The sequence below is a fragment of the Xyrauchen texanus genome, chromosome 29 (assembly GCF_025860055.1).
Source record: "Xyrauchen texanus isolate HMW12.3.18 chromosome 29, RBS_HiC_50CHRs, whole genome shotgun sequence".
Taxonomy (NCBI): Eukaryota; Metazoa; Chordata; class Actinopteri; order Cypriniformes; family Catostomidae; genus Xyrauchen; species Xyrauchen texanus.
The window spans coordinates 14,375,209-14,447,297 of NC_068304.1; the positions used below are offsets into that span (position 1 = coordinate 14,375,209).

Below are 72,089 nucleotides of genomic sequence, written 5' to 3' on the forward strand. Positions count from 1 at the left end.
TTGCTGTATGGTTGGTTAGTCTCCACCACAGGTTCGTAGCATATGGATGAGGAGGGCTGGGATGGTCCATCCAGGACTCAGATAAGCTTGCTAAAAAATCATCTGCTGTTTCTCGTACTCGTCTCGGTCGCAATGTATGGTTAACTGAAGCAGTACCATTCATCATCATCCTCACAGGCTCAAGATCAATGCATTTTTTTGGATTGAGCAGTAAAACAATCAATAATGACAGAACAACCAGTACGCATGTCGTAGCTCTCAGACCGCAGTGTCCAGGAAGTCTCATAGGATGCCATGGTCGTCGGTGTAGCTCCATATTGCTCCCAGTGGCCTTAATTGATCTGGGTCATTCAAGTCCAGCCCGTGTCACTGCGTGTTCAGCTCACAATACACTGGCTGTGTGTGCCTGTCTTTCCCAGAAATAACGACTTTAATCCCCCCCCAAAGAAAGTATGAATAACAATGGAAAGTTACCACAGGCCTCGATGTGAACTTTGTTTTATCTTATCACAAGTAGCGATAGGGTAAAAATGTTGTCCATCTCCAAACTTTCCCATAAGAAAGTTTGTAATCATCTGCTGGTCAGATGAAGTCAGAAACAATGAGTCTGTGAGACAGAGAGAAGGACAGAGGTTTAGTGAGACAGTATTGAATCTCTCACACTGTAGAATGGGGAGGCATAAAAAAGGCACCAAACCTGTAAGATCAGATCTATGGTCACAGGCTGGAGGGATTGATTCTATGATAAAGACGCTGCAGAAAGCTGATATTTTGAATAGAAACACAGAATATTCCTCAGAGATGTGGTCCCAACTTGCCATAGATTTACTTAATGAAGACACACAGAAAAATCGCCATTGGTTATGGGTCGTCTGGAATCATAACCGCAGAGGCCTGAGAGAACAAGAACATCTGGCTGCAGAAGCACCTTTGGAATCCCCACATCATACCAATGGGACTGAAGAAATCCAACCCGCAGATCAAGGTAAAATAATTAAATCACAATACTAAAATAAATAAGAAGCTTTTACAGTGTGCTTATTTATTTCAATATTTTATATTATTTGTTTAAGATAACAAAAGTATTAAAAGTTTTTATTCGCTTTGGTACTATTTTCTCAAGATGTACATTTTCCAAACTCTTAGTGCTAATATCACAACAGATCATCAAAAGTGCATTTTTTTCAAACATTTCATCATGTTTTCAATTGTGTAAGTACAATTCACAAAATCACAAAGTATCCTTTTCACAACACTAAATAAGTGTTTCATCTACATAAATGTTTGATTCACAGTCACTGTCTCTTACTATCAAACTTTTGATTTGCATCTCTTTTTGTTTAGTTTACTACATTTGTCTATTATTTAATCCAAATGATCTTAATGGTTAATCAATGCATCATTTGGTACACCTATGCATTTCTATAGATATTGATTCAATACACAGTTTCTATAGAACTTGTTTGCAATTTTTCGATATGGATAACCAAATGAATTATTTTTACATAAGTGATTTATAGATATTAACCACCACAATGTTGAAAGTGTGTGCACAAGCATGTGTGTGTGTGTGTGTGTGTGTGTGTGTGTGTGTGTGTGTGTGTGTGATGTGAGAGAGAGAGAGAGAGAGAGAGATACAGATAAATTTGTCATTTGTGCAAACACTGTAAAGCAGAATAGAGTGTAAGGGAGAGGAAACACTCAATGAAAACATCAGATTGATCAGAGATGCATCAGTGGAAGGAAGACAGATGGAATAAAATGCATTTTACATTACAGTATGTATGCCATGTGATACTGTAAAAATGGTAGTTACATTATTGTAACTCAACCTTCATCTGTAAAGGTCCACTACTGTATAGATTTGGTCAAAGATTGAAATCATTCACTGTATTACCAGCAAACTCTGTTAGCACAGAACCTCATAGCTGTACTTCATCACACCTTTTGATAACACACTGGATAATATTACAAACATTATGGATTCAATTACTTCTAATGTGGCAACTGTAGCCTGTATTACTGTATTGTAATTAATTCAGCAACAATGGTGATTTGAAACATGTATCTTGCATTGTTTGCTGTTGAATGAAGTGATTGTTAAAAGTACTAAATTGAAAGAAGATCATACTGTTTCGGGGATTAAACCAAACGTCCTCATGACATATTACAATAATCTTGTGTTTGAAACAATGATTATGTGGACTGAAAAGTGTATAACTGTAATGAAAGCATAAGATCAGGTTTTGAAAGAATGACTAGCTGTGTTACAAGCAGGGTTCGAATTATGATTTCATCTTTGTGGGGGTCTCTTAAAAAAAAAAAAAGTAGCCTATAAGCAGGCGTTGTGTATGTGATAAATAATTGCTTAACACTGCACTTGATTCTTTTGATTTCAATGTTTATTAATACAGGAGTAGAGAAACGAGTAGACTGTCCTCTGATTATGTTTTTTGTTTTTTTGAAATAAACACGAATTTTGCCAAAGTTGTACCTGATGTTGGTAGCAGTCTTTTTATTTTTGGTGGCATGGTTGCTGGTTCTGAAATTTACACTATTTCTAAAATATTCTAACTGATCCCCCAGCGTGAGTTATTCTAGGTGACCGTTATTTAGTACCTGTCTCTTTAATGTTTCCATGGTGACGCATCATTGCTTGTCACGTTACACAGTGCAACCACAACACAGCGCTGAATGAATGATGATCTGCTTTTATGTCATTTTTCCTTTTTTATACAAAATATTCACAAATGTATTAGCTATAACATGAAACACTGATATTCCGATTGTCAAATATGTGCAAGTGGATGTGTTTTTTTGTTTAAACGCCTTTATAACGATCGCGTTAAGTTAGTTGAGCTGTATGTTCGATGGGCGGCATGGGATCAATTCCATGCCACATATATTTGCAAAAATATAAAGTATTGCAAAATAAAATAAAGTTTTGCAAAACAAAAAAAGTATTGAGCAAAAAAAAAAAAATTTTTTTTAAAACAAAAATGAAGTATCACAAACGTAAAATAAAATATCGAGAGAAAAAAATTAAGTTTTGCAAACAAAAATAAAGAATTGCAAAATATAAATAAAATATAGCAAAAACCAATATATAATTAATTGCAAAAATCAATGACTGCTGTAAAAGAAACTAAAGAACTTTGATCCTTTTTATCTCTGCAACAGATTTTTAGGCAGCAATGATTTTGCCACACATCATTTTCTTTGCAATGCCTACTAATTATTTTGCAATGCTCCTTTTAATCTGCATTTCCATCACGTGTGAGCTCGTGATGCCGTTTTGCCTTTGCGCTTCACTTTTCTCTGCGTTTCACTTTATGGCACTGTTTTGACGTGGGGGTGGAGTCAGGGGATTGGGGCGTGTACAACGGGCTCGGTGATGCCTCCCTGGAAGTTACATCATTAGCTTGAGACACGGATCAAACATCATGGCTGAGCACAGGCATGCAGGTGGATCTCAGGTATGTAAAGTTGATTGTTTCCTTTTATTTAATTAGCATTAAATGTGCTTTAACAGCGTTTGCTTCAGATAAAGAAGTTAGAGATCAGTTAAAGCGGTGGATTTATTAGCCATACTCGCTAACATAGCCAGCATCTGCAATTTTTTCTCTCTCAATTGACTGGACTATTGATTGATTCTTATGTTTACTTTATAGATTATAATTGTCTATACCATAGTATGTTGTCTTCTAAAAAAAAATGTAAACTCCATGTTTGTTGGCGTTTAGACTTTCGAAAACATTTTCACTGTGGTGGAAAAAACTTGCTGTACACAAAGCGAGGCACGCACCTTCCGGGGCAGTCTAGCAGCTAATATATAATATATATAGGCCTATGTATTTATATAGTCTAGCACTATTATATATTACAAAAAAAGATCGTATAATGTAGGACTATCTGCGTTCGCTTGGCGCTCCATTTGATCCATATTATTCTATTTTATTCAATACATTTTTAGGGTGATGACGATATAAAATATGACGACAGACATTAGAAGCTTCATTCTAAAACCTCAATAGAAGTGTCGAATGTAAATATGACATGACATTTGGTACAGTCTAGTATGAACGGTCAGAATGACCACTATGGCCATTCTAGTAGTTATAGACTTCCGGTAGTTCTCGTGTAATTAGTGTCCTTTGGAAGATCAAAGCGTGTCTCAGCCATGACAGTATTACAAATGTCATAGACAGTAATGTCTTTGTATTGAAGGCCAAGTTTAAAATATATCTCTATAAATTCATACGCATCCAGCTAAAATAGAGCTCCTGGCAGGATTTTGAGGGATCTCATTAATTCAGAAAAACAGAGCAAAAACTTTTTTTTCCATGAAAAATTATCTCGTAATTCTGAGATAATTAAGTAGTTAATTCAGAAAAACAGAGTACATTTTTTTTTTCTCAAGTGAATGCAATACGCTTCCGTAGATAATAGCAGGGTTACATCAAAGGCATAGAAAACCATAACATCATAAAACTAGAAATTACTAACTCACCTGACGTTGTGGCATATTGTTGCAGTTTTCACCATTTGACTCTGTCATGTTTGATGATGGCTAGAGAAGACATCTATCCATAAAATAAATTTTTCGTCATCTTTGTGCTGCGTGGTGATTGGAGACCAACAGCCAATCACAATTGACCTTTACTTTTCCGATTGGTTGATTTTGTGGCACACTTGTAATGCTGTTGCAAGTTGAGCGAGCGTGTGTGTCAAGAGTTGAGCGAGCGTGTGTGTCAAGAGTTGAGCGAGCGTGTGTGTCAAGAGTTGAGCGAGCGTGTGTCAAGAGTTGAGCGTGTGTCAAGTTGGCGCGTGTGTCAAGAGTTGAGCCGCGTGTGTCAAGAGTTGAGCTGCGTGTGTCAAGAGTTGAGCCGCGTGTGTCAAGAGTTGAGCGCGCGTGTGTCAAGAGTTGAGCGCGCGTGTGTCAAGAGTTGAGCGCGCGTGTGTCAAGAGTTGAGCGCGCGTGTGTCAAGAGTTGAGCGCGCGTGTGTCAAGAGTTGAGCGCGTGTGTCAAGAGTTGAGCCGCGCGTGTGTCAAGAGTTGAGCCGCGTGTGTGTCAAGAGTTGAGCCGCGTGTTTGAAGAGTTGAGCGCGCGTGTGTCAAGAGTTGAGCGCGCGTGTGTGTCAAGAGTTGAGCGCGTGTGTGTGTCAAGAGTTGAGCGCGCGTGTTTGAAGAGTTGAGCGCGCGTGTGTGTCAAGAGTTGAGCGCGCGTGTTTGAAGAGTTGAGCGGGTGTGTCAAGAGTTGAGCGCGCGTGTGTGTCAAGAGTTGAGCGCGCGTGTGTGTCAAGAGTTGAGCGCGTGTGTTTGAAGAGTTGAGCGGGCGTGTCAAGAGTTGAGCGCGCGTGTCTGTGTCAAGAGTTGAGCGCGCGTGTGTGTCAAGAGTTGAGCGCGCGTGTGTGTCAAGAGTTGAGCGCGCACAGAATTAAGAGGTTGAGCGAGAGAGAGAGAGAGAGAGGGACTTGACAGAGCGCAGAGAATAAATTTGTGAGAGCACCTGAGTAAACTGCGTGAGAGGGTTATTATTGCACGTTAATATGGATAATAGCAAATACATTTATTGAGCACGGAATCGTTTTTTCTTTGCTCAAATGATTTTTTATTTGCGATTGTTAATTTCTGTTCAAAATATAATGCAATGTGCTTGCAAAATATAGTTCTCTGTGCTCAAAACTTACAATTACTCGCTCAGGAATGAGGCACATATATAACGCCATACTGCACAAGCTAATCATCTTGGAATAAGTATGTAGGTGGGTCTCTTATACAAGCATTAAAATGTATCGCTTTTAGTTTGTATGCGTTAGATTAAAAGTGTGTCGATATTATAAAATAGCAGTGACTGAGTTACAGAGAGAAAAATAAGTATTTATAAAGTTATAATCAGCCATTAAAGTCATATAAGTGAAAGTGAATACAACACAGTTGTTGTAGAGCCTCTCGAGTTCATTTCACCTGGAAACTGCAGGGAATTGTACCTGGAGACACTTATAACAAGTAAAAAAGAAGAAGAAGAAAAAAGTACAGTATGAGCATAGGTCGGCAACATGCGGCTCTAGAGCCACATGCGGCTCTTAAGCGCCGCCCTAGTGGCTCCCTGGAGCTTTATCAAAAATATGAAAATGGAAAAAAAGAATGTTTTAATAGAATTTCTGCAGGAGGAAAAACATGACAAACATTCTTAAAGTTTTTCAACGTTGTAAAAATGTGTGTAATAAATATTTAATTTCAACATTTCTGTCAACGAAGAATTTACGTCATAGACTGCGACACACGTTTCTGTCAGATCGGCGTGACAAACAAACAAACAAACAAACAAACCGGCGGGTGTGTCATGGGCCATGGATCCCAAGGGAAAAAAAAGAGAAAGATAGCTGAGGAGAACAGAGGATTCAACAGTTCTTGGACCGAATCATTTGCTTTCATTGCCAATGCGGAGGGATTGCCTGCATGTTTGCTTTGTAATGAGAAGTTGTCAAATAACAAAAAGAGTAATGTGGAAAGAATGCTACATTTGCAGTCAAGTACCCAGTTGGGAGTGAGAGAAAAAGTGCGATTGCATTACTTCTGGAGAAATTAGAGGAGCGCAAAGATAAATTTAAGAAGTGGATTGCATCGCCAAACTCCACTACTGCTGCTAGTTTTGTTGCAACCCGGGAGATAATAAAGCGTGGGAAACCGTTCACAGATGGTGACTACATGAAGGATTCATTCATTAAAATATCAGAGCACCTATTTTCAGACTTCAAAAACAAAACCGAGATAATACAGAAAATTAAAGACATGCCTCTCTCCGCAAAGACAGTGAAGGAAAGGGCCATTAAAATGGCAGGCAACATCACCAATCAGCAAATCCTGCGTGAAGATTAAAGTTTCTTACATGCCCGATGTTGAGAACGTATCGGTTACCTAACGTAACCTCGGTTCTCTCTAGATGAGGGAACGAGTATTGCGTAAGCTAGCTTACGCTACGGGAAAGATTCATCTTTTCTGAGATATTGAAGCCAAAAAATTATCCTTAATTTTTGTATCCATTGTCAACGCAGTCGCGGCAGCTGCAGACCTTGGCGGGCTAGCTAGCGAGCTCATAGGTTGCTCTGCGGCAACTGCTGCAGCCTATAGACGAGCTTGGGCGAACTCGCATCCAATGAGGAAGCGTCCAGCGCTCACTGCATCAAAGCCCGCCAAAAGGGCGTGACTAGAGTGCATATAAGCGTGGTTACGTAGGCTGGAACCCTGGTTTTCATTGACTGAAGCGAAAAGTACGCTGCGTGGCGCGAGCACGGCCGGCTACGCAATACTCGTTCCCTCATCTAGAGAGAACCGAGGTTACGTTAGGTAACCGATACGTTCTCTTACGAGAGGTTCTCTCGTATTGCGTAAGCTAGCTTACGCTCACGGGAACCCATTGTCAGCGCCGTCGTGCTCAAGCATCCACTGTATAAGCCCCAGGGAATTAAGGGGGACCGGGGAGCCCTTATGAGTGGGGAAATAATATTTGGCCGGCAAGAATCGCGGGTCATTGATTGTGTAATACATAAGCACATAGTAGGGCCGGGAGCGACAGAGCGGCGGTGCGGTCTGTGTGGAATGTGTCCCATCAGTGCAGCTCACCAGGGGAGCTGTAGCGTGATAAACCGCTAGTAGTTTTGCCTGCAGAGCGGGCACTTCCATATTGTAAAATCTGACAAAGGTGGAGGGAAGTCCATCCCGCTGCCACACATATGTCGTGAATGGAAATTCAGCTGGACCATGCCCACGAGGATGCCATGCCTCTAGTGGAGTGAGCCCTAATGCCCAGCGGGCATGGCAGGTCTTTGTGGCGTATGCAGCAGCAATAGCGTCCACTATCCATCTAGATAGTGTCTGTTTCGAGCGCGAGACCTTTGGTGCGCCCTCCGAGCGAAGCGAAAGCTGCTCGGGCGTCTGAAAGCAGCGGGCGTGCAGTATACAATCTCAGTGCTCTGACCGGGCAAAGGAGATTGGCGTCGCGTTCAGCTATCCGGTGCTGGCAGCGCCGATAGGAAATGACCTGTGCTCTGAAAGGAGTACCGATCACCTTGGGAACATAGCCGTGTCTAGGCTTTAAAATGACCTTGGAGTCACTTGGTCCAAACTCAAGACACGCTGGCGCTGACAGACAGCGTGAAGGTCTCCACACGTTTGACTGATGACAGGGCAGTCAGAAAAGCGGTTTTGAGTGAAAGGTATTTCAAATCCACGGATTGAAGTGGTTCGAAAGGGGGCTTTCATAGTTTCGAGAACTATAGAAAGATCCCAGATAGGAACCGATGGAAGCGCGGGGGTTCATCCTTCTAGCTCCCCTGAGGAAGCGGATGACCAGCTCGTTTTTACCCCATGACTGGCCGTGCAGGGGTTCAGCGACGCAGCGCCGCCAGCGGCCGCCACATACACTTTGGCGTGGATGGGGATCTGCCCTCATCCAGCAGCTCTTGTAGAAATACTGAGCAGCGGCGACACCCCACATGTCCGTGGGTCCAGGTCTCTGTCGGTGCACCATTTTGAGAACACAGACCATTTTGGCGCATAGAGTCTTCTCGTGGAAGGGGCTCTAGCGTGTATGATGGTGTTTATTACTCCTTCTGGCAGAGCGGCGGGTGGTCGTTGATCACCACGCATGCAGCCCAGCGCTCTGGGTGGGGATGCCAGATTGTGCCGCTGAGCTTGAGAGGAGATCTGCTCTCACTGGGATGGGCCCGCGGCTGTCAGTGACAGCTGCGTAAGCTCCGGGAACCATGTCTGATTCTCCCAACGCGGGGCTATGAGGAGCACCGAGTGGCCGTTTCCCTGATCCTCTGCATTACCTGTGGCAATAGCGAGGCGGGAGGGAAGGCGTAAAGCGGGCGTCTGGGCCAGTCCTGGGCCAGCGCGTCCTCGCTTCGAGAAAAATACTGGGCAGTGAGAGTTCTCTTTGGGCGCTAAAGAGGTCTATCTCTGCTCTGCCGAATAGGTGCCATAGCGTCTGGACTGTTTGGCGTGCAGGGACCATTCCCTGGGGAATATTGTCTCTGGACAGTCTGTCGGGCCGTCGTTCAGGTGGCCTGGCACGTCGCGTCGCCCTCAGCGGCGCAGGTGGCACTGGGACCAACTCAGTATGCGTTTTGTCAGATGGAAGAGGTTCCTGGATCTGACACCGCCCTGGCGGTTTAGGTAGGATACCACAGATCTGTTGTCGAGCGGACCAGGGCGTGGTGACCCTGAATGACGGGAGAAAGCGCCGCGGCGTGCTCGACCGCTATCATTTCCAGACAATTTATGTGAAGGAGCTTTTCCTGAACTGACCATAGGCGAAAACCGGAGAGCCCTCGCGGACCGCGCCCCAACCCGTGTTGGGCGGCGTCTGTCGAGATGACTTTCGGCGAGATACAGCTCCCATTGTCACTCCCGCTGATACCATTCGGCCACTGTCCAGGGCTGCAGAGCTGATATGCAGGTCTGAGTCACCTTGATGGGCTGGCGGCCTGTGGCCCAAGCCCGGCGAGGCGCGGTGTTTAGCCAATGCTGAAGCGAGCATGTGCAGTAAACCCAGCTGAAGTACTGCTGCGGCTGAGGCCATGTAACCTAGCACTCTCTGGAATTTCTTCAGAAGCGTGAGGCTGTTCATCTGAAAAGATCGCGGCTAGTCAAGCTGAACACGGCGTCTTGCGCTGTGTAGATAAGCGAGCCGTCATTGCCACGGAGTCTAGTTCTATTCCCAGGAAGGAAATGGTCTGACTGGGCTGTAGTGAGCTCTTGGTCCAATTGACTGCAAGACCCAAACTGTTCAGATGGCTGAGGAGAACTGCTCTGTGAGACAGAAGCTCCATATGTGACTGAGCCATAATCAGCCAGTCGTCCAAATAGTTCAGAATTCGCAAACCCTGACTCCGCGGGAGTGCGGCGCCGCATCCATGCGCTTCGTGAAAGTACGAGGTGCTAAGGACAGGCCGAGCGGAAGGACGGTGTATTGATAAACCTGGCCGTCGAGGCGAATCTCAAGAATGGCCTGTGACGGGATTTATCTGAATCTGAAAGTATGCATCTTTCAGATCGAGAGAAATAAACCAGTCCCCTAGGCACATCTTGCGAGGAGTTTCCTGATTGTAAGCATTTTGAGCGGTCTTTTGCAAGCACCTTGTTCAAAACCCTGAGATCTAATATGGGTCTGAGGCGCCGTCTTTCTTGGGAACAAGAAAATAACGGCTGTAAAGCCCGACTTCGCTCAGAGAGGGTGGCACTTTTCTATGGCCCTTTTGCACAGAAGGCTTGCTATTTCTGAGCGAAGCATGCACGCTGCTTCCGTGTTCACAGTGGTTTCGAGCGGCTCTGAAGCGAGGGCGGCGATCGAACTGTAGCAAATAGCCCTGTTGTATTGTGCTTAACACCCACTTGGATATCCCTGGAATAGCTTCCCACGCTTTGAAGCGTAGCGCTAGAGGGTGAATGGCCAATTCAGCTCTGATTGCCGCACACAGAGCTGAACAAAATGTGTGGCGGCGTTTAGTGTGTTCATGCATGATTGCTCGCAGACAGCATGAACAGGCTGTTTTGTGAGTGACTTCCGATTGGAATGAATGGGGAAAGAGTCACATCTGTTACGTGATCGCGTAAGCATAGTCATGAGCACGGGACTTACACACAGAGGAATGGTTGCTGGCCGTGTAACAGAGCGGGCAGAGAATGGGCAGCGCTGCGCATTTGCGAGCGCATTTATTGACTCTAAGCGCTCGGCGGTTCAGTAACCGCTTTATGTGGCGTGCTCTGGTGGGGACCACGAGACATGCAGTGCTTGTGTGCAGAAGTGAACACTGGATTGTGGGCACATTTTCTACACATAGGGCTGGTCGTGTGACAGAGCGGGCAGAGAATGGTAGCGCCTGCGCATTTGTGAGCGCCTTCATTGACTCTGGCGCTTCGGCGGTTCAGTAACCGCTTTATGAGGCGTGCTCTGATAGGGAGCGCGGGATGTGTTATGCTTGTGTGTAGGGCGAACACTGGGTTGTGGGCACTTTTTCTACACATAAGACATGTTTGCTCTTTACAAGATTTATTTGGGTCGCCGTGAAAGCGGCGTTTGAGTCTGAGCAAGCGGGCAGTGTCACCGGCTTGTTGGCTGCTAAATTCACCACTGTAGTAGCCTGAGAGAAGGGGACTGACAGGGGTAAAGCTTTGACAGTGGTCCGGCGCGGCGGGACTGAGCCGTCGTTGTTCAACACAGTTAGGAAGACTCGGCTGCTTTCGGGTTTCAGCGTTACCTTAGATCGAGGCCAGCGGGAGGCGGTCTGCGGCGGCTGTCTGAGCCTGATCGAGGCGGCAGCCCTGTCGGCGCTGAGAAGTCTGAGATTGTTGAACTGAGGCTGTGAAGAGGCTCGTGCAGGAGGCTGATCACGTGGCGGCCTGCAGAGGAGCTAAGCGGCGCGGCAGGAAGAAGGTTCATGGCTTGGGTGGCTTTCTGGACTTCTGAGAGCGGTCAACAATGCCACTCACCGCGGAGCCGAAGAGACCGGTTGGAGAGGCGGTGCGTTGAGGAGCGTGGAGCGCTCTGCTTCTCCCATGTCGGCTAGTGTTAGCCATAAGTGTCTCTCGGTCACAGTCAGCGAGGCCATGCACTTCCCTAGAGCTTGGGCTGCAGCTTTGGTAGCCTGAAGGCGAGGTCTGTCGCGCCGTAGATCAGTAACAGCCTCTGGGTGCCTGCCTTTCTCATCCCACTCGAAGAAGGTCTGCTTGTAGGATCTGTAAAGCGGCCATTGAGTGCAGAGCAGATGCGGCTTGGCGGCGGCGGAATAAGCAGCGGCCAACATAGGCGAAGTCGCTCTGCAGGCCTTAGGCGGGAGCACAGGCTTGGAGCGCCATCTCGCGGAGGCGGACAAAGGTGTGCTGCTACCGAGTCCTCGACCGGGGGATGGAGGAGTAGCCTCTCTCAGTGGCGCCGTCCACCGGCCGAGAGAGGTGGAGGCGTGTGAGCGGGTCCTGGCTGAAAGCGGGCGTTCCACGACTTTGCAAGCTCCGTATGTAATTCCGGCAGGAAGGGGCGGCCGGGCAGCGGGTGTAAGCGGCGATGGCTTTGAAGAAAGCAGCCGTCGAGTCTGTTGGGTGCCTGCTCAGGGGCGGTGACCACTCGAGCCCGAGGCGGTCGGCGGCCTGTGTGAGGCGTGTTAACTCCCCTCGACTCGGCGCGGGTCCTGCTGGATTCCTGGGCTGAGGAGGAGGCTTGGGAGCCTGTCCACTCCTCGCTGTCGAAGCCATGATGGAACAGCAGCCCTTATCCTCCGCCTGTCATCCGAGATGGCAGCAGTCGCGGCGCTCGGCGGCAACTCTGGCGTCCGAGGCGGGGAGGGTGAGCGATGCTTTCGAGGAGAGGCTCGGCGAGGCAGTCGCTTCAACCACAGTTTCCGGCAGCCTTTGTGGCGGCGCTTCTTCCTCGCGTGGCTGAGGGTAAAGCGGCGGCGGTTTCTGCTTTGACGGCCGAGTCGAGCCCGCGGGGTCGACATCGGTAGCTCCTCGCAGAAATCGCATCCGCCCTCAGTGAGGCGAGCTCTGCGTGCCCCAGTCCCAGGCAGAGGCGCCAGATGATGTGGCGGTCTCCTGTGCTGAGAAGAGCGCGACATGAGGCACAAGTGGGCGAGGCATCTTGAAAAAGGCGCTTCGTACTCTTTTGTGAATAGTTCTTGAGAACTAGCTTGCTTAATAAAAGGATACGTCGTCGGATGGCGTAGCTTCGCAGGATGGCTGAAGGTGGCTGAGGCGGCCGGCTTCTTCTAGCGCTGTCCACGCTTGCTAGATGCCCCTCAAGCGGCAGCGGCTTCCAGGTCAGCGATGCGGAGAGCTTCGCTGAAGAGATGAAAATCAGGGTTCCAGCCTACTGAACTACGCTTATATGCACTCTAGTCACGCCCTTTTGGCGGGCTTTGATGCAGTGTGCGCGGACGCCTCTCATTGGATCGCGAGTTAAGCCCAAGCTCGTCTATAGGCTGCAGCAGTTGCCGCAGAGCAACCTATGAGCTCGCTAGCTAGCCCGCTCAAGGTCTGCAGCTGCCGCACTGCGTTGACAATGGATACAAAAATTAAGGATAATTTTTTGGCTTCAATATCTCAGAAAAGATGAATCTTTCCCGTAGCGTAAGCTAGCTTACGCAATACGAGAGAACCTCTCGTAAGAGAACCTGTCCAGTGATGTCCGAAAACAGAAGTCACATTAAACGGGTTAGCTAGCACATAATTAGTAACAAAGTGGCTTTTTTATAAAGTGATTTCTTATTTTTGTCAGCATATTTGGAATGACACATAGGGGTATTATTGTGTTTTGTTGCTCAGGTCCGAGGATGGCTGCATTATTGTGCGTGTCAAAAGGGAAGAGGATGATGCTGCATTTTACCCTTGCACTTACGTGGCATTTGCTAAAGAGATGGGGACAATGCACAGAAATCGAAGTTAGACTATTATTTTTGTCAAGGGCATGACTGGGCTGCTTTTATGTTTTTAGTGCGTTTTACACTGTTTTAATGCATGTTTTAAAGACTTTTCCAGTTCGTTTCAAAAGGCTGCTGTTTTATTGCACTGTCTGTTGCCCAGATAAGGGGGGAAAGAGAAGAGGATTGTATTGTAGCTTATTGTATTATTGAGGATTGAAGAGGACTGCATTTTATTTCCATGGGGAGGTCTGAAATTACAGGTGGCCTATGCACGTTGCACATTTTGTTGTTGTTTCGAATACTAAAGTAAAAATGACATCAAAAATCTGATTTCTTTATTGTATTTCTTTAATTTCATAAATGCAAGGAAACATAAAACATTAAAATTATAATGGAAGTGAAACTTAAAGCACCACCGTACAGTAGATTAGTCACGTGGTGCGTCATTCTCTCCAGGATGCGCTGCAGGGAACATAAACATTTAATCATGAATGCTCATTATGTATTTGTAGCCTACTTATCATTTTGATACTAGGTGGCAAACAAAGCTAATATAACACTTACAGCATGTGTTGCATTCATTATAAGGGTTATATAAGGCTTTTAATTTTTTGCGGCTCCAGACAGATTTTCTTTCTTTTTTTTTTTTTTGTCCAATATGGCTCTTTAAACGTTTTGGGTTGCCGACCACTGGTATAGAGAGTTGTTTTCACTATTAGACCAGGTTGAGCAAAACACAGAACACTGCAGATAACACCCTCTGGCGGCAAACTCATGTATTACAAATTATAGAGCTTCTGATGAATTAATTTTGTTTAAATATAGATAAATCTTATATTAAAACAGACATTTTCCGTTTCGTGTATCATCTGTGTGCATTCTGTCTTAAAAAGCTCAGGAATGGGTCAATGTAGTGCTGTAGAAACTTCTTACTGGTGTCCAGTATGTTTTCACGCAGCTTTTGTTGTGCCATTATCTTGATTATGGAAAAGCTTTTACAGCATTAAAAGTTAAAATTCCATTTTAGAATTTAACATAGCTGAAAAATAGAACAAAGAGATAACCGAACAATATTGCAAATAGACTCCAATATACATAAATATCATCCCTTTTCAGATGCTATATTTATAAAATGTACCAACAGCAAACCGTTTGCATTCCAATGAGTTTATTCTGCAAAATTCTTGTCAATAATCAGGAAATACAGTTTACATGTAGCTACAAACCTTGAAAATGCATCATGTCCCAAGTATGAGGGTAATACAAATTTAAATAAAGTGACAACTACATTGATGAGTGATAATTTACCACAGATGTGTCATCAACTATCATCAAAAATAAATAGAATATATTCTTTATATAAAACAAAGATAGGAAATCAAATTTGAACAAATCAAGGGCATGTTTTCTGCAGGGAACACGGTCTGAATGAATGGACTGACATTATCAGCATCAGAAACTCAAGTATGAAATGTGAACTACGGAATGAAGTTAGAAGCCAGCATGCCACTAGAACTCACTGACACAGAAACAGATATTTTAAGTCTTATAAAGATGAGCAGTACCTTTAGCATTGGGCTAATAGTAAAGAGGTCCTACATTCTACACCCAAATCAAATGTATGGAGATAATATTGAGTTACAGTACGTAACTCTGTTTGTGCACGATACTTCATACATATTCTTCTTTTTCCATTCTTTTTTGTCTGATTACATAAAAGCATGAAAAATTATCATGTTGTTTTACAGACAAATATCTGACCGGTTTCTCTGTTTGTTTCCTATGAAAAAGAATTGTCAAACACAACACACATTAATGAGCAGCAGAAATTATGCTAAAGATGAGACATCTGAGATGGGTTGGAGCTAAATCTAAACATCTAAACTTAAAACAACATGAAGGAATGACTGTAGTTTGTATGTAATCCCAGGCATACATATGCGGTGTGTTACATGGAATCATTTATTTGGCAGTTGCCTTCTAGGTATGCATTGATCTGACCCAGAATAAACAGATGATCATTTGTGAATGTATAATAATGTCTGGGAGTTTGCAAGCGATCAGTATAAGTTGCCAAAATGTACATTTACAATATCACATATGAGCCATCGTGAGCCATGTTCTGATCATCTAGTGATCCTCATGGAGTGACTGATTCTGCTGCAAGAGACACAAGCAGTAAACACAATTCAAACACACTTGTTCTAGTACTGGAGTCTGGGACCCCTTGTAGTCAACCTTTTGACTATGAACCATATGTGACTTTTCAGACATGAATCAAATGTGCTTCTCATCATGTTCATTTCATAGTGTCATTAAACTTTAACAGAGACTTTTGACTTTGTACCTTCAAACAGCATAAACATCACAACAATCCAGGAGCGTGTTATAATATATATATATATATATATATATATATATATATATGAAGTGATATTATAAGTCAAAAGAAGTCAACAATATTTCCATATTCCACAAACTGACAATTAAAAATAGCGCATATAATTCTACAGTCGAAAGCAATCTATTTTGTAAATGAGTTGGTCAATCTGTCCTGTTCACACAGGACTTGTTCTTGCATCCTGTCTGTGCTATTTTTAATTGTCAGTTTTAGAACACCTCACTTGCATTTAGCATTTGTTAACGTTGTTATCAGTTATGATCAAATCAACTCGTATTTTGAGTCATTTATAATGCTCATTAGAACAAATGTCTGTCTCCTACCATTTTTACTGTAGTTTACCTGCTCATGATGATTACCTGATCATCAAATAAGATCCCTTTTGACAGGCAGATTAAATTCAACATGTTCTCACCCCTTGACTGCATGTCTTGTCTGAGTTTTGGATGTTGTTGTCATGGTCACCAGCCTCTGAGCCACTCTTCTCCTCTTCATTGTTTCCATCCTTCTGCAGATCTTTATCTCCCGAAAACTTCCTGGACAGCTTGGACGACATCTAAGAGAATGTTACACACAAAACATGCTTGATGAAACACCCTGATCCTAAAGGGCAGCAGGTTGCTTGTCCTGCCAGGCTGCAGTTCCTCAACCATGTTCTACTCATGAGTTAAAATCTGATAGAAATACCTACACCTATTAATACGATGTAAACATTTATAAACCTGTAATCTGCTTCAAAAAGGAGTTTGAGCACATTAAAGCTTTAATGATTTCTGTGTCTTGTCATATCACATTTTACAATGCTACACTAAACATGTTCAAGTTGTACAGTAACCCTCCCTACATATATGAACATCTAAGAGTCTGTTGCTAGGCAACAGCTGTTGCTAAGCAAGGGCTCGGCAACAGGGGTGTAAGCAATTCAGACTCATTTTCTTAAATGTATATAAAATCCTTCAGCGATGAACTCGGCTTCACACATGTCAGATTTGGTTGATTCAAGCTGAATTTATTCTGAATATTGATTTTGATGAATACTAAGATTCATCAGAGCCGCACTCATCATTCATTTGAACAAAAGTTTCATGAGGGTATGGAAATATTTAAACCTTTATCTTATTGGCAACACTCAGTGTGGAATATACAGCAAAGATAAATATTTCACCTGCGATCAATTAGAATAATTCCAAATATAGCATAATCATTTGCTTATTAGCTCAGTCAAGGAACTCTATAACTATAAACTAATTTCAGTCGCTACTTAAAGGAATAGGTCATCATCTGTTCACCCTTATCTCAAACCTGTATGACTTTTTCCTTCTGCTGAACACAACACATTTTTCTTTAGGATATATCATGTGTTTTTCTCCATACAATGCAAGTCCAAACTTTCAAGCTCAATGCATTTATGCACTTTCAATGCATAAACTGTATCAATACGACTCAAGTGGTTTAACTCATGTCCCCTAAAGCGATACAATCAGTTTTGGGTGAGAAACAGACCAAAGTTACTTCATTTTCACTACAAATCTATAAATGTCCTGTTAGTAGCATTCATTTGGAACATCATTATCTTGCAGTATGTGGACAAAAACACATCATATATCCTTCAAAGAATCTTCATTTGTGTTCGGCAGAAGAAAGTAAGTCATAAGAGTTTGAGACAGCATAAGGGTGAGTAAATGATGAGAGTAGGGATGCTGTGATTATACGGTTTTATTATTAACCGTGATTAAAATGTCACGGTTAATTTAACCACAACATTTTTTAATCCACAGTTATAACCATGAAATGCTTTATTTAGACATGGCAAATATTATATACATAATGTATAATATAATAATATAAAAGAGTTAGTCCTATAATTTTGTAAGCCTAAATGTGAAAAATCTTGTGCCTGTGTGGGTACTGCATCTGTTGCTATGGTTACGGACGGTGGCCGTGTGGTGCTTAGCTAGGTGCCGCAGACTGAACGTGAACTTTCTATTCATGTGAAACTGGGGCTTCTACACAAAAAACTCCAACATATAAGAGGAATGTGATTTACCAGATTCATATTCAACAAAAACATGATTTCAATCGTCTGTTTGGGAGCATTTAAATGACTGACTGAAGACGACGGATGTAAATTATGCAGACAGAAGTCATAGAAAGAAACACATCCAACAAATTGGACAGGATGCGCCACTAGTCGTCCTACAACAAACTAGTAAGTTTAATATTTTTTTGGCTGAGGAGAGGAAGAATTACACAGCTCACAGTCCAGATGCACTCTAAACTTTCCAAACAGCTTCAGCTTATGTAGATCACAAAGTACAAGGGAATTATTTGGTATTTTTGTATAAGTAAATTCAGAAGCACTCTCGTTGTGGAATAAGCGGATTCGGAGCTCTTTAAAGGTAACACCCCAGTGTTACATCTTAAATGTAGTTTTAATGCATTATAGCTTTATTAAAGTTCAAATAATACGGAAGCAGTTCATGTAATTAACTTCAAACTCCGACTCTGGTATTTCTCTGTTTGGTCATTGCCTCTATGAGTTGCGCGATTGTCCCAATCTAAGGGGGCGAGATTGAAACTACATCCAGCTGATGCACACTCTGTCGAGGGGGATGCTCATCCCTTGAGTGGAGCTTAATGCAGCTAGATTATAACACGATGGCTCGTGACTTATTGAATCATAATAAATGTCACTGTGGATTTCAAATCGTGAAGAAAATTGGCAGAATGCAGCTTTATTAATAAGAGAGAGTTTGTTTTTGTGAGTTAAGGAATAAGGATGGATTGAAGAACAGAAAGGTGAGAGAGGAAGTCTTCACCCCATTATACACTGCAACAAAATACATTTATGATTTGTTTGGCTTGTTTTCCAATAAAAATATCTAAAACTCATTTAAAACACTGTACATTTTCTTTAGCAGTTATACTGCAGAATATTTTTTTTTTAATCTGAGAATGTTGAATATAATATTAAAAATGAAATATTTTAAAATATCTAAACCTTTAAAAAGAAAAAAAGATTAATTCACCTGAGAAGCAGCATATAAGATATTTAGACTTGCTATTAGAGAATAGATCCTGAATATACCTATATTTTGTCTTTACTGCACTCGCAAAAGTATAACCAAGTGAAAAAATACATGTATATACAAAATACACTTATATTTATGATAAATTCTCTTAAAGCGAGTCCAAATATATTAATATGTTGCTTCTCAAGTAAATGTATCTTGTTTTAAGGATTTTTAGACTATTTTAAATGGAAAACAAGACAAAAACACTTGATAGAAATCGTTTTTTTTTTTTACAGTGAATTTCTTTAATGAATTAAACTTTAAAGTATTTTTTCCAGTTAATTCAGTGAATGTCATTTAGAGGCATTTTTAAAAGATTATTTTTTCCTCTATTGTTAGTAAGCACGTTTAATACAATCTTTTAAGTCGGTGCACAAGCTGAATAATCGGTTAAGAGCTGGTGAATAATCTTTGCAATAATCGCTGAATAGTCGAATAATCGTTCTAATAATTGTTAGATTAAACGATTATCAAAATAATCGTTAGTTGCAGCCATACTTATTATATACCTCCATTTATTTTTTGTGTATTGATCAGTTTTTATTTAAGGGCAGCCCTAGCGTCCACATATCCCCTAGAAATACATCCACTTAGATGTTTGATTATTATATGATATGCATTTTTTGCATGAGTGCGGTTGTATAATATGAAAAATTGCAAATAATCGTAAACTGGTTAAAACTCACACCGCAGCATCCCTAGAATTAACATTATTGAGGTGAACTAGTTCAACTTAAGCACATAAAGTAACAAACTTTGTGGTAGTTGTAGTCCTTATTTAGCAACTTTTAACCTTGTTTTACTCAAATCGATAAGCGCCGTTTTGAAAACCCATTTGAAGATTCCTGGCTTGAAAATGAATTTTCCGTTTTAGTTTTTAGGACTACAACAGCCATATTCACTGGCTGTGTCTCGTTTGGACGGATGCGTCCTACGGAAGTCACATTTGTCGGCTGCATACGTCATCAAGGCGGTCTCGTTTTTAATTGGGAATGCAAAAAAAGGTTAACAATTGTATAAATGGAAGTGCATATACATAAAAGGCATTGACAATAAATAAAAAAAAAATTCAAATTAAATGGGACAGCCTCGATGACATATGCGGCTGACCAGATCCTTCCAAACGAGACACAGCCACTGTGTTTTGCACTACAATTCACAGCTATCCCATCACATATTCTGCCTCTACTGACCTTTAGCATCACCTGCGATTTACACCATAATAAACCATAAACCTACATAATTTCAGAAAGATATTGATGAACATACAGCAGTATCTATTCTGAGATATATGATTTCACACTGAATGCTGATTACTCTTAAATCTGAATAAAAAGAGAACAAAAAAAAAAAAAACATGCTATTTTTGAACCTTTGAGGATGAACTCTTTTTCCGCTTGGACCCGACCTTGTCACTCTTCATTTTTCCTTCCTCTTCCTCACCAACAGAATTGCCCTCCTCTCCCTCACTGCTCGCATCAGCTGCATTTTCGCCCTCTCCTTCCATCTCCAATGAACTCTGCTGTTGCATGCCCTAAACATGCAGTTTTGGGAGCAGAGTTTGGGTTAGGGATCACATGCCTTAGCGCACACTTTTTTAGGTAATTAAAATCCAGTAACTTACCTGGTAACCAGTGAATTTGACTCCAGGATTGTTTTCAATTTCCCACAGCCCTTCATTAAATCCTTTTCTCTTGTTCGACTTTCCAAACTTGTCTTTATATTCCTTGTAGGGCAACAGGTCTTTAGGGCCCAGGAAAGCACTGCGAGATGGCAGAAACACACATTCTGTCTGATTATTGGTTATTTATACAACCGTTCATCAGGGATGTTTAACTGAAACATAAACACCTTGTTCTCACCAGGGTCAGAAATTACCTTTTTATTAAAGGGCAATATTTTCCCCCTGCATATGATTTTCAGGGGCATTTTATACCTTTATAGGGAATTTTTTTTCCCCTACAAGGTGCAATTTAAGGTGTGACATAATCCTTTTGTCAAATACTTACATTTAATCAGTTGATTAACAGAAATTCTCAAAATGAATAACTAGACTGAGAACTTATTCCCCATAAAATTAAATCAATATCAACTCATACGTTGTGCATTGTCATCAGGCCTAAATAGAGGAATTTATTATGGGTGTATTTTTTGCCCCTATATTTTGCATTTTTAGGGCAATTTTTTCACTTCAGTTGTATGGACTTACAGTGCTGAAATTTTCTTTTAAAAGTCTTTATTTGTGTTCTGCAGAAGAAAGAAAGTCACACACATCAGGGATGGCACGAGGGAGAATAAATGATGAAAGTGAAGATGAGTTTAAATTTTTGGGTGAACTATTCTTTTAATGTCTGACCCTGATTCTCACACAACATTGATTCTACTCATGCACTACACACAACAGACTTACGTCTCATGGGTGCCAAAAAAGAAGATGGGGTATTTATTAGCTGGTGGCTTCACAGCACCCTCTGGCAGCTCATCAATCTACAGGTAATCAGGAGAAATACACACGAACTAATGCTGAAATGTTTCAGCAATATTATTCAGAATATACGTGTCATAAGAGTGTAAAGGAATAAACATGGTTTTTAAAAGACCGTTACAAAATGTTTGGCCACCCAATAACCCAACAGATCAACTCATGCATATATGTAGGCCATTTAAAACTTTTTGGGTTGTACCTTTTCTCTCTTTGGTATCATAACCTGAAAATGCACCTGGAACATGGAGCGACTTCATTTAAATATTTTCCACATTAGACACAAAAAAGTTCTGATTGACACCAACAGGTACATTTCATAAGCGCAACATCATATCATATCATTAACACCTTTCAGCTATCCACATGTTTACCACATGTCATGTATTAAATCAGGACACTGCAGAGAACACGCTATGGTACTGTAAGCTTTGAATTTTGAGATCAGATTAGATGTTCTTAGATCAGTCCGATTGTCACGGTGTCAACCTCAAGACCAGATTTTTTTTTTAATATTTTTTTTTAGTTAATGGTGAAATTAGATTCATGAACAGTAATATAAGAATACGCAATAATTTGACATGATAGACTGATTCTGAAAAGTGCAGAAAACCAAATGGGTTCGCTACAAAATGAACCGTACTTGTGGGGTTCAGTTCCTCCGTCTGGCGTAATTTAACATAATTCAAATGTGTTGTAAGGGAAACGTGTTTTTCCCGCGCGGGCCGTGAGGACGGTTTACGGCCCACCTGAGCTGAAGCTGTTCTTTTAATAACAGCAGTAAAAACGCACATGAAAATATCTCGGAACCAGGCCTTTCCACCATTCAACCACTTTATAAACGTCTAAAACGACATGGAGCCTCAAACCATGTGGACAGTGCGATAAAGTCACACCACAGACTAACACATCTTGACCCGCGCAGCTGAGACATGAAGATTGTTTCCCCGCCGTTTGTTTCCTTATTTACACGCTACGCAGGGGGGTGTATGTATTGCGGCCGCGCTCCGCTCTGGTAATCGGCCTCCCCGCCGCTCTGCTCAGCTGCCGCTCGTACTCACCCTCGCCGGCCAGTGCGGGTATCCCTTCATCTTGGCGAAAACCAAATCTCCAGCTTTATATTCCCGGGGTCGTGGGCGAGCCATCGCGACTCACACACACACACACACACACTCACTGATGTGATATCCTATACGAAGTTCCGCGGGTCTCGAGCTCAGCCGCGAACGCTCGAGCATCAATGTTTTGATGGCAGTTAATAAGGAAATAAATAATGAAAGTGGTGAAAGGCCTGTAGAAACAGATCTTCCCCTCTCTTCTTCCTCAAACACTACAGCTCGGTCCTGTCGTCATAAAATGTTCATGGCACATTTGGAGGTTTTGTAATTTCATATTTTACATTCTGTCGAATGTACATTAATGTATTCTTGACACACATACACAAACACGTGTTTGAAATTTGAATTCAAAATTAGTTCATTTTTAAAAAGGGGACGCACACCAGTTGTAAACAGACATTAGAATATCCTTGTATTTATAATTTAAATCCCTAATAAACTTGCAAACATCTTAGAAATTCCCCTGTAACAATTAAATGACTCTCTAAAATGGAAATGTACACCTGAGAGGCAAAACATAATTTGAGCTTTTCTAATTTATAGTATTTATAATGTAAGATGTTATAAACAGTCCCTGGAATATTCTGAAGGCAGTCTCATTTTTTACTTGAGATGAAGAAAGATGACACCTATAATGTGTGTGATGCATAAAGAAACTATTGGTAACCTTAATTACAAACTGGAATAAATGTATGCAAGCTTGCTTTTGAAGGGAAGGGATGTATTCTAGAATAAATATTAAAAATGCAATACAGTGGTCTATAAATATAATAATAATAATAATATATATTTTTAATTCTGGTTAGTATGTTTGTCTTGTTCATTGAACATAATGCTTCTTCAATGGAAACATTTTACGTTTTATGCAGTATTACCCATAACATTGCACATGAGATCATGACACTCTTTCCACTGCTTCTTAATTTATAAGATAGTTCTTCCTCCACTATCAGGTTTAGGGCTTAGAAACTAGGTTTAGGGCTAGGGGTCAGATATTAAGGTTATGATTTAATAATGGGACAAATAAAAAAGATCTTGACCTACATCCTTTTAAATAATTTATTTTAGGCAGCATTTATTATTTAAAGCAGCAAAAGACTTTGGAGAGTTATTCGATTAATTCAGTCGTTAGGGGTTAAGAAATTAGGAATATGGTTTACAGAAAGAAAAAAAACCTAACCCATCAGTTCTGTTAAACATCTGTGATATGCTCTCACTCAATAACATCCCATAAAACATGTATAGCCCTGGTAGGTCTCTACCCTGAATTATATCTTTTGACTATTTATAAACTCAGCAAAAAAGGAAACGTCCCTTTTTCAGGACACTGTATTTTAAAGATAATTTTGTAAAAATCCAAATAACTTTACAGATCTTTATTGTAAAGGGTTTAAACAAAGTTTTCTATGCTTGTTCAATGAACCATAAACAATTAATGATCATGCACCTGTGGAACGGTCATTAAGAAACAAACAGCTCATAGACGGTAGGCAATTATGGTCACAGTTATAAAAACTTAGGACACTAAAGAGACCTTTCTACTGACTCTGAAAAACACCAAAAGAAAGATACCCAGGGTCCCTGCTCATCTGCGTGAATATGCCTTATGCATACTGCATGGAGGCATGAGGACTGCAGATGTGGCCAGGGCAATAAATTGCAATGTTCGTACTGTGAGATGCCTAAGACAGCGCTACAGGGAGAGAGGAAAGACAGCTGATCATCCTCGCAGTGGCAGACCACATGTAACAACACCTGCACAGGATCGGTACATCTGAATATCACACTTGCTGGACAGGTACAGGATGCAACAACAACTGCCTGAGTTACACCAGGAACGCACAATCCCTCCATCAGTGCTCAGACTGTCCGCAATGGGCTGAGAGAGGCTGGATTGAGGGCTTGTAGGCCTGTTGTAAAGCAGGTCCTTACCAGACATCACCGCAACAGTGTCACCTATGGGCACAAACCCACCTTCGCTGGACCAGACAGGACTGGCAAAAAGTGCTCTTCAGTGACGAGTTGCAGTTTTGTCACACCAGGTTTGATGGTCGGACTCGTGTTTATCATCGAAGGAATGAGCGTTACACCGAGGCCTGTACTTAAGTGCGGTATCGATTTGGAGGTGGAGGGTCCATCATGGTCTGGGGCGGTGTGTCACAGCATCATCGGACTGAGCTTGTTGTCATTGCAGGCAATCTCAACGCTATGCGTTACAGGGAAGACATCCACCTCCCTCATGTGGTACCCTTCCTGCAGGCTCATTCTGACATGACCCTCCAGCATGACAAAGTCACCAGCCATACCTGCAAGACAGGAATGTCAGTGTTCTGCCATGGCCGGCGAAGAGCCCGGATCTCAATCCCTTTGAGCACGTCTGGGACCTGTTGGATCGGAGGGTGAGGGCTAGGGCCAATCCCCCCAGAAATGCCCAGGAAATTGCAAGTGCCTTGGTGGAAGTGTGGGGTAACATCCCACAGAAAGAACTGGCAATGCTCAGAGAGTATGGGCTGATGGTGAACACTGGTGTTCTGACACTGACTACTTATTCTATGTCCTATGGATTGTAAATTTAGAAAAATGAAAGTATAGGCCTAGCGCATCTGATCTTCCTTGGCCATCTCCCAATGTAGTTCTATTTGCCATGCTTAGCTTTTGAGATCAGGGTTGAGCTGGAATGCTCTGAGACTTCTGGAGGATGGTGGGCAATTGGGTTTTGACTCCAATGTCCCAGTTGGTAAATTTACAGAATTAAAAGTACAGGCTTAAAGTCTCCGATCTTCCCTACACAGTTTGCTATCCAAGTAGTACTTGACTACTGGACTTGACTTGACTACTATCCAAACCTGGCCCTGCTTAAAGAAATAGTTTACCCAACAAATAAAAATCTATCATTTACTCACTTTCTTTCTTCTTCAGAACACAAATGAAGATTTTTAGAAGAATATTTCAGCTCTGTATATTCATACAATGCACATGAATGGTTGCCAGAACTTTGAAGCTCCAGAAAGCACAAAGGCAGCATAAAGGTAATCCTTTGGTCTCCAGTGGTTAAATCCATGTCTATTGAAGCGATATAAGCATGGGTGAGAAAGAGTTCAATATTTAAGTCATTTTGTTTTACTAAATAGTCCCTTTTTTCCTTAAAAATGTTCTTTTGTTTGTTTGTGATTTGCATTTATGGTGCATATTGCCACCTACTGGTCAAGGCTGGTCAAAAGTGGAAATTTATAGGAAAAAGTACTTAAATATTTATCTGTTTCTCACCAACACTTATTTCACTTCTGAAGACAGGGATTCAACCACTGGAGTCATGTGGATTATATTTATGCTGCCTTTAGTTGCTTTTTTTTGGAGCTTCAAAATTCCTGGCCACCATTCACTTGCATTGTATAGACCCACAGAGCTGAAATATTCTTATACAAGTCTTAATCTATGTTCAACAATTGAACTATCCCTTTGAGCTACTGAAACCAAACTAGCCTTGAGTCCTTTGGCTGACCAAGAAAGCCAGGCATTTGACTTTGCTATTAATGCTAAATCTCTCAAATGTTAAGGTAAACAATGCAAAATATAGGTCTAGGGCACCTGAACCTCACAGGAGTTCTCCAATCCATTTGCTTCTGAAATCAGGCAAAATCTAGTATGCTCTGAGTCTTTTGGCTGATGTGAGGTTTTTGACACTGATGCTATTTATGACTTCATGACCTTTATAATGTGTATTCAAACAATGACGAGTAAAAGCTTATAGTAGGCATCTGCGATGAGGTAAGAAACCCATAATTAATTTCACCCAATGTAGATTCCAATAACGGAATTAACCAATAGGTGGCGCCAAAGTTTGTAGCATGCTGGGAAGAATTATAAGGCAAGTTTTTATTTTTTTTATGTACACTTAGGCCTACATTAGGCATTTGTAGGTAGTTTGCATGGGTGCAATTCAAGACTAATTAAGTTATGTTAAAGGTCTGAGTTTATTCTTGAAAACACTGCAAGAGTGCTTTCTTGATTGATTTCAAAATACACGTTGCCCAAATTCCCAAACTATTACTGAAACTCACAACAAAGACACATTTCTAAAATCTTTAAACACTATTCACCTGTTTTCAGATGTTCCAATGTGTTGAATATTCTTTACATGAAGCACAGATTTAACTATGTTCTCTGCAACAGGGGCGTCTGATTTGAAAACATCAGGGGCCGATACTTATTAGAATGATAAGCAATTAATGTAAAAATATTACCAAGCAAGTACAAAGATGTTAAAAATTCATGAAAAAAGAGCATGCCCATATCTTGTTACATTGTTTCATGCCTATTTAGCCTTCATTCAAGGTATTTTTCTAGCCTTTCATCATTCACCCATCAACTCACATGCCACGTTCACACAGCAGCAGAATACGGTTGTCAGACCTGTTGGGAGTGCCTATAACGATTCAGTTCACACACAGTTCGGTTATTTAAGAGAGTGACAGCCACATACTATAACCAAACTGGCAAATTTCAGGTCTCACTATTGCATTCTCTGCAAACCTGTGTTGTGAGAACGGAACCGCACTGGACAACCAGTTGTTAGTTACATGATGTACAGTGAGAGACAAGCTGCATTGTACAAGTGTGTGTCTTGTGTGTTTCATGTGGGGTTTTGTTTACTCACGGAGACAGGCTGAATTTGTCCTCCGAGGATTCAGCCGCTGTCTGATAAAAACTTGTGATATGCTGGGAAAGGGTGATGCGCGCAATTTGAAAAACGTAACCTCTCTTCCTCCTCAGTGCAGTTTATAAAGTTGGGGCTTTCTGTTAAAGAGGTTTCCTCTTCAGTGCTTAAACTAGATCATTTTAACTGAAACTGGGGTGCATACATTTTGTCATCTGCGCCGTGATAGCCCGATGTCTCACTTGCATAGGTAATCAGCTCTCTTATCCTACAGGTTGACGCGCGCGCTCCTGGAATCCAGTAGAATGAAGCAGAGCATATCACTTCACGTGCGCTAGGTGGTTCCGTGATGGCTCGCGCGAAAACCAGGTTTTAATCGCGCAGCGCAAATGTACTTTTCAGATAAGAGGTATATATAGCGCACGAACACGGGATGAATATCATTTAATCAACTCAACATATGGGCAGTTGATCTGCAATGGGCATTCGGCTGAAGCCTGGTTTTCGTGTGAGCGTGGCGCGCGCATCACAGTAATACCGGCGCACGTGAAGTGATCTGCTCTGGAGTTCCGAACAGAAATCATTCAGGCTCGTAGCGACGCCTTTACTTTTAACAATTTTAGCTTTTTTAATTAGACTTTTCTGTATGATCTCAGGACAGTTACACAACCTCGACATGTTTGCCTTTTGATACAAAATCTCAAAATGAGTTTTAATTCAGAAATGTAAAACATTTTCATCACAGAAGTGTATTCAGTTCATTGTATGAAATGCATTTGAATGTATTTTTATGAAAAACATTGATAGGTTTGGACAGAAAAGATAAATGAGCATCACATCAATGACCCATATATTAAATATGTTACAATTAACTGAATGTGAAATGGTTAATATTACTGATGTTTTTAAATAACTGTTTATTAACACAGACAAAAAATATATTCAATAAAACATGAATAAATGATTCTGAATTAGGTTTATATCTGTATTATAACCTAGTGAATCCTGCTTATCAACAGAAAAATTTCAAAAGTCAAAAATCACTGACATCGTTTTAAAATTGATGCAAATCTGGAACAGTAAACAATGCTTTAGTTACAGCACATATATTTTTTTTTCCTTTTTTTCTTTCTGGTTACAAATTATTATATACACAAAACATATAGTTAAACAGAAAAAAAAAAAAATACTTGTGTGGGTTTTGTTGCTCTGCCAGTGTAAGACTATAAGTATGTACATAACTACAAAAAAGTTTTTATTTGCTTTTTCAGTCGTATGTGTTTAAACCAGACCTTTCTAAAGCATCATGTGCTTCATAAAGTAAAGCAAAGCAACGCCATTATGTGTATGAATGTTTTAAAAACGGTTAAAAGTTCAGTCTTTAGTTCAGCCTGTGTTAAAGCATTCACGGGCATCTTGTGTGCAGCCTGATGTTTCTAAATCATCTGCATGTTCTAGTTGTTCATTCTGCCTCACACACCATCCTGGATTAAGAATCTTTGGTCTCCACAAGAATAACAAATAAAACAAGATAAAACACACACAATAACTTAATTAACACAACAGCCTCTTCAAAGACCACATTGATTTAAATGGCAACAAAATGTCACTGATTGCTTTGTAATAAAAAAATAACAGTAAATGAACACTAGTATACTACGAGATATTTCACTGCAGTACAAGGTGAGGTAAGCCCTGCACCTTCAGTCAAACAGCTCATGCTCCCAATCACATTCATTCTCTTTGATACTCACTCTCTCGCTTACATCACCACACTCTAACTCTGTTGCTCTCCCACTCACTCTCTCATGCTCTATCTGTGTTGTTTTAAAACACAAAATTTTAATTCTTTCACTCACACTTTTGTCATCTCAAACACATATTCATTTCTTTCTTCCACAGAATATGAAAGATATTTTGATTGAGATATGATGTCTGTTTGTCTATACATTGCAAGTGAAAAATTACCAAAACTTTGAAGCTCCAAAAAGCACATAAAGGCAGCACAAAAATAATTCATATTACTCCAGTGGATTAATCAATGTCTTCTAAAGCGATTCAATCAATTTTGGGTGAGAACAGACCAAAATGTAACTCCTTTTTCACCATAAATCTTGACATCAGCAGTCTCCTTGGCAATCTTTATTTCAAACTCGATTACACTTCCAATAGCGCATCTAGCGTGTCAAGCACTAGGAAGTGTAATCCTGCTTAAAATCATGATCGTGCCTAGAGACTGGAATGGCGAGATGTACAGCGAAATATTTGTGACATTTTGGTCTGTTCTCAACCAAAACCAACTGGATCACTTCAGAAGACATTGATTAAACCACTGGAGTCTTGTGGATTACTTTTATGCTACCTTTATGTGCTTTTTGGAGCTTAAAATTTTGGTCATTATTAACTTGCATTGTATAGACAAACAGACATCATATTTCCATTCAAATATCTTCATTCATATTCTGCAGAAGAAGAAAGTTTTATGCGTTTGAAATGACATAAGGGTGATTTTGGGCTGAACTGTTCCTTTAAGTCTCATGCTGAGGAGAGATGTGTTCCCACAATGAATAAGTGCAGACAAGGAAATCAATACATGATCTTTTTGTGGCTTTGGATAATGAATGGGGCGGGGTTTAAAATATAATAGCAAGGAATACTTTTCAAGGATCTCTAAGTTCTGCATATGATTTCTCATGTGTTGGAGTGTCTCTTTCACTTTGCATAGCAATTATTTGCTCTGCGATTGAAAAACATCTCATGGCCCATAAAGTGAGAAACTATTTGGAATATCTGACTTGCTCTGTAAAAGTCAATAAATACTAAGGGAATATATAATAAGGGAAGTGGGATCCACTTTATTTTAGGTGGCATTCCTACTATGTCCTTAACCATTTGATACAATGTACTTATTATGTACAAACATGTTGTTGCATTGTAATTACATTTAAAGTACTTGCATTTATTTACATTTGTAGTTACACTGTTAACTTTACCCCCAACCCCTACCCCAAAACCTAACTCTAACCACTTTTCCTAACCCTAACCCTACCCTTACTCCTAAACCTACCCATATCTCAATCTCAGTAGCAGCAAATGTGGTAATGTTGCAGAACAACATGTAGTTACACAGTAAATACATAGTTGTGTATGTACTTAATGTTAGTACATAGTAGTTAAGGCCACCTAATATAAAGTGTGAACGGGAAGGGTTCTAAGTAGTCATCGTGTTTGAGATGAACAACATATCTAAACATGTCTTTAATGGATGTTTCTTTCCAGTTATGCACATTCCTCTTGAATGTGCAGTACACACAGTATAAAGAGCGCTTTCTAACCTAAACGGACAAGAGTGTCTCTATGACTATATATATGAGAATATGGCTCTGTGTATATATATGTGTGCGTAAATATATTTGACCTACTCCTGATTGAGGGAGGTATTCATGGCAAGGTTACGGTGTAAATTTGGATTCTGACTGTGTCGATTGCGGCTTCTAACGGAGGAGAACTTAGTGTCACATCCTGGAACTTTGCACTTGTGGAGGAGGCGAAGGTGCACTGTTTTATAATGAGCCCTGAACGTGCCTTTGTTGCTGTAAACTTTCTGACACAAATGGCAGGTAATGGGTGAGGAGCTGTTGGACTGCTGGCTGAGGCACGGCAGAGATGTGGAAGCGTCAACACTCACTCCATCGCAACTCTCATCACTCTCCTCTAGAGGGAGCCCTTCCTCACTGCCCATATCTGAGTCCCAGGAAGATTGCACACTTCCTCTGGTACTCAGGTCTAATACGGCTTCATCCTCCACTGCGTCCTCTATTGGCTCATCTGCTCTTTCCAGTGATTTACTCATGGGGAACACAAGGCCTGTGCGGTTGCTCCCTTTAAAGATGACGGACATCTGGCTCAGGGACTCTTTGTGAGGGACGTCTGGATATTCTCTGCGTAGAGAAGATGTCCCTGAATGATCTTTGGTCAACAGCCTATGGTGTAGATTCAGGTTCGCACTGTGTCTAGAGAATAATAAAAAAAAAACGTTTGAAGACAAAACTCACATGTGTTTATTTCTAAATTATTCTTATTTTAATGTATTAAACCCATTTGAAAGGATAGTTCTCCAAAATTACAGTTCTCTCATTTAATCTCATTTGCTGTTTCAAAGTCATATTACTTTTTTTTTTTTCATTTGCAGAACACAAATTAAGGTATTTTTAAGAGGTACATTTATGAGGTCGTTTTGCCCATACGATACAAGTCAACAAGCGTCCAAAACATTCAAGTTTCAAAAAGTACAAAAGGCAGCATAAAACTAATCCATATACCTCAAGTTGTTTAATCCATGGCTTCTGAAGCGATACGATCAGTTTGGGTCAGACAAAGATTTAAGCCTTTATTCACTATAAATCTTGGCATCACTAGTCACACACTTCCATGCACTTGACGCATGTGCAAAGAACTGTACACGAACCAGACAGTGTTGCCAGGTTTGTGGTTTTCAAGACCAGTCGGGCTATTTTGAAAATTCAGAAACAAGTGATAAATATAGAGTCGTGTTTTTTTTGGGATACTTTTAAAATGTACCGTGGTGGCCAAAAGGTTGATGGTTAACACTTGAAAATAACAATGCAACATCTTACTGATGTATAATTATCCCATGATTAAGGACCTGGCAACCGCTTACAGTAACAAAGCATCACCATCTTGAAGCCTACACTGTTTTCCAGAATTATAGTGAATGTCAAGATTTGTAGTGAATAAGAACAAAAAATGTGTCTGTTTCTCACCCAAAGCAATCGCATTGCTTCAGGAGACTAGAAGTGGATTAAACCACTGGAGTCCTATAGATTACTTTTATGCTACTTTTATGTCTTTTTTGGGGATTGACAGTTTTGGACCCCATTGATTTATATTGTATGGGATAAAAACAAACATCATACATCCTTCAAAATACTTAGTTTTTATTCCACAGAAGAAACAATGTCATATGAGTTTGAGACGACATTAGGGTGAGTAAATGATGAGAGAATTATTATTTTTAATGGGAACTAAAACTTTAATATATAAAATAAATATATATTAATATATAGAAATTTATTTAATTTGACTTTAACCTTCACGCTAACCCCGATGCATTAAGGTAATATTCAGAGTTCAAAACAATTTAAGCTCAACTGACAGCATGTGTGGCATAATATTGATTACCACAAAAATTTATTCAGACTCGTCCCTACTTTTCTTTAAAAAGCGCAAAACTCGAGGTTACAGTGAGGAACTTCAAATGGAAGCAGATGGGGCCAATTTTTTGAGGGTTTAAAGGCAGAAATATGATGCTTATAATTTTATAAAAACACATTAATTCTTCCGTTAAACTTTCATATTATTTGAGCTGTAAAGTTGTTTTACAGTTGTAAAATTGGATACAACTTTACATAGAAAAGGATAGTAAGCCATTTAATCACAATAAAATCATGTTAACACACATAATGTTTACATCTTGTGGCTAAACTTTTAAAAACACTGTAAGCATTTTAATGTTTACGACTTGACCCCATTCATTTCCACTGTTAATGCCTCACATTTACCCAGATCGTTGCTTTATTTTAAAGCAAAGGAGGGCCAAGCCAAAATATTTTTTTGTAGTAATCAACATTATGCCACAAATGCTGTCAAATAAGCATAACTTATATTGAACCTGGAAAATTCCTTAACCACAATAAATATTATGGCATATTTTAATGCATTAAAAATTTATTAATTTCCCTTAACCCTAACTCTTACCGGTCCCTGCTGCGACGGGAGGGAAATGCAGCATTGCAGCCATCCACAGTGCACATGTGCATCTCCTTCAAGTGCACATTTCGATAATGCATTTTCACACTGTAAGGGTTTTTGAAAGTCTTATTGCAGATCTCACATGGGCGGGACACTTCTTCTCTATCGTCTGTGCATAAGGTCTCTGGGTCACTGCAGCCGTCGACACAGTATTCACTGTTGCTTACGATGTTTCTGTGCAATGTTAACTTGGTCGATCTGTGCCCTCTCTCCTCGCAGTTGTGGCTGCAGGGTTGGTCTGGCTGTGAACTGCATGGTGGCTCCTCACATTCTGAGGACTCCCGTTCTTTCTCACTGGAGCATTCTTTCTCCTTCTGTTTGGCGTTAAAGAGAAAGGAGAAGACGGCGAGATAATGTGACTGATCTCCAGCTCTGTGTTGTGTGAGTTGGGGCTCGATTGATTACGAACGTCACAGTCCACAGGTTCTCCATACGTTACACGTCCCATGCTGATGACATTGCACCTTTCTGTGTCAGTACAGGGGCTGAGGGGTGGCGTCTCCTCTTCTGTTGCCAACTCATCCTTTTCGATCTTGATGGGCATGCTGGACTTTCTAGACTTCTTCTTGGGCACCAGCTCCAAGCTGGTCTCCACATTACTGGCATTAACGGGCACAGACGAGGACAGCAGTGGGAGAGAGGGCAGGCTGCCAGGCGTATGAGCCAGTTCTGCTGGGGTCACCAGGCTTCTGTAAAACGGAAGTACAGGCTGAACGGTCTTAAGATTAGGAAAGAGGATTCCAGTCTGACTCATGCTGGAGAACGAGTTGTGCAGCTTGGGCTCGGAGTTGCGGATGATGAAACTCGAGACGGTCCTGCTCTCTGGGACAGATCCAAACTCCCTCTTTTCGTCCTCACAATCATCCTCCTGCCTTGGGCTCAGACCGCCCTGCAGGTCCCTGTCCCGACTGTTGCGGTTCATCGGCATGTGCAGCCGTGGGTTTGGATTAGCACTGTGTCTATTCCGACTGCGTAAAGAGCTGAACACCATGTTGCAGCCTTCGATGGTGCACTTGTGTTTGATCTTCAAATGAACAGCATTGTAGTGTATCTTCAGCGTGCCTTTGTCGTAGAAGGTTTTCTCGCAGGCACTGCAGAACACACGACCCTTCTTCATGGTACCAATCTTCTCTGAACACCTCATCTTGTTCTCAGGGGACATCTGTATGATTTCAGAGGTGATGGAGGGCGTACAGGGGGTGGAGGGAGAGGAGTCTCCACTCACGTTGAATTCCTCTGCTTCTATCTTTGTAGATTCTGCATCTAGCATCACATCAGGCCTTACAGGCCCCATGTTGAATGGAGAAGTGCTGTTGAGGCATAGTTCCGATGGCTTCTGTCTCGTTTGTGCCTCCTGGTGGCTGGATTCAGTGCTGGAGATCAGCAACGGCGCTGGAACAGAATTCAGCAGTTGCAGTGGCAGCATGAGGGCCATACTGTTCACTAGAGTCTCAAAATGATGTCCGTTACTACAGCTGGGCGTTTCTGTTTTAGTAGGCAGCCGCACTGAACGCTGCGTGCTGCTTTCGATGAAGCTGCGGATGTCGGAATTGGTTCTAGGACTTGGAACAACAACTGCCTGTCCTTCCTTATCCTGCAGAGCCATCAGCTCCACAATGGACTTTGTCTCTCCAAAACGCAGAAACTGCTGCAGCGTCACGATCTCCTCTTCAAAAGTCATTATGGCCCACCGATCCAATACTTTACCAGCCACATCCTTCATACACATACGCACAGAAAGAATACCGTTAGCATTATGAATTTTAACCCAACAAATTTGATGCACTTGGACCCTAAAATACACCATAACTTCTGACAGACTGACACTGTTACTAACTAACAAGTCATCCATAGATCTAATGCATGCAGACGTGAGAGGTCTAATTACTGCACCAGAGTGATTCATTCTGGAGTGTAATTTTTCTTCATTTAGTTGATGCGGGTTTCCCTGTCGGAGTGGGAAGGGAGGGGAGAGATCAGAGGGGAGTCATGTGAGTCTTTCAGTCCGCCTGTAATTACTCTTGAGTGCCAGCAGGCTTTGAAAGTCACGCAGCAGCTTCATGTTGTACCCAGAATAAATATTTCATCATACAGCATTCATTTGGAGGTCTGAAGAGGCTTTAACTTTACATTCTCCACAAGAGGAATTACCGTGAATTAAATTCAAGTACCTGAATACTTGATAAGCAAATACAGCCAAGAAATCTTGGTGGCCCAACACTGGGTCTTTGAGGAAAAAGTGACAAAATGAAATTACACATCTCACATTTAAGTATACTCCCAGCATGTGGGGTTTAGCTGGAACATAAATCAGTCGAGTGAACGGAGGAGATCGGCAGCTCACCTGCAGGACGTAACCACGAATATAGTCCTGTAGTGTCCAGTCCAGTGCATTTAAAATCTGAATGACCTCCTCCTGCTTAAGAACACTGAAGAGTCGGTCCAGAAGGATCTTTAGGCGCACTGGGATTGCCTGGGTCCCATAAAGCATCAGACTACAGATGTCAAACACCACGTTGGAGTGAACGATCTCCACCTGACTGCCCTGGTACATGTGATGAACTTTCAGTTTACTTAAAGCTGCAATTCAGCAAAACAGACAAATCAATATTTTGCAGTCGTGGGTTTAAGTGTGCAAATTGATTTTAAAAATGTAATAAGGATGCTGACATAAACATGTTGCATATGTATTTAAATTGTGTTAGAGCTAGTAATTAATGTTTGAATGACTACAGACAATAAAATGTACTTGTAATGTACATTTGTAAAATGTATTGTAAAATCTATGATTAAGAAATGTAGGAACAAAAATGATCTTGGGAGTCCATTTTTACGTCACATAGCTTTGATGTTACATTAAGGATAAAATAAATATCAGGAGCCAGATTACTGTAGAATAAACTGATTTTATTTCAAATATTATAATTAAATAGTTATGTTAAGCAGTGAGAAGAGGTTAACATGGAGACTAAAAGTGCAGAAGATAAAATAGGGGAAGAGAAAGAGAGAGAGAGAGAGAGAGAGAGAGAGAATGCAATTACAGTAAAGGACATTAAAAATATGGTTAAAAAATATTCCAAGCATCTTTGTGTGAATGTAATTTTGTATTAAAAGTGAAACTCACCATGGGTGACCCAGCCATGTCTGCAGTGCTCACAGAGTCGCCGCCTCAGTTTACCTGGTTTGAAACTGTCACAGTTGCAGTTCACCACCGTACAGCAAATAGCCTGTTCAAACACACACAACAATAATATCATTTAAAAAAACACTCAAACACAGATTTAGATGTTACACACTGTGTTCTGTATATGTTATGCTTTCACTTGTCATTTCCATTCCACACTCATCTCTCTCTCTCTCTCTCTCTCTCTCTCTCTCTCTCTATATATATATATATATGTGTGTGTGTGTGTATGAGTGTGTAGCAAGTTCAAAATGACTTAAAAAAAAAAAAACTATATATAAATGCATGTATATTATAAACACAGTGGGGACCAAAAGTCTAAGAGCACACTGGATTTTTTTTTTGGTTTTGTTTTTTTAAGAATTTCAACATTTGAGATGCAAAATCAAGATTATATATTTATGATTCTGTACTATTTATTGATCACCAATCAAAATTGTACATTGTAACATTGACCATGTTTACTTCTTTGTACAATCAGATTTCCTTGCTTCCATTGAAGCACACAAGATGCTCTTTGGAACATTCTCAAATCATGCTGGGAAAACATGGATCATCAGGTTCTGCTCATGCCAGATCGAGTACATACTGTCATTAAAGCAAATACAAAAACTTTCTTAAAATTCATGTACAAATTTGAATTGAACTTTTCACTATGTAATTTCAATAATAAAAGTAGACATTTAACTTCTAAATAACATAATTTGAAAGTTTGCATTAGATAAGTAAAGAATGCTAAATATATGCACGTTCACTTGTGGTCTCAGATATTTGGACCACAGTGCATAAACTCCGTACACTCACAAACATATACACACAGCTCAGCAGAGGTTCACACAGGTTTCATGTAATTTCGTCTTATTAATTATAGACACTTTAGTCTTAAAAATCTTGATCATCCATGATTCAAAATTACATTACGATAAAACAAGATAACAGCCAGAAAACATCAAAACTACTTCAAAGAAAAGGGCATTAAAGACCCAGTTCTATTCCTGCATGTAGTGCTGTTATTGTAGATTTGACCGAAAAGCACTATGCAACTCTCTGCCTCAGTAACTGATAATGCACACACACCTTTAAACCTCCAAATGTACGTACATTTACATTACAAGAGTCATTGTAGAGTAGAAGTCATCAGTCAAAATAACTAAATACATCAAATTTATTTGTAAAAAAATATTTTTGTAAATATTTATTAAATTGTTATTGTGTTTTTCAGGGAAAGCAATACCAGAAAAGGAAAAGTCAAGTCTAAACAAGAAATACAATACATTTTGATTAAAAATAATAATAATTAAATAAATAAATAAATAAGTATTACTTTATGGTTAATTACAGAAAGCCAACAGATTTAATTTTGAACACACAGCAGATTTCATGCAGTAGGACAGAACCTGAGACCTTTAAATGAAAACAGAATGACCTCTTCACACAAACATGAAATACAGTAATACAAACATGGTTTAAACACACACACACACACACACACACACACACATGCGCGCACACACGGCATTAGATTTTAAACATGCTAATAAATGCTTTCACAAGCAGTAAAATAATAAAGCTTAATGGCTGACGCTATGATTGTCAAGACTATTTTTTGTGTAGATTGTCATATTTTACAAATAATGACATTTCTAAAATTAATAAAAACCCATAAATATAGTTTGGATATAATAATTTATTTTATTCCATGAAAACAATGTATATTGCATTTGTGTGTCCTTCTTACAAATGCATTTTAAATAAATTACTTAAAATGTTAAGTTCATGAGTAAAATATTAACTGATATGTTATTACCTAAATTTCAGGCAGATGTTGCACACTGAACAAGTTTGTAGTTCTACCAGGACCATAAAGTTTAAGATTAGTTGACACATGAGTATTTGCAGAGAAAAGAAGCAGTCGTAAAATAACCTGCAACAGTTCCACTCCGACAGATCACACAGCACAGGCCTGTATCACCAAACAGCAGTGACAGATCAACACAAGCTTAATGAACACTGCACACAAACACACACACAAATCTTTCACGCCCCAAGGCCATTTACACCCGCCCAGAAATGGGGTCTCAGTCCCACTAAGGGACTCAAACACATCAGTGTTTGAACAAAGAGCGAGAGGTAACGAAGACCTCTTAAAACTGCCAGGAAATGAAATTGCTTTAGAGAAACTGAAAGAACTAAATCGTCTGCTGTTGTCTGTGTCTGCCAAACATCCCATTAACAAAAGTCTCCCATAGAGTCTGAATGTGTGTTAAGAGTTCAGAGGAAATGCTGACAGATTGAAAAAAGTGTTTTTAATATTCCATTTGTTTATTACACACACACACACACACACACACACACACACACACACACACACACACACACACACACACACACACACACACACACACACACACACACACAAACTGGTACTACTATCATTATGAAGACTCTCCATAAACATAATGAGTTTTATACTGTATGAACTATAGATTTTGTACCCTAACCCTCACAAACTTTCTGCATTTTTACATAAAAAAAAAAAAACCATTGTTTAGTATGTTTAAGCGATTTGAATTATGGAGACACTAGAAATGTCCTCATAAACCACATTAATAGCATAATACCCTTGTAATTACCAGTTTGTAACCTATAAAAACTTAAACCAACTCTCTCTCACACACACACACACACACACACACACACACACACACACACACACACACACACACACACACACACACACACACACACACACACACTCCATAGACTTTCATGCTTTTTATGAATTTTATACAGATATATTTCTATACGATAATTTCTATCCCCTAAACCTAACCCTCACAGAAACCTTTTTGCATTTTTACATTTTCAAAAAAAACATTGTTTAGTATGTTTAATCAGCCATTTCCCTGCTGGGCCCCACAATGTATGTGATCTCAGGTTTAACTATCCTTGTGGGGACATTTGGTCCCCACAATGTAGTATAAACATGTACACACACACACACACACACACACACACACACACACACACACACACACACACACACACACACACACACACACACACACACACACACACACATTATTAACGCTACAAAATAGTTTCTCCTGAAAGGTCTAGTAAGCAATTTGCTAAATTCATATAACACCATATTAACTTCATTCACAATGAATATTTACAACTATATTCACATTAATGAGAATCAATAATGTGAAGCATCATTTTGTATTGATTAAAAAAAGTTGTCAATTCAGTGTCCTCCCCACAAACACCACCACAGAGAAGCAATCTAACTGAATGACAAACCTTAAAACAATTATTGTTTTCCACTGTAACAATGTCTCTAAATAACTCACAATCCACCTCCATTGTTCCAGAATAATTTCTGTAGAGCCAGTAAAAGGAAAGAAACGCAAAAGAAAACTTCTCACCTCAGACATGTTGATCAGACTGAAGTTTGCAGCGTTTCCCAGCAGTTTGCCATTCCAACAGCTCCTGTCTGTACAAGTTCTACTGCGTGAGATCCATCACTCACCCACACAACACAACACACACTTTCTCTTGCTGCTCTGAGTGCACAGGCCTGTGCGAGTGTGTGAGCGCACTCTGTAGCGTCCAGGAGTGTGCTGGAAGTGGGCGCTGGGACTGGAATGAGACCCTCCCACTCGCCGTACTCTCTGCCTCTCACCTTAGGAGATCACTCACACACACACACACACACACGCACACACACGCACACACACACCCCTCCCCCATTGGGTGGCGGGCCAGGCTCCTCACAGCTGGCTGGATGAGGCCACGACATGCGTCTCTTACACAGATTTGATCAAAAGGAATCACAAAGGCTGGAGGCTCCTAATGCAGTCAGTCAGGAGAGACGCTGAACCTGAACACTCTCTCCAGCAGTTTGAGTAATGCATAAAATCAATGCAGCCCAGCACAAGACACTCCAGCACTGTGTGTGCACACACTTTAACAGCCCCGATCAATCTCAAAACGATGCCTTTTGCTCATCAGAATGTTTTTATTTGCAGTTATTCTGATTGTCTACTGAAAATACTGAAAAACCCCCACAAAGCTTTTATGAGATGACAACCTAACAGACATATGTTCTTTACAAAAAACACTTTCTTTCTGAATCGTTCCAACACTGAGAGTTAAAAGACTTAAGCTTCAACAATATGAAGGATTTTTCAATGAATCATTTAGTATCCCAAGAGCACTTGAATTAAAGAACATTTCAGTAAATCCATTGAAGAAAGTTTCTGGTAACTGTGCCTCTCTACATGGGTGTTTCTTCATCTGGGTTGATTTTCATCAAAACAAACAGATTTCATTATTTTGGATTTTTATATATAAGCATCTTAACTTATTTACAAACTCAGCTGTTAACTTTTCACTAGGCCTTCATTTATTTTATTATACTTTTTAAATGCTTTATATGTATAGATTTTACTGTGTTAGCCTTGACCCAGACTTTCAAAAGTAAACTATGAAAATCTATTATAAATATACAAAAGATCACATTTATAACTGTGTAATAAACATAAATCATTCCAGTAATTATTGTGTGAAAATTATTTCTATCCATTTTCCAAAAATTACAGCCATCCCACAGTTTTGCTTCATATCCACCACGCAAAACATTTTTGCCCTTAATAAAAAAAGTTTCAAAAGTTAGTGTACTTGTTAACCAAGTCGACAGAAGTGTCAGTGAAGAGCAGGCTAGAGATAAAATATGAGACAAGTGATGTTTGAAGAAAACAAAGCAAATTCAACGCAAATATCACTTGTAAGCAGAGTATTTTTATCTGCCATTATTTTCAATCAAGCAGTAATTTTACCAAATTATGCAAAAAGTGTAAACATAAGAATGAATTGTGTGTATTTAGGATACATAGAAGGTTAGCTATGAAATTAACCTGAAATCAAACACCACAGAATTCTATAACACACATTACAGAATTAGATATGGTGGAAATGACAATGTGCTGGGAATTTTCTCATCTTTCAGAAGAAATTACAAACATGTCATAAATCTCATGTGAAGTATGTATATACCCTGTCAGTGGACAAATTAAAAAATTAAATATGAAAAATGTTTTAACGAGACTTTACAATCTATAAATGCTAAAAGTGCCTGAAGTTGAAGAAACACCCATTCACGAAAATCTCTCATTGAAGTTTATACAGAACGTACCAAGCTGATGAGTTGACATTAAACTGAGGTTCATCAAAAACTCTGCACAATCACCTGGCATTTTAATACACCAATTACATAGCAGGTAAAAACATGCTGTGTTTAATTAATTACAGAGCCGGTTTTAACAGGTTTTTGCACTCCGACACAGATAGAGTGAGTGGCCATCTCCTCTCCATAACTACACATTTACAACAAGCAAAATGGCAGGAACTATTACTGTGTAACTAATGAAGCTTGAAATATTCAGTTAAATCTGTATTACTTACAGGAGATCAAAGCTTTATTTGTAAGAGGCAAATTTTATGAAGTCACACATGGGAAGCCCGCAGTCGTGCGGTGGGACCCAGAGGATGCTTATCAAATCAACATGCAGAAATTGGCTGGATTGCAGCGCTGCTGTTTGTAAGATTGCTTTTTTAAAGGCAGAATTACTTTTGCTGATCTTCTCCCTGAGGCTGTGGTCTGGAGTCGGCATAACGCTGAGCACTGGCTGATACTGACTGCTGACAGTGATCGCATGCAAACACGCATAACTTCATATACATATACTGCATATAGAGCTTTTTTAAAGTCAACTTCTATAAAATCAGCTAGCATCAATGGACCCATTAACATTTTGACATTACAACTTAAGAATCAGATGCCACAAAAGGGAATTGCAAAAATAAACATAAGCCGCATCCGAAATCACGTTCTGTCAGAGTAAGTACTGCTTTTGATGAAGGCTGCACTTCTAAGGCAGTTAAATAGTGCGTTGTAAAGAGAGTTGTTTTCAGCTGTTCAGGCTGTAATACAGTGAAGAAGAATGCATATTTTGTAAACTGAACCCCCAACCCAAAACCTAAACCTAACCATCAGTGTAGTAAAAATGTAATGTTAGAGGCAGGGACTAAAAACGGTTTAAGGAACAAAAATGAAAACCGAAAATGAACTGAAGTTTTTGCCGAACGAAACCGAAAAAGGGAACAAAGTTTGCAATTGTTCTGGAGTGTTATTTTTAAATGCTGGTAATCAGTTATAACAAGTTAATTTCGCTCCAATAATTTTTTCATGAAACCAAAGGCCAAAGGGTTTATCACTGTACATTTTTGGAACTTCACCAGTTCATGTTGCCCAAAAAATGAAACATGTGCTTTGATCCTGAAGGAAACTGCTTCAACACAACTTCAACACACGCTCCCCTACGAGAGCGAAAACCACACATTACAGCGACCACGAGGAGGATACCCCATATGACTCTACCCTCCCTAGCAACTGGGCCAATGTGGTTGCTTAGGAGGCCTGACTGGAGTCACTCAGAACACCCTGAGATTCGAACTTGCGACTCCAGGTGTGATAGTCAGCATCTTTACTTACTGAGCTACCCAGCCCCCCTAACTGTATGCTTGTTAAGATTTTTATGCAGATAATCCACCACACAGGAAAAAAAAGTTGATTGCTTATTTTAGCTTATTTTGGTGAGGCAAGTGGCTTATTTTGGGCTTGTTTCTCTTGCAACACTGCAACTGGTATTTCACCCACCCATTAGTGTTCTGTCATTTTAAATAAAATGTTATTAGCCGTTCTTTTATTTTGTTCTAACCAGTTACCATTTGGAAAGGAGGCTGCAGAATATATGAACTGTAGTGAAAAAAATACAGTTTGTGCTCAGAATGAACCAAAATAAAAAACATTTTGTTTCTAGTACCTGGTTAGAAGGAAAAATGCAACCTTCGAATCGTGCTCATCAGTGGTTAAGCGAACAACGCAAATACTTTCTGGTTTCAATGAAGTGTTTGAATACAGGTCTCTCACGCCATCACAGGGTAAGGTAAACATTCTGGGGTTGATGCAATCATATTAGTGAGTTGGCATAATGTGGGCAATCCTAGGGTCCTGAAAGTATCAAAACAACATGCCGACCTCCCATGTGATCATGTTGGTTTTGAACGTGACGTCTCCTCAGCTCTCGAGACATAATGGAATAGTTAAGTGTCCACTTGATCCAAAATTTAGAATCACACCAGATGAGGTAGGTCACCAGAGTGTTTCTCGCTTACTCTTTTATGAATACTGAGGATTCGGACATCCTACTCCATTGGCACACTGTTTTTGTATACTATATAGTATGGATAATTATGGATATTCGGACACAGCAATTGTTTTCAAATAGCTTTAACGAATACTCCCCCATATCTGCCACAGATCCAACAAACAGAAAGTCGCGCCCTAAACTGATGCCATTGGTTGAGTCTGTGTCACCGTGTCGAGCGGTCGGAATGCTCAAATAAACAGTGCATTATTTTCATTGCACCCCAGAGCCAGTGTTTACAGTTTTCAAGGAAATCAAACAACGAATGTCATACTTATTAGTTGTTATAACTGTTTCACTGTTTCATATGTTATAACATATATTCCTGGAATAGGAAAAAGTATTGCAACATATCATGATTCAAAGCATTTTATAGATTATTGCAAAGAATGATATGAAACATAACAAGCTCACAGCACGTTAAATAAGCTTTCTCTCACTCCACTTGAATGATGAAAACGCTCATGGTGCTTTAATGAGGATCGTTTTAATCCAAAAAGATATCAGTAAAAGCGTTGTGCCTGCAGAGAGTACTTCAAAAAATCAGAGAGCAGCATAGAGCAGCTTCTATCTCATAGTGGGTCTAAAAATACAGTCTTTGAACGAGCTGGAGGCCACGGTGAACCATGAAAAGTCCTCATACTCAACCCAAACAGCCATGCTACTTTCAGAAAGATGTTACGTCAGATGGTTGTGGAGGAGCAGCCTGACCTCTGACATCTCTCTTCTATCCGCTCACAGAGAAACAGGAACGAGCCCCAGGCAAAGCACATACAGATGTATAGAGAGGCAGAGTAAAGGTAAATGGGGTAACGTTAACTCTAACCCTAATCCCTCACCCTAACCCAAATCATCCAGAACCAACCCCGACCTGAACCCTGCTGGAATTCGGATAATTTCAGATGAACAGAACAACAAACAGCTCTTAACCACAAAGTGAACGTAAACACACCTTTATCAATACTGTGTGTGTGAGTTACTAGAGAGGATTAATAAAGTGTAGCGCATATCAGTTCCAGTCTGCAGTGTGTGCGTGTGTGTGTGTGTGTGTGTGTGTGTCTCATCACCAGTCTGCTATTGATCAGTCCTATCCACATTAAGAAGAGATGCTTTTATGATAATCTGCTGTTGTCCATGTAATAGCTACATTAGACACGCTGCCTGCACATCGGACACCTGTTTGGTCTCTTTAGAATTACCGTTTGCATTACAACACAATTTAATGGCCTTTTAAATGGACAGGGTGGTGGGGAGTGGAAAACTTTCCAGAAGTTAGAGAGCACTTCACAAAGCCATCAGCAGATGCAATGATAGACTGATAGATGGACACATACGCTGACAATGAGTGCACTTTCTTTACTCCATTTTGGTGCATATTATTGTATAACAATATTTTGCCACTAGAATAATGTTCTAACAGAATTCAACATTGAAATGGTGTGCTGAAATTATACAATGTTTTATCCTGTGAAATAAAACAAATAGCTCAAGCAGAATAGAAGGAGTGACTGTGAGATACCGAGAATGATAAGAAGGAAAGACAGAAAGAAAGAGAAGAGAGAGAGAGAGTAATGTAGCGATTGAATTGGACACCTGGACTCCATCAGTCTCAACAGCGTAAACATCTCCTGCATTCCTGCTGCCACGCTGGCCTGAGAGGTCAGAGGTCATGATGACAAACGCATGACCCAGGAGCCCCTGAGAGTAGGAGAAGCTTCTGGAATCTTTCAGCAGGGGACACGATCAGAATTACCAGCCAAACACTGCACACCCAAACGCCCAGCAGTCCATCCTCACACACACAGATACACACAAAAACACACACGCGCACCAGTCAGTGTCACTATCACTCTGCAACACACTCTTTCATGTGTCTTTCTCTCACACACAAACCACTTCAGAAGGAATGTATAAAGTTAAATTGAAGGTAACACATCAAAGTGCCAGAGAAAGGAATTAGTGTATGTGTTTAGCAGCTGGTAAATGTTTAAAGTATTAAAGGAATAGTTCACCCAAAAATTGTAATCCTCTCATCATTTACTCAACCTTATGCTGCCTCAAACTTTTATGACTTTCTTTCTTCTGAGGAACTCAAAGTTTATTTGAAGGATAGCTTATACAGTATTATATTTTGTCCATACAATGCAAGTCAATGGGGTCCAAAACAATTCAAGCTCCAAGAAGGACATAAACACAGCATAAAGGAACTCCACTCGTCTCCCGTGGGCAGGGACGTGCATAGAAATTTTGGGGGGCAGGGGCTCAAGTGGAAAAAAGGAACTTGTCATCATTATTTATTTAAAAAAAAATGTTAAACAAAATTTTAATTCCCTCACACTTACGCAATTGTTTCATACTCAACAGATTTCTAGAAACTAATCAGTTCACACAGAGATCATGGCCTTCTTTAGTATTCACTAGGTTTATCACAAGAGCAGGCAACAGCAAAGGAAAATATGCCACAATGTGCATGTTTTCTATGCTACTAATTTCAAGTATATATTTAGAATAAATGACTACACCAAGGAGAAGGTAGTGGTCGATTTTGAGATTTTGTTCTATTCTGCTTCCATGTCTTCTTTTACGCTAATGGAAAGAAAATTTCCAAAATACACATTTAGATGGTATTTGTTTTAAGCCTACTACCCTCCGTCTGTTTGCATCTGTAGATTTCTTCTAAATTAACCAAAACAAGCTAATCTGCATATTTAAACATAACATTTCAGGGATAAAGACTCTTGATGTAAGTCATTAACCGGGGAAGTTCTGTGGTGATATGCTTCAGTTATTTTGTTTATTCTATTCACCTGCATTTCCTTGATTAGTTAACGCCTAATTTGCATATCAATGTGGCGATTTTGATGAGGTTATTAGACACAAATTTTACTGTATTCATCTGTAGTGTCTCCATTAATTACAGTACATTAGCCTGTATGGCTATGATGTATTGCCTTTGCTAAACTTAAGCTTACTTATTACATTAGCTAGTAGCTCATGAGTAATGCATGTTAGCAAGACACAAGTTAACTATATTTGTCTTTTTTCTTTTGGCAAATTAGCTGTAAAGTCGAGGCACTGGCAGCTTAGTCTTTTGTTCATCACCACTCATCTCCGCACAAGCCAAGAAAAACACAACTGGGATAGGAGCTGGGAGGGGCTGCTGCCTGCCTGTCTGTGTGTCTGATGTGCCGATGCGTGCTGCACTACTACACGGAGATGCGGAGGGAGAGAGAGAGGGAGGGAGGGCATCGGAACTTGGCAAAGTCTCACCTACCAACCTGATATTTTTATTTTTTATTCAATAAATATCGTGCACATCCATCCTTCTCTTGATGGTTTACAATGGGTTTCAGCTCTGGAGAATGGGCTGGCCATGACAGGGTCTTGAGCCGGTGGTCTCCAGCCACATCTTGATTGACCTGGCTACTGCTGGAAAAACCAATCCTCAAAGTTGGGGAACATTGTCAGAGTGGAAGGAAGCAAGTTTTTTTCCAGGATAACCTTGTACGTGGCTCGATTCATGTGTCCTTCACAAAGACGAATCTGACGAAATGAATCACCACAGATCATCACAGATCCTCCATCTGGTCATCTAATTTTTAGACAGAGACCTGGAAAGGCCTTCAAGCCATAGTGTCGCGCACTCACTGTGAAATTTAGTGGAGGATTGGTGATGAACTGAGGGCATTATATTTCACAGCAAACAAACAAACCAAACCTCTTTTATTATAAGATTATAGAAAATCAGTGCTCAGTGACAATGTTTTTTCTGCTTACACAGTCACACCAGATTTTACTGGACCCAACACACATACGCACATACAAAAATATTGTTTCCTGGAGTGTTGGTTATTCGTATTTTTAAGACATTACAGCTGATTTTCTGTAAAGCTGCTTTGTATTGGGAAAAGTACAAATAAAATATAGAAAAACTATATAGAAATACAAATTATTTGATTGATTTGACTATTATGTTAAAATGTTTTTTTTTTTCTACTTTGGCAACAAAATCTCAGTGTTCTATTTTTGCACTGTCAAACAAACAAACAAGTGATAGCCAGTGCAGAAGCATTTTACCAATCAGAAATTAGCATAAATAATTCTGTTTCAAAGTAATGGCCAGCATCGTCCAATCACTGCCAACTATGTTAAATAAAAATGATACATTATAAATACTGAATCTATGCACTGATTACTATTATCTGATCTCTGCCAACCATGTTAAGTGCTCCAAACATCATCTGCAACCTGAAACTGAACTTTTAGTCAGATGTTATGAATGAATGCACTTGGCTGCATAGGAAAGCTATAGAATGCTCCCTTGCTCCCTATTTAGTGAATGACTTAACCTCCAGCTGTCTGTCTGCACTGGTCTCAGAACAGTTTGAAATGCACCTTATTTTCATCCTAACTCCATATAAAGCCTATGCAAGCTTTTGGATGAACCCATTGATTCTCAATGTGATAATGCACAGTTATATAGGATTTAGGATTCTTTTTACACTGAAAATAATGTTTCAATGTAAACTTCTCCCAAATAAAGATTCTGCTGTGATAGGCGCCAGATTGTTGTGTCACATGACTCTTTACGTCAAAAGTTTAACCCTTTACTGGCAGCCCAGGGTGTCCTGATCTGAGATCAGTTGGTTTTAATAAATTAAAATTATCCATTGCATATAGCAAAGCCAAAATACAACATCCATGCATGTGTATGCAGGGTCGCACAAGGATATATCTACAGGGGTTAAATTTGGCCGGTACGGTCTGGAACTTGGTTCCGGCACCTTCGATTCCAAATAAAAAATGCTTGTTTGTCAATCCATCCCATTTATTGTATTCTCCGATGTAGTTTTTGTTTGAAGGCATTCAGTCTCTATTTAGCAAGTGTACTTGTTAAAATATTTCAAGCTCATTCTGTGTTGCTCTGGATGCAGGTAGAGGTGAATAAGATGTGCTGGTTTGAGTATTTCTGTCACTGCTGATCTCCTGGGATCTTCACGCACAACAGTCTATAGAATTTACTCAGAATGGTGCCAAAAACAAAAAACATCCAGTGGCAGTTCTGTGGATGCCTTGTTGATGACAGAGGTCAACAGAGAATGGCCTGACTGGTTCAGACTGACAAAGTCTACAGTAACTCAGATAACCGCTCTGTACAATTGTGGTGAGAAGAATAGCCTATCAGAATGTTATTCTGAGATGCGGGTTGGTGCTGTTTTGGCAGCATGAGGGGGACCTACACAATATTAGGCAGGTGGTTTTAATGTTGTGGCTGATCGGTGCACTGTAAAAAATGTCCGTACAGTAAAATATAGGGTAAAAAAATATATTTAAAAAGACTATACATGTAATTTACAGAACAATGTTGTAAAAATAAAAGATTTTACTGTATAATTAACGGTAAAAATGCATATTATGTTTAACAATATAGTACATGTAGTTTTTACAGTAAATTATTTTAAAAATTAAGGTAAAATTATTGTAAAAAAACAAACAAATAAAAAAAACAATAATCAGGCGTTCCCAGAATTCCCAGTGCTACCCATCACATTTCATAAAATTTTATGGGAATAGTTATGTTTCTTCTTATTTTAATATCACTTATCTAGATTGGGGTGCTCTGTGTAATATTTGATTAGTTTAGTTAATATTTATTCCATTATTTTAATTACACACGTTACCCTGATTGTGTTTATTGTTTGTGTGAGTGACACTGAGCACCGTCTCTACATGTTTATTGGTCAATGCTTTTGAAAGAGACACTATTGATGAACTTCATGTCATCATGTGCCCTTCTGTAGTTACTACGGTGAATAACAATACAGCACTGTGCAAAAGTCTTATAAGCATGTAAGATGTCTTAAGATGGTAATTTATATCTTCAGCTTTAGTGCATCAATAAGAAGTATAAATGTTAAACTCCCAAACATTACTTTTCCAAATAGAAAATATTAGAATAGAAGAACAGGGAGCCCTGCAACAGTTGTCATGGGCCCCACAGAGCCCCCACTGAACATCGTGTCAGTCTGGGATTACAAAAAGAGACAGATGCAGTTGAAACAGTTGAAATAGATTGAAGAACTGTGATGAATTCTCCAAGAAGCTTTGAACATCCCATCTGCCATCAACCAAGAAAAACTGTGTCCAGTTTTGAAGGCAAAGGTGGTCACACCAAATATTGATGGAGCTTTTTTATGTTTACTGGACTTTGTATGACATTAAGTTATGAATGAAAACTATTTATGTCATTATTTTTGAAGACATCCTCACTATGCAACATTTTTCACAAGTGCCTAAAACTTTTGCACAGTACTGTATAATATAAAGTGAAAATCAGATTTTTACAGTTTCAGAAGGTATTAAGTATTAAGTTTATATAATTTAATAATATAAATGGTAATGCACCGTAAAATATACAGGCATCAAAATGACATCCCGTAAAGCCTGAAGCATGGTTACCGTATTTTTTTACAGTGAATTTCTGCCAACCACAACTTCCAGTTTTTTACTGTAAATTGAACAGGGTTTTGTTTACAGTGTGTAAATTAATTCACTTTTACAAGATGACTCCCAACCAATGGCAAGAAGGTAACTTGTCCCAGCTGTCATCTGATTTTTTTATAAAATGTATAAAATACATATTTTCGTTGTCATCTACTAAACCAAATTTTCCATGTAATTATGTATTTCCAAAATTAAGTTGAATAATGACATACATAAATAATGATAGACAAATCATTATAAACAGAATCCCAGTAAAAAACCTTTCATCTGAAAGGAAAAACTTCTATGAATTACATACCAATCCAGCCTATTAATAAATCCATATTTAAACACCCACACTGTAAAAACATTTCTGTCATTTTAATGGTAAAAGACTGCAAAAATGCTACAGAAAAAAGTTAATAGACTAACGAGAATTAACTGTAAAATATACAGTAAAAAATTGTAATATATTTTAAGACAATACATTAGTTTTTACAATAAAATGAATAGAATGATTTTCCTGTACAATTAATGGTAAAAATTTACATTATGTATAACTAGTGAGTACATGTAAAATTACACTACAATTCCCTGCATGACCCATCATATTTCATTATATTTTATGGGAATAGTTGTTTCTTCAGTTACGTACATTGGGGTGTTCTATGTTATATTTGATGTAGTTTAGTTCATGTTTACTGCATAATTAATTTTCCATGATGGTGTTTATTGTTTGTGTGAGTGACACTGAGCTCCGTCTCTACATGTTTATTGGTCAATGCTTTTGAAAGAGACACTATTGATTAACTTCATGTCATCATGTGCCCTTCTGTAGTTACTACGGTTAGTGACAATACATTATAAAGTGAAAAAGCAGATTTTTGCAGTTTCAGAAGATTAATATCAAATTTATGATGTTTTTTTTACTGTAAATTTAACAAATGTAACTTGATTTTTTACAGTGCCAGCATGGTTATGTAAATTACGTATACGTTTTAAACTGAAAAATGTACAGGTTGTTCTGTAAAGTTGATATATATTTTTACTGTATTTTTTTACATAATTATTCTGACAACCAGTTGACATCACCTGATTTTAAGGTACCACCTCCGAAAACTAGCTTCACTGGAAAGCAAAACATAACTGATGACTATCTATGTTAGCCAACTAGATAATGTTACCTTGGTGACAAGTTTAAATCAGCAGAATTCACAAAAATACTTTCCAAATCATCACAGAAATCAAATTTTACAAATATAATTTATACTTTATAGTGAGGATGCAGCAATAGCCCGCAAGTGATCCTGCCAAATGGGTCGAAACTCTCTCACACCGACCCAGGGCCAGCGGGCCATCCTTATTGTTGAGCCCTGTAACACATGCTTCATTATGTTAATATCATTCTTTGGAGTGAGAATTACTGGCTACAGCAAAGTCAATAAAAACTTTTTTGAGAATTTCTTTCTAAGCAAATTAAACAACATAAATGTAATAATAATTCATTTCAATGGAATGTAGAAGATTAAGCAAATCGTGATTCGAACCAGCAGGTGCAAACCATCACACCCCTACACACAGAGCAAGAGAGAGAAAGACCTGGTGTCAGTGTCTGCATGAAAGTGTGTGAATGCTGCTGGTGAGCCTGTTTATTTTAGTTTGGGGGGTGTATGTGTGTTACGTGTCTCCATCCTCATGCCGCTTCATTAGGGTGGAGACAAACTCACTCACTGCCTGATTCTCTCATGACCCCTACTCCCTGCACCTGATAACACACTATGAGAGAGATCTGAGTGTGTGTGTGTGTGTGTGTGTGTGTGTTACAGAAGGAGAAAGACAATATGAGTTCTTCCACAATCTGTAATCAAGTCTTCTATCTTCCCTTGAGTGTAGGGTTATAGTTAAGGTTTAGTATTTTTTGTTTCCAATCCCTTGTTTAAGCAGAAGCTAAGGTTAAATGTTGAGATGTTTGCAGATGTTGGTGAAGGGTTGCAGTTTTAAAGTTGCTATCTGCTGATCACAGATGCAGGCATGCGCCGCCCCAGGCAGCTGATGTGTGTTGGGGCTTGCAGGTGTAAAAGCTGCTCACTGTCGGCCACACAAAAAGATGTGCTGTCAGAACTGCACATACCTGTGCTACTGTTCTGATGTTATGACTCAAAAGTGTTCCGCCTCTCCTGTTTAAACCATCCCTTTGCTTCTGTCACAACCAGTTATCTGCACCCAACCCAAACTACCACAGAAAGATCGTCAACTGCATGTAATTACACATTCTGTGCCTGACTTTTCCCTTTAAGGGCTGAGGGGGTGACAGGGGCGGGCGAGGGGGTAACAGGGTGGAATTTGAAAAGCATGTGGTGTCTGAATTAACTGTGAGACAGATTCACATACTTCCTGCCACACTGCAGATGCCCCAGTGCTGCAAGCCAGCTTCCCACACACATTCACACACACACACACACACACACACACACACACACACACACACACACACACACACACACACACACACACACACACACACACACACATGCTGAGGCAGCCTCCCAAGAGACATGATTCACCTGAAGGAGCCAAGCGCTGCCAGATGTGTCGGAAATGGCCAGGAACCCCAGGACACGGACACACACACACACACTAACACGCATTCATATTGTAACACATGTGTATACTACTATTACACCAAAACGAACACACGCTAAGACTGTACGCAGCATATGCTTCAAGTCGAGGGTGAAAAAAGCAGCACATGCCAAAAGCCTTTCAAGCATCAGACTGCAGCTTAGTGCGCTGATCCTGCTAGTCAGCAGATACATGTCACCATCCTACAAGTCAAGGCTGGTTAAACTATAAAACAGCTTAGAGACCTTGTCCAGACACCCAACCCTGCCTAACAAAATGCACCTCAGGATCACTCTGGATTCTGCGAAGACACTCCCGGAATGTGTCACTTTAGATCACACAATCAAAAGTAAAAGTATTTCTAACTTTTCAAATCAACTGGATATGTGCTCGTGACTTCAGAAAAATCATAGTCTTGAATCAGTGTAAGCAGAAACCTTCTGGAGGGTTGAAGTAGTAAAGGCAGTGGTGTAGGTGTGCAGGGCCACAGTCGCTGCTGGCTCGCAGATGGCCGTGAAGAGCTGCAGCTTTGAGACGCTCATGTGGCAACTGGAATGTGGATGTTACACAATGAGCTGATTGTTTCATGGTGATACGTGTCTGAGCCAAAGACACACCTGCCCAAACGTAGCCACCGCTCTGACACAACTAGAGCAGCATCTATCAGCACACACACAGTTTAACAAATGTCCCACCCTGAGAACTTTCCCAACTTAAGCTTGTGCAAAATTTTTTTACATTTAAAAAAATATATTTTTTATAGCAAGTATATGTGACCTGCTCCATCATTTTCAGTCGCTTTGTCCCAAAGAGTAGAAATGACTTTCCTTCTTACTGTTGTGACATACTGAATAAGAAATATCTAACAGTAAAGCCTTTAAAAACTTTAAATAAATAAAGTCTTACCTTATAATGTTCTTGATGGAATTCAAATCGAAAAGCAAGCAATACTCCATTAAGATGAAACGATCATCCCATAAATTGGTCCATGTTAAAAAGTTGGTTAATTTACACGAGTTGGACAATTCTGTTATCGACTGTGTCAACCTCAAAAGCAGTTTGCCCTTTCAGGGGTTTGAAACCATAAAATATACTAATATACCTTTAGAACACAGCCATAAATTAAGATCACAAGATGTAATTTAATCTGCTTTGAGTTTATTTGCTCTCACATTTCTTATGTTTCTCTGTCTGTCTCTTCAGCATTAACAGAATCCATCAATTATAATAATAATAAATGAAGAAATGTGAATTTAAATTTGTATCACTCACAGACACGCACACACACACACACACACGCACACACAAGTTGGGTTTCCATGTTTTATGGGGACTTTCCATAGACATAATGGTTTTTATACTGTACAAACTTTATATTCTATCCCCTAAACCTAACCCTAACCCTAAACCTAACCCTCACAGAAAACTTTCTGCATTTTTTACATTTTCAAAAAACATAATTTAGTATGTTTTATACGTTGTTTTGCTCATGGGGACCAACAAATTGTCCCCACATTTACCAGTTTGTAACTTAAAAAATTGTCCTTGTAAACCATATTAACATGCACGCACACACACACACACACACACACACACACACACACACACACACACATAATGATCACTGATGCAAGTGTCATAATGTTTATAGCAAATGCTAATTATCAACACCCGTCCCTACAAGGACTTTTATGAAACCACAAACTACTATAAAACTACACATATATACATATATATATATATATATATATATATATATATATATATATATATATATATATATTAGGGCTTAATGCGTTAATTCAGTGTGATTAATTTGATCAAAAATAACACGTTAAAAACATTAACGTAATTAATCGCACCATAATAAGCTTGTAATACCACCTGTTTACTCCAGAGTGCAGAAAGTGAAATTTCAGCTGTATGAGCAACGCACAGTTTATACAGTGAAGATAATAACACACAACACAAACATGCGTTACGTTCTTGCGTTCAAAACACCTGAAGGAGCGCAAATGCGATCTAAGGGATCTCAAGATGTGTTTAAAGATTGAGTATTAAACTATATTTAACTTGAAACAGCGAACTAAACATTTTATGTTTATGATGCAACGCACCCAAGACCCTACACACGCATGTCTGATGCAGGTGTAGATTGACGGGCTCTTAAACAAGCCCTCATAATAAATCCCCAACTGATTGACAAATTCACTTGTGTAATGGATTGCTGTGAACTGTATGATTACTAATGATTGGCTTATGATCAATAATTGTATTCTAAAGCCGCTTTTTGTATTGTCTTATCAATGATTAACTCTTCTGCTACAAGAATGTAATGCATTTTAATTATCTGAATATTTTTATTATATATATATATATATATATATATATGTGTGTGTATATTTTTTTAATATTTAAAGATAACTATGTATAATTATATATTGATATAAATATGTATAATCTTTATATATTGAATTATTGTTATATGAAGGGCTTTCTCAGCAAATATTTGTATATGCGGTTATTTAATCGGGACATCATGTAATTAATTTGATTAAAAATGTTAATTGATTGACAGGCCTAATATATATATATACACAGTCTCTCACAAAAGTGAGTACACCCCTCACATTTTTGTAAATATTTGATTATATCTTTTCATGTGACAACACTGAAGAAATGACACTTTGCTACAATGTAAAGTAGTGAGTGTACAGCTTGTATAATAGTGCAAATTTGCTGTCCCCTCAAAATAACTCAACACACAGCCATTCATGTCTAAACCACTGGCAACAAAAGTGAGTACACCCCTAAGTGAAAATGTCCAAATTGGGCCCAAAGTGTCAATATTTTGTGTGGCCACCATTATTTTCCAGCACTGCTTTAACCCTCTTGGGCATGGAGTTCACCAGAGCTTCACAGGTTGCCACTGGAGTTCTATTCCACTCCTCCATGACAATATTACAGAGCTGGTGGATGTTAGAGACCTTGTGCTCCTCCACCTTCCATTTGAGGATGCCCCACAGATGCTCAATAGGGTTTAGGTCTGGAGACATGCTTGGCCAGTCCATCACCTTCACCCTGAGCTTCTTTAGCAAGGCAGTGGTCGTCTTGGAGGTGTGTTTGGAGTCGTTATCATGCTGGAATACTGCCCTGCTGCCCAGTCTCCGAAGGGAGGGGATCATGCTCTCCTATACTGTATGTCACAGTACATGTTGGCATTCATGGTTCCCTCAATGAACTGTAGCTCCCCAGTGCCGGCAGCACTCGTGCAGCCCCAGACATGACACTTCCACCACCATGCTTGACTGTAGGCAAAACACACTTGTCTTTGTACTCCTCACCTGGTTTCTGCCACACATGCTTGACACCATCTGAACCAAATACGTTTATCTTGGTCTCATCAGACCACAGGACATGGTTTCAGCAATCCATGTCCTTAGTCTCCTTGTCTACTTGTACATCATCTATAGAAGAGGCTTCCTTCTGGGACAACAGCCATGCAGACCAATTTGATGCAGTGTGCGGCGTATGGTCTGAGCACTGACAGGCTGACCCACCACCCCTTCAACCTCTGCAGCAATGCTGGCAGCACTCATACATCTATTTCCCAAAGACAACCTCTGGATATGATGCTGAGCATGTGCACTCAACTTCATTGGTAGACCATTGCGAGGCCTGTTCTGAGTGGAACCTGTCCTGTTAAACCACTGTATGGTCTTGGCCAGCGTGCTGCAGCTCAGTGTCAGGGTCTTGGCAATCTTCTTATAGCCAAGGCCATCTTTAAGTAGAGCAACAATTCTTTTTTTCAGATCCTCAGAGAGTTCTTTGCCATGAGGTGCCATATTGAATTTCCAGTGTCCAGTATGAGGGAGTGTGAGAGCGATGACACCAAATTTAACACACCTGCTCCCCATTCACACCTGAGACCTTGTAAATACTAACGAGTCACATGACACCAGGGAGGGAAAATGGCTAATTGAGCCCAGTTTGGACATTTTCACTTAGGGGTGTACTCACTTTGTTGCCAGCGGTTTAGACATTAATGGCTGTGCTATTTTGAGAGGACAGCAAATTTACACTTATACAAGCTGTACACTCACTACTTTACATAGTAGCAAAGTGTCATTTCTTCAGTGTTGTCACATGAAAAGATATAATCAAATATTTACAAAAATGTGAGGGGTGTACTCACTTTTGTGAGATACTGTATATATAGATTTATAAAATATAAAATTATACAAACTAAAACCCTCCATAAACGATTATGGTTGATTCAATTTAAATAAATTATTTAAAACTTACTTAGCAGCCAATGGTTTGACAACTGGCAATGGTTGGTAACTAGCCCAGCTGAAATTGTTGAGTCAAACTTGTTTTGTTATGTGCGCTAATGTATTGTTGAATATTTTGCAAAATTTTATTAAAATTAATATTAAAATTGTATTTGTTTTTATATATTGTTGTATATAAAACATATTTTTAATTGCTACCTATTATATAATTTATTTCATTATTTACAATAAATAAATAAATTCACTCACTCGCCCCCAGTAGTCTGAAGACTGCAGGATCAAATGCCAGCTCTCCCCATTGTTTCAACAGCTTAATTGGATGGGCAAGACAGACATATGGGCAGGCTCAGCTCACCCCTGCACATGCTTACATCCGACCAGGGCATCGACAACAGTCAGTATAAAAATTATTGTTTTTATAGAAACCCAAGCCTAAAACTCGCTTTTGTTCACAAGATCACTGACATTTATTGGGTATTTGTTATTTAACGGACACTTATTTTTATCCAAAGTGACTTGCACTTCATATTACATGTTAAGCCTCTCGGCAGAGTCCTTGTGTTCATGGATCAATCTTTCCAGGCTTTAAAAAAATAAAACCTGGTCCCTACTGCCTGTGTATACTCTATTACAGTAAAGTGGAGGTTTCATTGTATGAAATCTTCAAAAAAAAAAATCGATCTAGACTCTCAAAACTGCAAACATACATCTACAGGTTTTATGCCTTATTCTGTTAAAAATATATTTTGTTATATACTTAACACATAGGACAAATTGCAGGTCTAAGCAAACGCTGTGGGCTGTGAAGAAGTAGATTAAAGTGTGCAGTACTTCATGACATCATCACACCTACACCACTGAACAAGCTATTAATGATACACTGCATATGCGCTTTGCATATTGTAAAGGGGGTTAATGGAAAGCAGGAGGCGAGAACTGGCTTGATAATATAAATTATATAAATTATATTTTAATTATAAACTTAACCAAAAAGACAAACACACACACACACACAAGTGTCGGACAGCTGTCCATAAATCTCTCTCTCTCTGTCTCTCTCTCTCTCTCTCTCACTGCCGTCTTCGGTCGGCCTTTATCCCTCTTGATGTCTAATTAGCCTGATTAGGGGCTGGCTGTGCAGAATCACAACCCGGCCCCGCCCTCCGCCCTGCCACACATATATAGGAACGTGATAGTGGTCCGCAAACCGTTTATGAATTTTAAAGGATCCAAGAAAATGACTCTGTGCTGTCAATTATGAATGTCAGTGTGTTTTACGTCCCTCTATGACTGATAAGAATGTTCCAGCATTTATTGTTTACTGTTAGGGAAGAGCAGCCTGTGATAGCAGCTCAGCTGAGTGAATCTGGACAGCAGAAGCTCCTGGTAAAACAGACGTGAAACATCTCTGAGGAGAAAAGCCCTCTCTCTTTTCTTCTTTTGGATAGGCTGAAGGAAAATCGATAGACTCTGGTGTAATGCCTGCAATGGCATTGGTAATCCAGAGTTTGCATTAATCTTTCACACACTCAGAGAGCATCTGTCTGCCTCCCAAACAGAATAGACAAGCACTCAGCTGAAGTCAGCTTGAGTCATTACCAAAACATTCTTTGTTTCAATACATAAACACAAATTAAAATGTCATTTATCCTTAGATAAAGAAGAAAAAGAAGTAACAGAGAGCTGTATTCTAGCACGAGAGCTGTAGGGTCACCATAAGAAAATGTCTTAAAAGGGTTAGCTCACCCAAAAATGAGAATTCTATCATCATTTACTCACATGCATGTCATCCCATATGTGTATGATGTTCTTTCTTCAGCAAAACACAAATTAAGATTTAAAAACAAATATGTCAGCTCTTTGGTTCCATTCAATGCAAGTGAATGGTGGCTAGAACTTTGAAGCTCCAAAAATCACATAAAAGTAGCATAAAAGTAATCCATAAGACTCCAGTGTTTTAATCCATGTCTTCTAAAGAGAACTGATAAGTGTGGGTGAAAAACAGAGAAATATTTCAAGTATTTTTTTTACTATAAATCTTCACTTTTGACCAGCCCCGACCAGTAGGTGGCGATATGCGCAAAGAATGCGAATAGTCAAAAAACAAAAGAAGAATGTGGAAGTGAAAGTGGAGATTTAGTAAAAAAAGGACTTAAATATTGATCTGTTTTTTTAACCACATCTATCATATGGCTCCTGAAGACATGGATTAAACCACTGGAGTCTTATAGACTAATTATATGCAGCCTTAATGTGCTTTTTGGAGTTTCAAATTTCTGGTCATCATTCACGTTCATTTAGCAAAACAACAGAGATGAGATTTTCTTCTAAAAATCTTCACTTGTGTTTAGCAGAAGAAAATCACATCTGGGATGGAGAAATTAGATTTTTGGGTGAACTAACCCTTTAATGACAATGCAAAAATGCAGAACGGGTTGTGTGAGAGTTAGGTTTAGGGATATAAAATATCATTAGCTCAGAATAAAAAGTCAATGGAAAGTCCCAACAAAGATAGAAATACAAATGTATGTGTACAGTATGTGTGTGTAGATACTCCTCCCTACACACTGAATCATAATCTCTCAACGTATGAGGAATTCGCTGTTTATGGCTCAGTTTCCATGTTTTTGTTCCATGACATTAGAGCAGTGTAAATCAGCCGTGCGACAGCTCAGACTGGTACGGGAAGCTCTGAGCAACACCCACATACTCAACCAGATGTGCTTTATAATCCCCCACCCCCTCCACAAACACCATCCCAACACACTGATACCAAAAATGTTCTCAATATCTATGGGTTCCTCCACAGGTCCAAATGACCACATGGAACTTGACAATAAACACATGCTCAACTTCACTAACAACAGTGATACATACCTCAATCGAGTGAAGAGAACATGCTACTGGCCTGATGGACGTTAACAAGTTGCACACTTTTTATGCATGAATTAAGTGAATTCACTGCAGGTTTGCTCTTCATTAATAATTCTCTCTGTTCTCTTGCAAGACTTCCTGGTAAGATCTATAAAAGACATTCTGTTTTTATACTGATATTTATTCTGGGCCTTCAAAAAAAATTACAGCCACTGATCTGCAAGACAAGATCACATGTAATGGACAGTAACCTTAAAATGACTGAACCTTACCTAATCTCACCTTGAGACAAAATCACAGAAATTGAGCATTTAAAACATTCGGGGAAACAACTGTGCAAACTTGATGTTGTTTAAACATACATAATGATTAAGCATTATTATTGTGGGTTCAGAATTAAAGCTCAGTGCTGTCTTAATCAAAAGAAGGAGTATTAATCCCTGAGCTCAGGAATGTGTGTGCGTATGAGTGTGTGTGCTGCCGGCTGCTGGCAGGTCAGCCAGTAATTGGAAGCATGCAGATCTTCAGAGCTTCTGCTCGGATGGTCTTCAGTTCAGACTCGCCGCTTCAATCGCGTCATTCCACCTGACTGGTGAGCAAACAGCTGCCTTTTGTTGCCGCAGTGTGTCTTCATTGCTCTTATTAGGGATGCGCTCTGACCAGTATGTCATATATACTACATCACAGAAGATCAGCCAGTCTGCTGTCCTGTCACATGACTTCGGCCGCATGCACATCCTCAGCTCAAATGGGCTGCAAATGGGTAGCAAAATCAATGCGTTTTCCAACTTCAATGGATTAGTGTGGACGTGGCCTTAAAATTGAAGCTTCCAAAAAGGTATTTGTTTTGCAGCAATACAATAGAAGAAAAATGTTTGGTTCCCCACAGAACCTTTCTTAAAAGAGCTGGTTTTGAAGAACCTTTTTTATAGTCTTAAGAACATTTTAGCCCCTTTCCCACATACAGTCCTGGTACTTTCCCCTTAGGAACTTTCTAAATGAGAACTCTTATGAGGAACTGCACACATGAACAGCCATGAAAACTTAAACCACTTCAATTCCTATTGAAGTCACGCAGAAGGTCTACTTACCGCTCGCACACAAGTAATATGTGAAAGAGGCGACACTGTGGATACCTTGTTGGTTTTATGTTATTTCTGTTAAGGGAATAGGATAATTAGTGCAATCCATTAGCAGCTACAAGTTTGTTTGCTCACAACCCTGCCTGACTCTGGACGCTTCACATTGCTTTGTGCATTATACGTGTTTGATCAATCACAGGCTACAGCACCATGCACAGTCCCTCTTCTCCCAAAAAGTACCTATCCAGGAGTAGGAGCTAAAAACTGTCCCTCTAAATGGCTAAGAGGAACTATAGTTCCTTGTATGCGAAAACGACGAATAGTAGTATTTACTTCCGAGTAAAAGTACCTAAAATGGGCTTTAGTTCCTGCAGCGGGAAAGGGACTTTTGTGCAATTAGAAGAGTTCACTGATGTTAAGGTACTTTGTGGTACCAAACATGCTGATAAAGAACCTTTTTTTTTTTCAGTGAGTCTTCACTGAGCGCATATACATGCACAATCATATGCCAATTATGCTTAATAAGCTGGTAATGGAAGGTCATGCTAACTCCTAAAATGGTTTTCTTTTATCGGGGTAAGGTCATAAACTGTATAAACCAATCGGTACACCTACATTTTTGCCCATTGCCCAGAATTGCATGTAGGTCTTGTGCGCATGACTTAACATTTTGATGACAAAAGCAGAAAATGTGCTAATGTTAGGTAGTCATCAGTGTACTGGTGTGCATGAAAACGCACATTGTTGCCACAGATTTGCCAGAGAAGTGTTAGACAGCAGTGGCAAAATGTCCATTGTTGCAGGTTAACCAATACTGAAAACATGCTGCAAATAATTTGGCAATAATTTGAGGCAAACGGTTTTGTTTACTGAAAATTTACTACATATTATCTACCATTTTGTAGCAAATAAACCATTTTTACAAGGGTAGTCACTGTAGCAATAAATTCCATGAATTCTGTCTGAAATATTCTTTTTTTAATGATTTTCATGGGCATATGCCTTAAGTCGATATGAAAGTGTAGAAGTAATGAAAACTAGAGAGAGAATTTTGTGTGGGTGTGGAGTTGGGGTTAGAAATGACTTGACCACTCGGGTCACCATCACTACCGCTCAATACATGGGAGCACACGCACTATCCACAAGGTCATGCCTCCAACTGTGTGAAATACTCTTGTAATTAATGCTAGTATTAGATAAAGTACTGTGCACAATTCTTAGATGCATTATATATTTTCACAAAACATTTGTCTTAAAATTGTTATTTTATATATTCTGCTTTTTCAGTAGGAAATATCAATTTAAATTTCAACATTCACTTTGCAAATAGATGAACATCAAGAAGCCCTACAGCAGATCATATTGCCCCAACCGAGCCTGGATCTCAATATCATTGAGTCAGTCGGAGATCACATATAGAGAAAGATGCAATTGAGACAGACTAAATTGATAGAAGATCTGTGGTGAATTCTCCAAGAAGCTTGGAACATCCCATCTGCCAACAACTAAGAAAAACTGTGTCCAGGTGTATCTAGGAGAATTGAGCTCCATGAAGTTGGCACCCCATATAATTAAATAATCTCCAAAACCATTTCATTCTTTGTGCTGTGTTTGTGCTGATTTGTGCCGCACAAATTAACGTTTGTGCTGGTTTGGTGTTTGAGATATTAAGCATTCTTTTTTGGGCTGTCACCCCATCTCGCTCAAATCGATCCAAACTGGTGCTGGTCGTTCGTGCTCGGTGTGTGCCGTTAAAACAAACATTGTAACTATTCCCCTTCCTTAGATATAGCAAAAAAAAAAAAAACGGGAGTGGTGACGTCATTCTCCACCCCATGTTAATTGCTCCAAACCAGTTTCATTCATTTGTGCTTAATTTGTGCCGGATTGTGCCATTACAATGAACAATTTATCCATTTCCATTCCTTAGAAATAACAAATAAGAATCGGGGCTGTGACGTCACATTCCACCCCATGTCGTCCAAATCGATCCAAACCAGTTTCATTCATTTGTGCTTAATTTGTGCCGGATTGTGCCATTACAATGAACAATTTATCCATTTCCATTCCTTAGAAATAACAAATAAGAATCGGGGCTGTGACGTCACATTCCACCCCATGTCGTCCAAATCGATCCAAACCGGTGAAATTCATTTGTGCCAGTTTGTGCTGTTGCAAGAAACAATATAACTAATATAACCAACGAGTCAGAAAATGAGTGCATTGGACGAGATGAGGTAAATGCATGACTGACGTCACAGATCATTTTGTTATTTCTTTGTAATGGAATTAGTTATATTGTTTCTTTCAACAGCACACACCGGCACAAATTGTGCACAAACGAATTTCACCAGTTTGGAGCGATTTGGACGACATGGGGTGGAGAGTGATGTCACTTTTCTTTAAAAAAGTTGTTTTGTTATATTTAAAAAACAACTTTTTTCAACAGCACAAATCGAGCACAAACGAATTTCACCGGTTTGTAACAATCCGGATGACATGGGGTGGAAAGTGACGTCACAGCCCCAAATCATATTTGTTATTTCTAAAGAATGGAAATAGATACAGTGTTCTTTTTAACGGCACAAACCGGCACAAATCGAGCACAAACAAATGACACTGGTTTGGAGCAATTTAGACAACATGGGGTGGAGAATGACGTCACCACTCCCGAAAACATTTTTGCTATATCTAAGGAAGGGAAATAGTTACAACGTTTGTTTTAACGGCACAAACTGAGCACAAATGACCACCACCGTTTGGATTGATTTGAGTGAGATGGGGTGGAGAGTGACGTCACACAGCCCAAAAAAGAATGCTTAATATCTCAAACACCAAACCAGCACAAACGTTAATTTTTGCGGCACAAATCAGCACAAACGAATGAAATGGTTTTGGTGATTATTTAATTATATGGGGTGCCAACTTCACAGAGGTGGAGAATTGGGGCTGTTTTGAAGGCAAAGGTGGTCACACCAAATATTGATTTAGTATAGATGTTTGCTGGACTTTTTATGACATTAAGTGATGAATGAAAACTATTTATGGAATAATTTTTGAAGAAATCTTCACTATGCAAAATGTTTCACGAGTGCCTAAAACATTTGCACAGTACTACAAGTGCTGTTAGTCTCTTCACATAAATTCATTCTAACGGGGGCTTCTTCAGATACTACTTTGAATTTCAAAAAGAGAAGATCTAGGATGTAAAATTTTTAGTCTTCAAAAAAAATTGAATAAGAGGTTACCCACACGATCCAGTCAGAGTGAGAAATAATCACTCAGCTAAATTAATTTCGAAATCTAAATTCCTTACATCTTTCTTTGTCTCTCTGAGACAATCCCAAAGTGACCTTCCATCTGCATTGAGTTCTAACAGGAAGTCTCAGTTCCTGACACCATCAGTCTTGTCACCCAAAGGTCACATATAAACCCAGTTTATGCTCAACACTGTTTGCAGAGTAATGCTATGTGCAGTGTTTTACTAATGTTTCCTCTGGGCAGAAAGAAACACATTCAGCCATCTCTCTCGAGGTGAGCACGTTTCCATCTATGAAACTCATTGTAAAAGTGTCCTAAAGTGAGAATTAATGAATCTATGCCAGATGTAATTTGGGTGCAGTTATAAATGTAGCGGTGAACATTTCATCCAGGCCACCAGCTACTCTGGTTTCTCTCACTTTGATGAGAAAAACAAACACAAACCTGCATTTCAATCCATTCCTCAGCTAATTTTCTTTAAAAAAATGCAAAGCTGGGGTACAACAACAGAGAAACATGCAGCTGATTCTTATGAGAGACCGTCACAGACTGCCTAAAGTCCTGATGGATTATTTTTCTTCCCGCGTGGGGAAAGGAGTTTTGTTTTTATTCTTGCCTACACTGTCACCTCATGACGCTCACTATAGGTTCAAGTAGGTATAGCTGCTGATCGGAGATCTCCAAACGGGGCCTGAATCTCTAAAAAGGGCGAGGCAACCACAGAAGGGGCGGGGTTACTCCAAAAGGGGCCTACACTTTCACACACGGTTAGGTTAGGGGCTCTGTATATATTTGCTTGCATTTTTGATCTCCCATCCTTTTGGAGCTCTGCATGCAGCAATATCCTTCCCTGGATTTAGATCTAAAACCAACAACTCTTGCTTTTAGAATTACACAAATAAGGTAACTACACTGTTTAAGGGTGATTAACAAGTGATGTCAGTTTATGTAACTGCAATACATGTGAAGAACTTAATTCTCTCCCTTAAAAACAAATTCCTCAATATACAATCAATTATTTTATCACAGTGCAGTGATCCCACATATGAACATGCCACTTTGTGTAACTGTCCTGTCAGTGTCATTGTGGATTCAAGGATACAGACAGGAAACCTGCTGCTTTGCACTTCATTCAAGGTGAGTCAAATGTATTACTGTAGCACCAGTGGGGAGCCAGTCGATTCTCTCCATCAGCAGCTCACCATCAGCAGACATCTAGAATTGCACGCTGGATGACAGATCTAACCACTAGTTTCACTGCTAACAACTAAAAAATTTGATTGTAATTCCAATATATATATATATAAATATAAGAACTCAAATTAGATAAAGAAATGTATATTTCAAGAAATAGTGCTGGCTTTTCTAAAGCTTTTCTATTTGCAGCATAGACAGCACCTATGTCTGCTGGAGTCAGATCACTTAAAAGTCTTTTTTTAAACAGACTTTTGAAAAGAGGAAATCAATACACTGAAGCAGCGACAATACAGTGCATGAAACATGACCCTGTGATATTTGCTCTACTCGACATTTATACTCAGAAAACAGAAAATAAACAGAAAAAAACAGAAAATAAACTCTTCATCCACACAAGTGAACACGAGTCCTTCGACAGTAATTATATACACAATAATATACTTTTCTCTGAAACACTCAGTTCTAATTGGTCAATCTCGCCATCCAACAATCTGATATTTCTGGATAATTACATTATCTGGGAGATAAAGCGATATTTCACTGGTCATCTGAGTAATATGTCATCTTTTGTAATTCTAACGAAACCTAGAAAAAATTAAAAGAAATTAATAAGACCTTGTGTTCTGCATATAGAACACGAGGCAAACTTTTAGGGCCATTAAGACAGAGTTTTACATTCTGTAATTATCTTCATGACAATTCCGCACATTTTATCCTGCAGTTCTTATTACAACAATGCGATATACATGTACAGTTGTTACGTTCCTGTGGGTGTGCCTGTGGTTTTTTTCTCTCTCTCTCTCACTCCCTGTCAGTTTCTTAGGTTCATTACCTCTCTAGATTCCTATTGGTTCCAGAAGATGTCAATCTTCATTGAGTGGTATGACGTCAACTCCTCCGCTGCCAATCAAGTTTTCCAGTCAGCGTTTAAAAGGCCTCTCAAATTGAGCGAGAGCAGATCTCTCTTGACTCTTTTGTCTTGTTTCTCTGTTGTGTCGCGCTTATCGCGATTGTTTGTTGTTCTGTGACATTCTTAAATCCCTACCACTTTTGGTTTGCCATTTTCGCATGGGGGGACGTTGTATTACTACTCCCTGTTTGTTAACCTTTTTGATGATAATAGCATGTTCTCTTCCCAAGAGAAATGTGGACAGGTAAGATGTCACGTGACATACACCATACAAAATTAGGTAATTTGATGTTAGACACCCCAGGTAAGAAAGTGAACGCCATCCTCTGTAAGTTTTGTATTTATAGATGGAGTATTTGACGCTGAAGACTTGTTTTTTCTGTTTATTTTTCTTAAAATTAGGTTAGAGGATTAATCATTTAGTTAGATCTGTGTGTTTTGTTCTTTTCTTTTCTTTGGTGTTACTTGGGTCCCGTTTCTCTTGGGCTAATTACTTGAAATATATTTATTCCAATTGTGTGTTTTATATATATATATATATATATATATATATATATATATATATATATGCTTATTGTTCATCTTTATCATTATATCTTGTTACACTTAAGTATAATAAATCACCCTTTTGTCTTAGCATTACTTAATTTAGCGTTGTATCTAGTCACCATCACTCCAATTTTAACGCAATCTCTTCTAACCCTAGACCAAAATAAGAGATCGTAACAACAGTACTGTGCAAAAGTTTTAGGCACTTGTAAAAAACTTTCAAAGTGATGATTTCTTAAAAAAAAATAATGACAAATAGTTTTCATTAATCAATTAACATCATACACATTCCAGTAAACAGAAAAAGAGCTAAATAAATATTTGATGTGGCCACCTTTGCCTTCAAAACAGCCCCAATTCTCCTAAATACTCCTGGACAGTTTTTCTTGGTTGATGGCAGATGGGATGTTCCAAACTTCTTGGAGAATTCACCACAGTTCTTCAATTTATTTCAACTGTTTCAATTACTTCTGTCTCTTCATGTAAGCTCAGACTGACCTGATATTTAGTGGGGGACTCTGTGTGGGGCCATGCCATCTGTTGTAGGGCTCCCTATTCTTCTATTCTATTTGCAAAAGGAATGTTTGGGAGTATATTTTGCACAGTACTGTGTATACAGTCAGGGTTGGGGAATAACAAAATACATGTAACAGGATTACGTATTTCAAATACAAAATATAAGTAACTGTATTCCACTACAGTTACAATTTAAATTGATAATTAGAATACAGATACATTCAAATAGTATTTTGATTACTGAAGAGATTACTTTGCATTTTATTGTCATTTGTTTCATTTATTATTTAGTCCTTTCAGATGGAAAACATTTATATATGTAAATGATGTGATCCAAAGTGCATTTGAACAGCAGTGAAACACTTTCTTATGATGTGTTACATTCATCGATTGATTGATCGGACTGTCAATCGATTAAAATTTATAATCAAATTAATTACATGGTGTCCCGATTAAATAATCGCATATACAAATATTTGCTGAGAAAGCTCCTCATAAAACAATATCTAAATATATAAAGATTATACATATTTATATCAATATATAATTATCTTTAAATATTTAAAAATGATATATATATATATATTTTCATATATATATTATATATATTCAGATAATTAAAATGCATTACATTCTTGTGGCAGAAGAGTTAATCATTAATAAGACAATACAAAAAGCGGCTTTAGAATACAATGTATTGTTTACCATATTATTGATCATAAGCCAATCATTGGCACACAGTTCACAGCAATCCATTACACAAGTGAATTTGTTAATCAGTTGGAGATTTATTATGAGAGCTTGTTTAACGGGCCGTCAATTTACACCTCCGTCAGATTTTTCAGGTGCGTTGCATCATAAACCTAAAATGTTTAGGTCACTGTGTCAAGTTAAATATAGTTTAATACTCAATCTTTAAACACATCTTGAGATCCCTTAGATCACATTTGCGCTCCGAGTGTTTTGAACGCAAGAACGTAACACATGTTTGTGTTGTTCTGCCTACTGAAGCGTTTTCTTCACTGTATAAACTGCGCGTTGCTCACACAGCTGAAATTTCTCTTACCGCCCTCTGGAGTAAACGAGTGGTACTACAAGCTTGCATTTCTCAGGCCTCTTCCTTATTAAGGTCCGTGGGCATGCGATTAATTGCGTACATTTTTTAACACGTTATTTTTTGTCAAATTAATCACACTGAATTAACACATAAATCGACAGCCCTAGTATTAATACATCATAGTAGTACTCCCTTCATACTGCCTTTAATTTTTACAGATTTTAATTTAAAAAAAAATATTGTACATCAGCATCTTTTATTTGTAATACAGTATATGCTGTCCAGACTATGAAAAACTAATCTGGATACAATCTGGATATGCTAAAAAAATCAGATTTTTATTGGCATTCTGAACAAGCCTCAGTCATTTTCTGACTTTGTCATCTTGGACATACACTGGCACCTAGCGTTATGGATGCAGCATCAATCAACATTGTAGAGATTCACTATTCGCAGTCAGCCATGATTAATTTAATCTATGAGTGAATGTGTCCAATAATTTACCTAACGAGTGGTACTCAGCTGGTCATGTGATCATAACAAGGCAGCACCCAGTAGGGAACCCTCTCCATGTAGACTGACTATACCTTTAAGTCACAATGCAAACAAAGAAAATTATCTTAGCCTCTTAAGTAGGCTTCTAATAAGTGGGATCATGAGCAGTCAGATGGTCATTTTGGCAAACACCCTACAGAACTCTGAAGCAAACCGGAGGTGGATTTCAGCTGTTTCAGGAGACTCCATGGTCTCTTTCTTTTCACATAACAATCTCATTTCAAATCAATATTTCATGTCCATTTAATTATTTATTTGGTAAGTAGCCATGTAATAAGGATGATAATCTACAGTCAGCATATTATTATAGCAAAATAAATCCCTTCTATGTGTGTTCATATTAGTGCTTGTGCCATGGCGCCCGCAAGGCTGAGTGGCCTCCCGGGCTCGTATGCAAGATCTAGAGTGGCAGATCACAATGTAAAGACACACCAGTGGCCATTGAGCCCCTCTTACTACCCACAAGGCCTTGTTGTAGAACAAATGCTCTGAGTGGAGTTGAGAGCTCAGAGTGGACAATTAGAAAATGGCAGCAAGAGAGAAAATCTCCATGACAGCTATGAGCCGTTGTGCAGCAGTAATATGCTAATGATCTAAGTAGATCCCAGCACACACTGACACTTTATGGTTTGTACGTCATAGCCTGAAACAGCAACAGCAAACTCTCTTCTAATGCTCCATATAAATATTAGTATATTTGAAGCACTTCGAGTAGGGTTTTAGCTTTTTAAAATGAAAATATAGCTGAACTGAGACCAAAAGCCTTGTCGAATTTTGCACAGACTTCTCCAAAATGCAATATTTTAGTTGTTTATAGCCTCTAAGGCATTACAGGTTATGGATTAATATAAATATATATATACACACATGAGAATGTTTACTTCATTTTACTGCTTTCATTTGCTGGTTTCCAGGAGCATTTTGAGCTGGTGTCTCCAGCATCAGTGGGGTCACAGCAGCGCCTGTCCCAGCCCCCCTCTGGAAAATACATTTTTCACTCTCATAGACAGATCAAAGGGTGAACACACAGATCAAAGAGCACAGACATACATCGCCAGTCGTGTCGGTGTTGTTTACATGAATGCTAAAGGCACTGAAATCAAATATATTTCACTGAAAAATATATGTTTTGTTCAAAGTATTTTGATGCCACTTTTGAAGTCATCAATGCACCAGGGTATAATTCCAATATTTCAGATGAAGTGTCAAGCTTTAACGTGATTGGAGGAATAACTCCACTGACCCTCTTTACTCTCACCATGGAAACAAGAGAAAAACTTACAACAGTTATAGTCTTAAGATGCTTTCCAGATGCTGCATTAAATGATCAGCATTTTTACTGTTTGAATTAGGCAAAACGTTTCTCTTGAAAACTGCAGCCAAACATGTAATGAAGCACGAAAGATCAGTTTTTCAAAAACGTGGCAATGCTCATGTAAATTTCATGAGACCGGGCTGAATTTAATAGAAAATATCATTTCTATTTGTTCCAAACACAGGACAACATTAACTTATAATTTTGATGTGACCCTGAGAAATAGTCTTAATTGTAACACTTATTATTGTGAGGTTCCAAATGTAAAGATTTAAACAACAAAAGCGCAAATGTGTTTAGACAGCAGGGAAACCTATATATTTGGATTTGATTTCATTAAATTAATTTAGATTTGTTATACAGTCTTACCTATTGTGATGCTGCGTTAAGCCATTGTGCACCCCCACATTTGTTTTCCCAATTTTAATGAGACATGCTCCAAGCATACACATTTTTAAAAGCAACTGAAGAAGGGATGCTCCAGTGCATTGCCTACCAATATCTATCAGCCAATTATGGACCAGCAATAGTTTATTAGTGACACACTTTGTAAAAACTGTGAATTTAATTGCACAATACATTACTAATTGGCACAAAGAAGAAAGTTTCAGATTTTCTTCTCAAAATATTTTTTTACACTTTTACCTAGTTTTTCTTATTGTTTTTTTTTTTATTTTATTGGCTTTATGCTTTTTCAGAATGTTTTTATATTCTGTCTTGTATTTTGTTTTAAAATTATAATGAAATTAAAAGTTAAATAAAAAATTAAGTCTGAGATTTAATTCTCAGATGATCATTTGAAGGTATGGTGGTCACATTCATTTACACAGAGGAAAACTGTTAATTGAAAACTTTCTAATGCTTAGCACATTACTGAAAAGAATAGTTGTAAAATAAAAAAAAATTGAAAAGTAGTGTACGTGTGTGAGTGCATTTGTGTGTGTGTTTCAGATGTCACTGTGAAGCATTCCACACTATTTTGGAACAGATGCACAGTGACGTGTGGACGCCTGGAGCCGATCCAAACAGCCGTACGCGATCAGTAGGGCAGAAGAGGTGACAGAACACATCAGGTAAGTCTGTATCTCCCTCTGCTCTTCTTCTCTTTGTCACAGATGCAGTGCATTCCCAGGCCACATGTTAATCTTGATTCAGCATGACAAGCACATGAATGCTTTTCATGCCATGTAACTATGATCCCCCTCACTCTGTTCATGGACAGTAAATGTTTAGCTTGATCTTAAAGTTAACCACAACATATCCTAACCCCAACTCAACTTCACCACAAACTTAAACTACAAACATAATCCCACCACAACTTAAAGCCCTTACCCCAAAAAGTGCCATTCTACAGCTTAATCTTTTTCTTTTTCTATTTTATAGAAAGCCATTAAGCTAAGTACAACTCTTTATAGTCTATCTACAGAATAGGCTGTCAATTTAACATGCTAATTCAACATTACTCCTGCTGTACAGGTAACACAGAGATGTACAGGCAACAATCCACACTTACCAAGAGTCGGCAGCCCAAATGAGTAAAGTAGCCTCAAACAGCAGGATGCGTTTGCGTTCAGCCAGACAGAGCACATCTTCGAATGCAGGGGTCTCAAGCAGGGACTAAAAAAATTTCAAGGAACGAAAACCGAAAACTAATGAACTTTTTTGCAGAATGTAACCGAAAACGGGAACAAAATGATTTTCAATTGTTCCGGAGTGAAAACCTACTTTTTAAATGCTGGTAACCAGTTATAACCATTTAATTTTCGTTCCAATAATTCTTTCATGAAACCAAAGGTTAAAGGGTTTATCACGGTAATTTTTTGGAACTTCACCAGTTCATGTTACCCCCCAAAAATGTGCTTTGATCCTGAAGGAAACTGGAGCAGCACACATTTCTTTGCCTAACTGCTCATTGTGAATAACGAGC

At 39.3% G+C, this 72,089-nt stretch overlaps 2 protein-coding genes across 2 annotated transcripts; both read right to left on the reverse strand.

Annotated features, from left to right (window-relative positions):
- Nucleotides 1–14,581: 14,581 nt before the first annotated feature.
- Nucleotides 14,582–22,704, reverse strand: LOC127623112 (hepatoma-derived growth factor-related protein 3-like). The gene is made up of 6 exons (XM_052097370.1): nucleotides 22,443–22,704; nucleotides 21,310–21,386; nucleotides 20,524–20,662; nucleotides 20,272–20,433; nucleotides 16,241–16,381; nucleotides 14,582–15,584 (listed from the first exon to the last, which is right to left on the reverse strand). Exons 1-6 carry the CDS (start codon nucleotides 22,524–22,526, stop codon nucleotides 15,555–15,557), a joined length of 633 nt encoding a protein of 210 aa, XP_051953330.1. The 5' UTR covers nucleotides 22,527–22,704; the 3' UTR covers nucleotides 14,582–15,554.
- A 6,842-nt stretch (nucleotides 22,705–29,546) lies between these two features.
- Nucleotides 29,547–39,861, reverse strand: LOC127623154 (zinc finger protein basonuclin-1-like). The gene is given in 6 exon segments (XM_052097431.1): nucleotides 29,547–31,169; nucleotides 32,935–33,322; nucleotides 33,325–34,705; nucleotides 35,333–35,568; nucleotides 36,113–36,215; nucleotides 39,604–39,861. Coding segments are annotated over 6 exon segments (2,712 nt in total). The 5' UTR covers nucleotides 39,613–39,861; the 3' UTR covers nucleotides 29,547–30,574.
- Nucleotides 39,862–72,089: the final 32,228 nt, after the last annotated feature.

What these genes read in the sequence shown, in the direction of transcription:
- LOC127623112 (XM_052097370.1), bottom strand. Translation starts at nt 22,526, where the DNA reads ATGGCTCGCCCACGACCCCGGGAATATAAAGCTGGAGATTTGGTTTTC. An exon ending in TTTTTTGGCACCCATGAGAC is followed by an intron (nt 20,663 to 21,309) that starts GTAAGTCTGTTG and finishes GCCATCTCGCAG; the next exon opens with TGCTTTCCTGGGCCCTAAAG. An exon ending in AAAAGAGTTCATCCTCAAAG is followed by an intron (nt 16,382 to 20,271) that starts GTTCAAAAATAG and finishes ACATTCTCTTAG; the next exon opens with ATGTCGTCCAAGCTGTCCAG.